This window comes from Magnolia sinica, chromosome 4 (genome assembly GCF_029962835.1).
Source record: "Magnolia sinica isolate HGM2019 chromosome 4, MsV1, whole genome shotgun sequence".
Taxonomy (NCBI): domain Eukaryota; kingdom Viridiplantae; phylum Streptophyta; class Magnoliopsida; order Magnoliales; family Magnoliaceae; genus Magnolia; species Magnolia sinica.
Window position 1 is genome coordinate 36,486,762 of NC_080576.1, and position 72,089 is coordinate 36,558,850.

At 41.6% G+C, this 72,089-nt stretch overlaps 1 protein-coding gene and 1 non-coding gene across 3 annotated transcripts; one reads left to right on the plus strand and one right to left on the minus strand.

Moving 5' to 3' along the window:
* The first annotated feature begins 6,391 nt into the window (after nucleotides 1–6,391).
* Nucleotides 6,392–49,130, plus strand: LOC131243023 (splicing factor Cactin-like). Of its 2 annotated transcripts, XM_058242078.1 has the most exons (14): nucleotides 6,392–6,689; nucleotides 6,856–7,171; nucleotides 7,272–7,363; nucleotides 28,038–28,137; nucleotides 30,011–30,082; nucleotides 30,175–30,237; nucleotides 30,383–30,523; nucleotides 32,075–32,170; nucleotides 40,073–40,357; nucleotides 42,743–42,881; nucleotides 42,977–43,119; nucleotides 47,189–47,365; nucleotides 48,324–48,590; nucleotides 48,685–49,130. In XM_058242078.1, the coding sequence occupies exons 2-14, from the start codon at nucleotides 6,935–6,937 to the stop codon at nucleotides 48,802–48,804; spliced, it is 1,932 nt and encodes a 643-aa protein (XP_058098061.1). In that variant the 5' UTR covers nucleotides 6,392–6,689; nucleotides 6,856–6,934; the 3' UTR covers nucleotides 48,805–49,130. The 2 variants fall into 2 exon arrangements, with proteins under 2 accessions (XP_058098061.1, XP_058098060.1); XM_058242077.1 differs by having other exon boundaries at nucleotides 6,392–7,171.
* Nucleotides 49,131–50,473: 1,343 nt separating this feature from the next.
* TRNAS-AGA (transfer RNA serine (anticodon AGA)) lies at nucleotides 50,474–50,555 on the minus strand. Its single transcript has one exon. It is a non-coding gene; the product is annotated as a tRNA-Ser (tRNA).
* Between the last annotated feature and the right edge of the window lie 21,534 nt (nucleotides 50,556–72,089).

A 72,089-nucleotide genomic window follows, 5' to 3' on the forward strand; every position in this document is an offset into this window, starting at 1 on the left:
TCTCGTTGAGAGAGAGAAAGAAACAAGAGAGAGGGTGATAGAGAGGAGGGACTCCGCCACAATGGGCCCTCCATTGATACAACACACACATCAAGTAGGTCCCACAACAAGTGGACCCTAAATTTTAAAATTAACGGTGGATGACCTACCTCTAGGCCTCCTCCTTTCTCCCTTAGCCTTCTATGCTCATTGCCTTGCCTTTTGATGGTGGTTGATGAAAGATGAATGGTTGAGATGGGAGATGAGAGGGTGGGCCACACTTGGAGTTGAGAGAGAGTGTTTGGACGTTGGAATTTTGGATTGCTTGAGAGATTTGAGAAATGAGAGAGAGGGAGTGAGGTGATGGGAATAATATGGATGGGGTGATGTAAGGAAGGGTATGGGTTTCCGTTAAAAATTTGTAAAAGAGGTATGGTTGTGGTTGAAATCGTGTAAAGGGGAATAGTGAGGTGGAGAGAGAGTGGACTTTTGAAAAAAGTAGGGATGGGTTGTTATACTTGGGGTAAGGCTTGTACTTGACATTGATTGATGAGACATATTGTAGAGATTTCCTCGATAATCGTGACGCGCAGCGTTTCTTCAGAATGAACACAGGTCCACATCTCCTGGCCTGGGTATCGGTTCGGTGCGCAAGTCACGGCGTTGGAATCGCGACGACAATGCGGTCGCTATGATACAAGTTTCAGTTCGAGCCGACTTTGGTATGCGGGACCCGGCTTAGGATCGCGCGCAAACGTCGGATACGGTGCGAAGGTTGCCGGAATTCGACCGGAAGGACCGCGGAAGCTAATGGAACGGTACGGACTAGGACACAGGTCTTACAAGTGTTCGAAGTATCGGTATCGCTACAAGTTTCGCTAACCAAGGATATGGAAACAATATCGATATCATCGATAATATCGCTGATAACCTGAATGTGGGGAAACATGGAAAAAACGGTGAAATTTTTAGCGAAACTTCAGGATACGTTAAAGTGTACATATTTGCATATTTAGAAATAAAATTGTAAAAAGAATGCATACATAACAAGTTTCTATTTAATGGGACCTTACAAGCTTGTGTTGTTGTAAGATATCAGTCCAACTATCCCATCCGGCCTATTTAACCATCCAACCTTCCATCCAAATATCCATTGATATTGCAAAATATCAACAACACATATTTATATGTACACACAGGCATATATATTCATTCATGTGAATGCTAGGAAGAACCAAAAGCAAGTTACGTACCCTTGGGTGAAGCTTGTAGGTTTAAGGATCTAGTAACTTCTAATATTCAAGTAATTGTTTGTTTGTCATCCTAGGGAGTGTTGATCACATTGTCTTGGATTGCAAAATTGTACAATACAAGGTTGTAAATGGATTAGATTGGGGTCGATTCAGGTCCAATATGCTTACACAAAGGATATGCTCGGATCTAAAGCTAATTCGACATGGATCTGGTTTCCCAAATCTGAATTCAACCTATTTAGAGAATGGAAATACCCTGTTGTCGCCTAGTTAGAAGGATCCTGCAAAAGGGAAAGGTGGGGCTAAATGCAGGCTACATGCATTAAAAGAAGTGAAAAGAAGTAGGTGCAATCTGTGCCATCCCTTGTGTGGAAAAATCTCGACCATTGCTTGCCAAGAAACTACATTTTTATGATGAATTTACCCTCTCTTTACCAATGTTGTGAAGACTAATTGTGAGGACAAAATGTCCAAAACTTAGGCGCTATAGGTAGAGATATGGGAGATTGAGAGTGGAAGGAGGAGACCAAACTGTGTTATGTAACAAACCCTCCCAATTTCTTGTTATGTATCATTTTTCTCAACTCATTAAATTAAGAGAAATCATATGATATGCGATTTGGATTAGAAAGTTTCATCCATCCCTACATCTGGCAAATGTTTATAGTGATTGGCTGTTTAATTAGTGGGCCACCTCATGGAGAGGAATGTTGCCTTTATTTATTTATTTGGAGTTCACTACATCTTTCTCAGATCAATGGTGGGTTGGTTGCCAGTCCCAACTGTTTGCTTTTTGCCATGTCATCCCTCCAACTTTATGGCCCACCAAGCTGCATCGCACATTCCAATGTATCATGTGTCTTAATTTATGTACACTGGATGCAGTATCCAATTGAATTGCAAATGTTAGTCTAAGAAATTGTAAGTAACCAAATTGTTATTTCCTCCAATAACAAGTGTTCATGTTGTGGGTTCAGTCCAGGTTCCAAATTGCAATTGAATTAGTTTCAAGTTGGCCTTTAAAGGAACGCTTTTTCTGCTTCCTCTCAAGCAAATAGAATTGCGCAATCCAGTTCACTTATGAATCTAAATGCATCAGTTCAAATCCCAAATTGATAATCACCTTCATAAACTGGATTTGAGAAGTATTAAAAAAGCAAAAAAAAAAAAAGAAAGAAAGAAAGAAAGAATATTGCCGATCCCATCCCTCCTAATCCCATCTAATACCACATCCAGTGCCCGGCCAAATACGCCCTTAGGGCCCATTTGGCCGGCTGGATTGGAAGGGATTGAATGGTATCAGGGTGGATGGCATGGATTTCAAGGTAATGATGGTGTTGTCGGTGGATTGTCTTAAGATCCATGAGATTGCTACATCGAGTCTGTTTGGCATGGCCGGCCAACCCAGGGATTAAACCTTCCCTTCCAATTTAATCCCTTGAACCAAACACGTCCCTGATTAGGGTGGATTGGATGGGATTTAAAGGTAATGATGGTGTTGCGGGGCAAACTAGAAATTCAATGGGGCAAACATGAGGTCTGTGTTAGGGACCGAATGCAATTTATATAGGGGAGTGGCTATGGGAGAGAGTCCACCCATTGTAAAACTCTTTCACTTACATATATCTTCTCAATCTCTCACATACAAGGAGAGAAGTCATTCTTCAATACAATTCTATCTTGAGTTGTCTATAGTACTTCATGCCTATAAAACCGTATATACCCAATGTGATTAATTTAAACCAATCATTGCATTACCAGATGAAAACATGCCATACATGGCCAATGATTCCAACATTCTCTAACTTGGGATAATCATGATATTCTTCAATATGCAATGTATTATATGGTAATTCATTAACGATCGAGATTCTACTAGATATTTTAATGGATCCTATAACAGTGATGTTTGTTTGTTATCAAACCTGTTCATAAGATCATACATACATGGATTAATAGAAAACACAATTATAAGCTTGATCCAAAACTTCTGTGGCCTCTAAGAAATGTTCAACAGTAGAAGTTCAATTCAAAATTATCATCTGGTGTTATCCATTTGAACATTAGATATGTTTAAATTATAATGTGGTGTAGTCCATCATGAAATTATTGTTAAGTTTGTCCCGCTCAATTTCATGTTTGCCCCGCTTAATTTCATGTTCCGCTGATTTTCTATTTTGCCCCGCTCAATTTCACATTTGCCCTGTTGAAATTCATGTTTGCCCCACTCAATTTCATGTTTCCCCCGCTGAATTTCATATTTGCCCAGCTGAATTTCAAGTTTGTCCGGCTGATTTTCTAGTTTGCCCCGCTGAATTTCAAGTTTATCCCGCTGAATTTCATGTTCGCCCCGCTAAATTTCATGTTTGCCCCGCTGAATTTCAAGTTTGCCCCGCTGATTTTCTAGTTTGCCTCGCTGAATTTTAAGTTTGACCATGAAGTGAATGAAATGGATTTTCGACCATCGACCCGATGGAATCTTGGAAAATAACTAGGTTGGTTGGCTAAATTAGCTTCTCCTATCCCAAAATCATATATGATACGTTAAGTAAATCATTCTAGGTTAAGAGATATGCTTGTTAAATAAATAGACAAAGAAATGAATTAAAAGATAGAAAAATATTTTTTTATACTTATATATACATATTTACGTAATTATGTATTAGAGAAAAATGTAAGGAGGAAAAAGTTCTCCTTGTAAAAAAAAAAAAAAAAAGACTGCCGCGGCACTGCCGCCGAACCGGCGGTAGTACTGAGGCAGTCTGTAATTTTTTTTTTTTTTTTGTCTGTGTTGCTTTTGTGGGTCTCATCATGAGGTTTGTGTTAAATCCAAACCGTCCCTCTATTTGGCGAGCTCATATTAAGGCTTGAGACAAAAAATAAGACAGATCTACCTATCAAGTGGACCACACTGTAAAATGCAGTGGGGAATTGAACATCTACCATTGAAACCCTTTTACGGGTTACTGAAGTTTTGGATCATTATGAAATTTGTTTTTCCTCTTTATCCAGGTCTTTGTGACCCTATGAATGAACTTAGACGGGGAGGATTTCTTACAAACATCACAGTTGGCCCCAACTTAGACAGGAGGATTTCTAATAGTTGACGCTCATTCAACACTATTTCCTATAATGTGGTACACTTGAGATTTGGATATACCTCATTTTTGGTCTCATACCATAAAATGATCTGGAAAAATATATGGACGACATGGATGAAAAGCATACATTACGGTGGGGCCCACAGACCACCGACGATCTGCCATTGGCTGGCGGCAGGCGGAGTAGCCAATTCGTTTCCGTGTAAAGGAGGGGTATTTTCATCCTAAAATTTGTCATCCGTGCGAAGAGGTCTAAGTACGTATGTTAAGTTTGTATTGCTCCAAGAATATCCAATGGATAAAAGGTGGGGTCTACAGTTGTAAATTTCTCTTTGTCCTGAAGCGACAACAGCTGCCCAACATGTTAGTAGCATTCGATGTAGGCGCACCGACCTTCTAGTGGTCCAAATGATACTTATGGTGCGACCAACTAGGAATGGATCATGAACAAAGGTTACCTCCCTCAAACAAACAAGCCATACGTTGAGTGGACATTGTACCATTGTATATATACCACTGGGCGTGTTTGGGTGGTGGGATTAGAAGGGATGAGGTGGTACATTGAATGGATATACCCACCATTATTTGAAATTATTGAGAATAACACACATGTGTTATATTTAAACCGTTCATTTGTTTTGTAACCTCATTTTATGGCATGAGCTTAAAAATAAGGTAGATCCAAAACTTATGTGGCCCCAAAGAAGTTTTCAATGGTAAGTATTCAATCCCTGTTGCTTTCTATGGTGGGGTCCACTTGAGCTTTAGATTTATCTGATTTTTTGGCCCATGCTCTAAAATAATCTCAAAAAAATGGGTGGACGGTGTGGATATAGCCCACACATCATGGTGGGACCTACACAACTTGCTAATATTGAGTGAAAGTGTCACGAACCGAATGCCATATGCTCTAATTTCGAGCTTTTCCATTCTTTCCATACATGGACTGGAATTGGCACTGGACCGATGAATCCCATCCCACGCTTCTAATCCCACCGCCCAAACACGCAAGGGAAACGGATTGGCTACTCCCCCTTACACCAGTGGGTGGTGTTTGGTTCTCTGTGGGCCCCACCATGATGTATGTGTTTCATCCATTCCATTCATACATTTTAAAAGATCATTTTATTACTTAATCCAAAAATTGAGATGAATATAAATCTCAGGTGGACCACACCACATGAAAACAATAGCGATTGGATATCAACCATTAAAATCCTCCTATGGGCCACTATACTGTTTATTTGACATCCGATTTGTTGATTAGGTCATACAGGCCCAGCCCAGATGAAGAGAAAAAACGAATATCAGCTTGATCCACAACTTTTATGGCCCCCAAAATGTTTTTAATGGTCGACCCTTATTCAACACTATTTCCTGTAATGTGGTCCATTGAGATTTGGATATACCTCATTTTTGGACTTAAACTGTAGAATGATATGTAAAAACAGATAAATGGCATAGATGAGACACATACAACATGGTGTGGCCCATATAACACTGACCATGGATCATTGGCTGGTGTCATGGGCAGTAGCCAACCCGTTCCCTACTTCCATCCACGGAGTTTACTATTAAGATGGATGGACGTGACGGGTCAAATACATAAATCATTGCCGATCCTACGATCACTTCCGAGAACTTTTTGAGAACTCATAATACCATGTTATTCCAAAATCTGAATAGTCCACGCGATGCATCACCCAATGAAACCGCCCGGCGTAACTTTTACATTGATCTAACTTTCGTGGGCCATGAAAAAAGACAACAGTTTCCTCCCTTGATTTTCATCTCACTTTTCTATGGCCCACCAGAGTTTTAGATAAGATAAAAATTAGTCCCTGAAGGTTTAATGGGATGTTTCATAACATGGACCGTTCGGATTATAGGGCCATGACGCGTGTAGAAAGGTGTGCACGTGCGCATGTGCGCACGTGAGCACGCGTACATGCGCACGTGAGCACGCGTATGTGCGAGTATCACCGAATCGACTACCGTTTTCAAGGCAGAAAAAGGAAACGTTGCGATCAGACCCTGCCGTTTTGGGGAGGAGTAGGTAGGGAGGGTTGCAGACAGAGAGATTGCAGAGAGGGAGGGCGGTCGTTGCAGACGGAGAGATTGCAGAGAGGGAGGGCGGTCGTTGCCGACAGAGAGATTGCAGAGAGGGAGAGAGAGATTGCAGAGAGGGAGGGCGGTCGTTGCAGACAGAGAGAGATTGTAGAGAGGGAGAGAGAGAGATTGCAGAGAGGGAGAGTGCGTTTCTCCCTCTTCCCCTCTTTTTAAAAATCCGATCGTTGAGCCTGTAAGTGGCTTACAGGGAAGTGACTTCTCACCCCCATCGCCCTGCAGTTTTTTGGTAGATTTGCCTGTAAGTTACTTACAGGTGAATTTTCTCCCCCAAACACCACCTACCACTTACCCAACTTACAGGCATCCAAACAGGCCCTGACTTACAGGTATCCAAACACCAGCTATAAGTAATTTCTCTGTGACAATAACTTGATTTTTCTGTAAATGGGAAGGCAAGGCAGTAGCAGCAAGAGAAAGTATCACGATAGTTCTTCCAGAAGAAGAAGTCGATCGAGAGAATCAGACACTGAGATGGAAGAAGAAGAAGAAGAGGAAGAAAGCAGCAGCGATTCTTCCTCTCGTCGAAGGTCCCGGAAGAAGAGCGGAAGCAGCGGCCGGAGCAATCGGCAGAGCTCCTCTCGTAACAAAGATTCTGATTCCGATTCTGGCACTGACAACAGCCGCGGCGGTCGGCGGAGGAAGTCGTCGCCGAGGAAGATATCGGAAGATGTGATCAAGGAGTACCTCATCAAGAAAGCACAGAAGAAAGTATGCACCTCCCCCACCCTCGCTGTGTGTGTCTGTGTGTTGGTTGATTTCTTTTCTAGGGCTCTTGTTCTGAAAATTTGGGTTTTTGTTTTCTTTTCAGGCTCTGAAAGTTAATAAGAAGCTGAAATCGCAGAAGGTTTCTGGTTATTCTAATGATTCCAATCCGTTTGGTGATTCCAACCTCAATGAAAAGTAAGTTCTTACTTTGTAGATGAAAAATCCATCATGATTGTTTTGATTTCAGCCTTCGGTTTCTTCTCTGCAAATCAAAATGTTAGAAGATCTTACTTGTTTATTTTTTTTGGTTTTATATAGTATTAAATCTCATCGATGAAGGTTTCTTAGGGTGTTCTTGGATGCCCTTAGGGCTGGGTAGGTAATGCAACTAGATCAAGAACGACAATAATTGCAATAAAATTCGACCTACCAGATTGAAATTTCAAGTCACAGAAGAGAAAGAAGCAATCACTGCGAGCAAGCAACCCCCTAGTCTTATACCCCCGCGCCCCGGCTAATGTCTTATTTATAATGAAAGGTTTACAAGGTTTCCATCTTGAGAAAATCCCTAGCACAATCTAGGGAGTCTAAAAATAGAATTCCTTGCTAGCCAAGATCTCTAAAGTACGAACCAAATAAATAGGAAAATTAAATAACATATGGAAGTATATTTCTCAATATGAAAATATAAGAAAGGAAACCGAAACAATATAAAAAAGGAAATTGGGCCTTTTCTTGTACACACGTGTTGAGCCTACATGTGTGGGATGGGATGCAATTGCATCAATTCTGCACCTCCTTTCCTTGAAGAACTCGGCTCTGTCAAGTTTATGGCAATTTACTCCTTATAGAGCTCCGGGTTGATGTGCTTGACATAGTCCATTGAGATCCACGTGTTGTAGGATCGCAGTCGGCCCCTCCATTTGAAGAGAAGCTTCTGATACCTTCCTTGACATGTGGAAGCTATTTGGTTGCCAACATCTTCAATGACTTCCTCGAATTGGTGTGGTATTTCGAATTTCTAGACAGCCTATTCTTTTGTGCCATTGTCTTCATGATGTCTAAGTTAAATTGTGAGGTCTTCCACATTGAAAATAGAGCAGATCTTCATTTCGGGTGGAAGCTTGTTCATGCATGCATTATCACCTAGTTTCTTCAAAACATGATAGGGACCCAATTTTTTGGAGTGGGTCTTGGTGTAAGACCTTGTTGAAAGCCTCTCACATTTGAGCCACACCATGATCCTATCTCCTTTTTTTAAATTCTACAAAACATCTTTGAACAACTGCATGCCTTTGTAACTTTCGTTATTAAGAGCGATCTTCCGTGTGACTTCCTTGTGTATCTCCTTGATATGTTGCACGAGTTCCTCAACATCATAGTTCTATCTAATCACAATAGAATGGGGAAATAAATTCATAGGTTGGTGAGGTTTAATACCAGTTGCAAACTTGCAATTTTGAAATGAGTTCCGTAGTATGGTTCACAAAACTGCTATAGGCAGACTTAGCTTATGATAGATAACATGAGGTCTTATGAACTGATGCAGTCACCAACCAAGCATTGAAGAAAAATTTCAGGATTGTGGTTGACCACCTTGATCCTTCCATTGTTTGCGGATGATGAATACTTGAGAACTTTAATTTAGTTCCCATTTTAGACTATAGGGCTCACTAGAAGTAACATATAAACCTAACATCGTGATTAGAGACGAGTCTTGGGAACACCATGTAGATGAGCCCCCTCCTTCAAGAAAACATTAGCAATTTATAGAGTGTTGGTTGTTTTCTTACAGGGGATGAAATGAGCCATCTTAGAAAACCTATCAACCACAGTGTAAAAAGAGTCATAGCCATGTTGAATCTTAGGTAAACTCAAGACGAAATCCATGATGATATCTTCTCATGGGAAATTTGGCATTGAGTATAAAGATGGTTGTTCTTCTTGCTACTTTTGCCTAATTGACACGCTTGCCATTGCGGAACAATGATCCCAACATCTTTCTTCAAACCTAGCCAATAGAAGTGGTCCTCATCTAGGGTTGTCGCTTTTTTGATCCCAAAGTGACCACCGAGGTAATTTGACTGGAGTTGTCATATCACAAGCTCTCACAAAGAGCTTTAGGAAGACAACGTCATATCAAAAAATATCCATCATGCAAACTATATCTTGGGTACTCAATGCTTGAGCCTATAGAGAGTGATAAAAATACTTTATCAAAATCATTATTAGCTACAGTCTCTTTTGAGTTGCTTGAACCAACAACAAAGATTAGAGATTGATAAAGTAGACGAGATGTCATTTTTGGCTAAGCACGTTTGCTATTATTTTCTACACAAAGCTCATTGTTTTTCATTGAATGTAAACTCCTCAATAAAAGCTCTCCACTTAGCATTTCATGCACTTAATTTCTTCTGAGAGTTCAAATAACATAATGCCTTATGATCAAAATACAACACAAACTCTTGATGAATGAGGTAATGACACTAATGCTTCAAGGCCTGCACAACAAAATAGAACTCCATGTTGTAGGTAGAATATTTATTTCATGCATCATTGAGTTTTTCGCTAAAGGCCATCGAATGTCCTTCGTAAATGAGGACACCCCCAAATCCCAATGCTTACATGGGATGCATCATAAGGAACCTCAAATACTTGCTCGAAATCCGGAAGTTTGATAATTGGAGCTTCTGCCATCTTTTGTTTGATTTCTTGAAATGCCTTTATTGCTACTTTGAGACACTCAAACGGACTGGCCTGCATGCATTCAATAAAGGAACTATTATAGAGCTAAAGTTCTTGATGAACCTCTTGTAGACACGATATTCAAAACAATTTTGTAAAGTTGGCAACTGTTATGCGTTGTGGGGCCGAAACGATCCTAATAGAAACAATGGTCTGTAATGGGTGGTGTTATAGAAAAAAATGGCCTGTAATAGAGCCGAAATAGATATTAAAAAAAAAGTTAAAAAAGTTGTAACGACCGTTACCACCCGTATTGTAATGGTAGCGGTGGTAGTGGTTGTGGCCACTGTTACCATTATGGAATACCTTGCTTGTAGAACGTGGCAAAGCCATGGAAGCTTCAAACTTCATGAATGTTTACTAGGAGAGGCCAATTAACAATTGCTCGAATCTTCTCTGGATCGACCTAAATCCATCAACATGCACAAGAAATCCTAGAAAAACCACGCTAGGACTCATAAAGGCACTAGAGCCCTCATCACCTGCTCAAGAAGCATACTATGGTCCTCGTGCAAACGGCTATAGACAGGGATGTTGTCAAAATAGAAAACAACAGACTTGCCTATGAAAGGCCGAAGGATTTGTGTCATAACTGAAGGTGTTTGTCGCATTGGTTAGCCCGAAAGGCATGACTAACCACTCTCATAGCCCATCCTTTGATTGAATGTTGTTTACTAATCACCTGGATGAATCCCAATTCGATGATAGATGCTCCTCAAGTTGATCTTTGAGAAAATCGTGGCATTCATCATCGTGTTCAATGTATCATCGAGACAAAGAATAGAATGGCACGACTATCGAGTCACATTCTCCAACTACCGTCTTTGTTCGGTGTTGACAAGGCAGGCACGATGCCTGGGCTAAGGCTTTCACAAATAGAGCCCTTGGATAATAATCCTTCCGTCTGTTAGTGAAGCTTAGCGTGCTCCGTCAGATTCATAAAGTAAGCTGGTATATTGAGCAATGCAGCTCCTTGTACCAGAATGATCACATGCTTGATATCTTACTTGGGTGGCAACTTATCCGGCAACACATCTGGAACAAATGCTGAAATTGAGACAATAATTTCTGAACTTCAGGTGGTGTTGTTATGGTGTCATGAGTTTTTTCGGGTTCAAATTCTTACCCAATTAATGCACACATGACTCCCTGATCCTATTTCTTCTCGATGAATGTCGAAACTGCGGCTTCTTCCCAGGGCTTATCATCCTGCATTGGCTTGAAAGTAATATGCTTACCTTTGTATGTGAAGGTATACGTATTCCGGTGATTGGAATGGTGAACTTTCCTGTTATCTAACCGTGGTCGACCCAATAGTATATGTATGACTTTCATAAGTATGATGTCACACTGGTGACTGGACGTTCTCTTTATACGACCTGAGAGAAATTTACCAAACATCACTTGTTCATTGCCAATAGAAGTTTCATCAACCCAAGCAACTCTATATGGCTTAGGGTGCTTTTGTCTTGAGCTTCCAATTGTCGATCATGCTTTGCGAAGCTATACTCTTGCTACTCTCACCATCTATGATAACCTTCATTAATCTTCCACACTACACGCGCGTGGAAAATGTTGGTTCGCAACTAATGTTCTTCCTCCACTTCTTTGAATGATGCAAGAATGTGCCTAATTATGAAATAATATGATATTCTCTGGTAGATCAAGTGTGAAATTGTCATCTTTTGCACTTGGTTCCTCTCCCTGATCTACAGTCCTCATCCACACCATCATCTTCATCATAACATTCTTCCTCCTATTCCTCGCAGAAATTTAGGTTTTGTGAGGACAAGTTGAGGTAAAGTGTCCTTTGCTACCACACTTGAAACGAGTGTTAGCTGCCCTGCCTTTGTTCTTGTGCATCTGCCTTGCCATTATTCTTAAAATGATGTTGTAGCTGTGTGCGGGGCTAGTTGCCACCATTGCTCCCCGATGGTGCGCCTTGGAAGCTGTTGTTGGCGCGTTGGATAGAACTGCATGGAGCCATATTTTAGGATATTGGAGCATGCAAATGATTACTAGCTGTCGCCCAACTATGCCTCTCTTGTGCCAGCAATGCAATCTGGTACGCTTCATCTACAGTTTCTGGCTGGACTTCTATCACTCATTCTACACTACGATTGTAGTTTGCGATCTTCGCCTTCACGTGCCTAGTCGGATTTTCCATGTGAGTTGATTGGGTGGCTTAAACATAATCCGGATAATGATGACGAGGAGCTGCAAGTGCCCGTGGACCTTGTTGAATATATCAGGGCGACTGATAACTTGGACAAGCCTTGTGTTCATACCTGTAGCTAACGTCACTTCTCCCTAGCAATCAAGGGTTGGGTTGTTGCCGAGGAGCAGTAGTTCCAGACTACATGCATACTTCCAATTTTGGATGCTCCTCAAGCATCTCGCTAATCCAAGGGTTAGTATCGTCCTTCTTACTGTTGCCTTCCAGGATGGTCATCCAACCTAGCATGTTTTCAAACTGGCCAACCATCCAGTCCAATCTTTCCAAAAAAAATTAGTGCAAATGATAGATCATCATGACTTCCTCCCCCCATCGTAGGACTACATCAAACTCCACTTCTTGGGAACATAAAAATGGGTATCACAACTTTTTTTATTTTGGGTTGAATCGAAGTAGGTGAAGAAATACTTCTTGGGAACATAAAAATGGGTATCACAACTTTTTTTATTTTGGGTTGAATCGAAGTAGGTGAAGAAATAGGGACTGTATGAATGCTGATTTTAGGCCAACTATGGTTAGGTTTGGCGAATGTTCAGGTGTAGGATAGACTGACTTTATGGGCTGGGTTTTGCACAGATTTGGGTAGAAATATGGGACATATTTTGCCTGAAGTTATAGACAGATTTAGGTAGAAATGTGGGACATATTTGGGTGAAGTTATGGACAGATTTGGGTAGAAATGTGGGACAGATTTTGGCTGAAGTTATGGACAATTGGAGCAGGTTTTAGGGGCATATTAAGTACTGCAGATGAGCTGTTTACTAGATGAATGGTGGACAGGTCTTTGACACTTTTGGGGTAGAAAATAGGATATGATACTTTTAGGTAATATGGTGATGCGGAGGCATCTTGGTGTGATTCCAAGGATGCACCGTATCTCCACACTGGGGTGGGGTGGCCCACGAGTTGGGATTTGTGAGATGCAGAATGGCCTTGAGGTGGGGCCTACTATGGGACTGTGTGATTTGGGGACCCGTGTGAAGTGGGGGTTGCCCATGGGGAGGTCTCGTTTGGGTTTGCCTGGGAGGGCCTGCATTTAGGGATAAAACTGGTTCTTCCCCATCAGGTCTAGAGCTTTTGGTGTGTTGGTCAGTTGTCCGCTATCAGAATGGTATCTGAGCGGGAGCCCAGTGCTCGAGTCTCCTCACCGGTGTAGGTGGATGATGCGGTACATCTTGGTGTGATTCCAAGGATGTAATGTATCTCTACGCTGGGGTGGGGTGGCCCACGAGGTGGGGTCTGTGAGATGCATAATGGCCACAAGGTGGGGCCCACTGTGGGACCTTGTGATTCGAGGACCCGTGCGAAGTGGGGCTTGCCCATGGGGAGGTCTCACCTGGGAGGGCCTGCATATAGGGATAAACCGATCCTTCCCCATTAGATCTGGAGCATTTGGTGTGTTGGTCGGTTGTTCGCTATCATATAGAGATTACAATGTTTCGTGGTGAATTGCTGAAATGACAAGCTAGTTTACGACTTGTTTGGTAAAACTTATTTTCAGCACTTATAACTGAAATGGGCTATTTTTAATGATGTTCCCTCATTTAGACTGTTTGGCAAGTCCAAGAAATTAAGTGCTTAAATGGTTTTTACTAAAAAAAATTGGTTTTTTAAAGCTTCCCTCTCTTGACTTAAGACTTAAGACAAAATGCGGCAAGTGATTTGTTTAAAATCTAATGCAGGGGCGTTTTCACACTGGGTTCGAGTGGAGTCGCCTGTTGGATGCAGGGGCACACTCGGGGTGGGTGACCCATGTGATTTGGGGCCCACGGGGGAGGTCTCGTGTTTGAGACTCCTTACCAGGGGTGATTAATGCACATTACACACCGGGCTCGAGTGGGGTAGCCCGTGGGATGCGGGGACACGCTCGGGGTGGGCAGCCCATGTGATTTGGGGCCCACGAGCCCACAAGGGGGGTTCGGTCGAGGTTCTAACCCATGAAATGTGGGGCCTGGGATTAATTCGCCATACTCTAACAGTTCAAGCTTTTAGAGTAACTGGTTAATTGTCTTGCATTAAATTGGTATCAGAGCGGGAGGTCTCGTATTCGAGACTCCTCACCGGGGGTGATTAATACAGGGGCATTTTCACACTGGGCTCGAGTGAGGTCGCCTGTTGGATGCAGGGGCACACTCGGGGTGGGTGACCCATGCGATTTGGGGCCCACGGGGGAGGTCTCGTGTTGGAGACTCCTTACCAGGGGTGAGTAATGCGTATTTCACACCGGGCTCGAGTGGGGTAGCCCGTGGGATGCGGGGACACACTCGGGGTGGGCGGCCCATGTGATTTGGGGCCCACGAAGGGGGTTCGGCCGAGGTCCTAACCCATGAGATGTGGGGCCTGGGCTATGAGATACAGGGATTAATTCGCCATACTCTAACAGTTCGAGCTTTTAGAGCAAGTGGTTAATTGTCCTGCATCAAAATCTTTGGTCACTTTTGACGAAAATATTCTTAAAATATTTTATAAATGACAACCTTGCCCTTTTGTATGTGATTTTCGTGGAAGCTTTCAAAGGACCTGGTTTACAGAACACTTGTCAAAGTTCTGTGGACCCCATCATAATGTATTTGTTATATCCACAGTGTCCATCCATTTTGCCATATCATTTTATGGCATGAGCCCAAAATGAGGCAGATCCAAAGCTCTAGTGGACCACACCACAAAAAATATTGGGGACAATGGTGTCCACCGTTAAAACCTTCCTAGGGGCCACCATGATGTTTATTTGCCATCTAACCTGTTCATAAGGTCACACACTTGGATGAAGGGAAAACACAAATATTAGCTTGATCCAAAATTTCTATGCCCCCCTAGAAGTTTTTAATGGTAGGTGTTCAATCCCCACTGTTTTCAATGTGTGGTCCACTTAAGCTTCGGATTTGCCTCATTGTTAGGTTCATACCTTAAAATAATATGACCAAATGGATGGACCACATACATCATGGTGGGGAACTTCTCCACGTCAACATGGTACCTGGGTGCCTTGTTGATGGGGACATCTTGCACACACGCGCCCCCCCCCCCCCCCCTGGCATGTACGCAATGAGGAGGGCCCCACCATCGATCTGGATCGATGACGACGTCCAGGAAGGGCCTCCTAGTTAGAAAACTGCGTTTTGGTTCCTTGGAGTGGACTCGATCGTCATATGGATCCCACCATTGGATCTCATGATCGTGGCCTACTATTCTGGATGATCTTGTACTTTGAGTTTTGCTTATTGTTGTTATTAGGAATATCATAGACGGTTTAGATTGCTTTGATTAGTTGTTATTTTTGTTACTTCGTCTCCAAGTAATAGGTAACCCCTTGTAGGTTTTTTCTCATTGAAGATTATGAATAAAATTCTGCGTTTTCCTACTTCTCTAATTCTCTGAGTTGTGGAAATCTAGCTAGGTGCGAAACCCTTCCTTCTTCGAAGGGCTAACTACCGTGGTGCAAAGCCACACCCATCTCAAATCGCCCCCATCTCCTACCATCAATATTCATCATCTCCCACAGCCATTCACGCTTCAAAACCACCTCTTTTTGCAGCCAATCCTTCCTCTACAACATATTTGCAGAATCAGGCCCTGTAGGAGGGCTAAAACTTCGGCGGAGCACTGTGCGTAGACCGGACGTCGGATCATCCTGAAATTTGGTGTGTGGCCCACCACTGGCCAACCAGACCCAAGCTTGCCTTTTTGGGTTCGTGGGCCCCACACACGTGCGGGCGGGATCCCACGCATGTGCGTCTGGACCCTGCCGCTGTCCACACTTGTGGTACATCTTGGGTTTGTCTCTCCTCTATTTCATTCCTCTCGTCTTATTTCCCTAACCCTAACCCTAGGTTATCCTAAATCCCAAGTTCTATTCCCCTTTTACAACCCTAGGGTTTTCCGAATTGAAACATGTGAATCCTTTGGATTGGGGAAATAATCCTTTGCATGTGTGGATAAATCTACTCTCCTTTGATAATTGTTTGGTCTATAATTTTAATTGATCCAGCCCTAGCATGTGTAGGATTGGACCCTTGTAGATCCCCCTTGCTGAATGCTTGATTTTATGTGGGATGTGGAATTTTTGTGATTGTTTCTAAATTAGTATGATCTTTAGCCTGAAATTTTGCATATCATATTTAATTTCCATATCCTGCATCAAATTTGGTATCAAAGCTTAGGTTTTTCATAGGGGATTGCATTGCATGTTTAGGGTTTAGTCTACTCATGTTTAATTTGCATTAAATCTCATCATATAGGGTTGTTTAGGACCCATCATTCACATTAGGGGCTGCTGAATTTTCTGTTGTCAGAAAATCTCTAAATTTCTTGGTTGAATTTTCTGTTGACAGACTATTTAGGCAGTTAGGTTGCTGGAATTTAGTGGCATTGTGTAGTTTCCCTCATATAGAGTCCAATAGGATCATTTAGTCCCATTTAGGTACATATAGTTGTGTTAGAGGGTCTTTGAATTGAGTAGTTGTATGCCCACACGTACTGGTCGTGTTTTTTGTTTGCACCCTACACTAAACATGGAGCAATTGCAAGAGTCAATGAACAATATAACCTAACAGTTTGAGTCTTTGGGTAGGCGCTTGAACAACGTACGGACCAACGCTTTGAATAACTTAATGTGCGCGTTACCCAATTAGAGACCTCCTGAGCAAACCCCACCATTGGGGAAGATGCCCAATCTCAGGCAGGTGGTCAGGAGGATAGACCAAGGAATGGAGGTAGCTAAGGAATTGGTCATGGGCGCGTACCCGTGCACTCACACCGCGAGGGGCATCATGATCATTATGACCCAGATGCGCAACTCCTTAAGGGAGTTAGAGTAGAGACCCCTAGGTTTGATGGCTACTTGGACCCTAAGGCTTTTCTAGATTGGGTGGCGGATATGGACCACTATTTTGAGTGGTATGATATGTCGGATACTCGTCGAGTCTGATTCGCCAAGATGAAGCTCGTGGGCCAAGCAAAGAGGTTTTGGGCTACTGTAGAGCGAAAGAAAGAAAGGTTGAGGGAGCCCCCAATAGTCCATTGGGGAGAAATTAAAGAAACTCTTAAGGAAAAGTACCTCCCTTTCTCTTATTACTTGAGGTTGGTTGAGGAATGACAGTCTCTTCGACAAGGTTCCATGGGTGTTGTTGAATACATTGAAAAGTTCGAAGAGTACTTGACTCGATGTGAAGTTGATGAAGACCTCGTACTCTTGTTCGATTTATGACGGGCCTTCGTTCTGACATTAGGAGAGTTGCTCGCCGAGGACATAAACACTCTTGAACAGTCAAGGGTTCGAGTACCCATAGGTGGTGAAATTCCACTAGCGTGAGTGTGTGGGGTGTGTGCGCGTGTGTAAAAAAAAAAAGTAGTGTTAGAGGTCGAGCAATACCTCAAAGCATTTATGAGAAGGCGGTTTGAGTTTTGTGATTCTGGCATTAGGGCCAACCCTTCTGGGGCTAAGCCCAATGCTGGATATCAACACAAGCCTTCCAGTGGTTCTCACTCTAGGCCCAGGAATGATAAGGGAAAAGAGGTTGTTGGGTCTAGTTCGCCCAAAAGTGAGGCAACTAGGTGTTTTAGATGTCAGGGGTTAGGTCACTTTGCCCACTAGTGTGGCATAAAAGAGGGCACAAAGGTGTTCCTTATTGATGGGCAAGTAGAAGTAGTGCCCCCATAAAGTGATAGTGAAGGCGAAAAATATGAGCCAGTAGAAACCCCTAGTGATGAGGAAGAGGAAGCGGAAGAGTCTGCGACCCTCGCAGTTGTGTGTTGCGCCTTTGCACAAGCCAAGAATACTGATGACTGGCGCCGCAACATGATCTTTTATACTTACGCAAAATGTGGTGAAAAGAGATGTAAGATGATCGTGGATTGTGGTAGTTGTGCCAATGTGGCATCAACTAGCACTGTGAGCCGTTTGGGCTTGAAGCTTGAAGCCCATCCTCAACCCTATAGAGTGTCTTGGGTTGATGAAATTTTCATTCCAGTTTCAAACCGTTGTCTTGTTCCTATTCAGTTTGGATCATATAAAGACACTTTGGTGTGATGTTGCTCCCATGGATGTTGGCCATATTATTCTGGGTGGGCCTTGGCTCTATGACAGGGATGTCACCATATTTGGTCGTTTGAATGTGTGTGCATTTTGGTTTGAGGGCAAGAAAGTTAAGCTAAACCCACTTCCGCCCAAGACTACGATTGGAAAGGAGTCCACGACACAGAGTGGTGTGAGCGGCTCAAAAGAATTGAAGGAATCGATGTCCAAGTCTAAGCCTCTCCATATTTTAAATGCCAAAGACTTTAAGCGAGAGACTGAGTCGGACTCGGTAGTGTACGTTCTTGTGGCTAAGGAGAGTGCACCAGATGTTAGCGTAGAGTTATCCACTGAGGCCATTTCGGTAGTGGATGAGTTCCGCGATGTCTTTCCTGAAGATCTACCGGATGAGCTCCCCCCTATGAGGGATAATACAACATGCCATTGATTTAGTTCCTGAGGCGACTCTACCAAACCTCCCTCATTACAAAATGAACTCAAAGGAGCATGCAGTGTTGAAGAGACAGATTGATGAGCTCCTAGAAAAAGGGTTTCATTCGAGAGAGCATGAGCTCATGTGTCGTGCTCGCCCTTCTTACACCTAAGAAGGGTGGCACATGGAGGATTTGTGTTGTTTGTAGGGCCATCAACAAAATCACAGTCAAGTATCGGTTTTCCATACCGCGTCTTGATGACATGTTGGACATGATGGCCAATGCTACTATCTTCTCAAAAATTGACCTCAAAAGTGGTTATCACCAAATCCGTGTACGCCCTGGTGATGAGTGGAAGACGATCTTCAAGACGAAGGACGGGCTATACGAGTGGCTAGTCATGCCTTTTGGGCCGACTAATGCCCTAAGTACTTTCGTGTGTGTGATGACCCAAGTGTTGAGACCCTTAATGGGGAAGTTCCCGGTCGTCTACTTTGATGATATCTTGATTTATAGCATAACTAAGGAACAACACCTCAACCATTTGAGGCAAGTTTGTGGGATCCTTAGGGTCGAGAAATTGTATGCCAACCTAAAGAAGTGTGCATTTATGTCTAGTAGTGTTATCTTCTTAGGTTTTGTTATGTCAGCTGAGGGTGTATCAGCGGATCTTGAGAAGGTCAAAGCCATTGTCAAGTGGTCTGAACCCCGCAATATTCACGAGGTGCACAACTTTCACGGCTTGGCCACCTTCTATAGGCGGTTCATTTGAGACTTTAATTCAATTATGGCTCCCATCACGGATTGCGTTAAAAAGAGAGTTTCAATGGACGAATGCAGCCTCGAAAGCCTTCAAGGAGATAAAAGGTCAGAGATGACTGAAGCTTCAGTCACGCGACTTCCGGATTTTTTGAAAGTTTTTGAAGTCGCACGCGACGCGTCTGGAGTCGGCATAGGAGGAGTACTTAGCCAGGAAGGGCACCCTGTTGCCTTTTTTAGTGAGAAACTGAATGAGGCGAAGCAAAAATATTTCACCTATGACAAAGAATTCTATGTGGTAGTGCAATCACTGCACCACTGGCGTCATTATCTATTGTCGCAAGAATTCGTCTTGTTCTCAGATCACGAGGCCTTGAGATATCTGAACTCTCAGAAGAAATTAAACCCTAGGCACGCCAAGTGGGTCCAATTCCTTTAAGAGTATACTTTTGTACTTGAGCACAAGGCCAGTATAGAGAATAAGCCTGCCAATGCGTTGGGTCGTCGAGTTGTGTTACTCAATTCCATGAGTGTCGAAGTCACGGGCCTCGAGCGTGTCAAGGAGGATTATTTCGAGTGCCTAGATTTTGGAGTTGTGTACGTGTTGTTGTTAGAGAGTCCGTCAGGGGCTAGCAGTGAGTACTTGATTTTAGACGGATATTTGTTTAGGAGTGATCGCTTATGCATACCGCGCACCTCCCTTCGCGATTTTCTTGTATGGGAGTTACATTCAGAAGAGGTCGCGGGTCATTTTGGTCGAGATAAGACCATTGCCCCAGTGGAGGATAAGTTCTATTGGCCAAGCCTCAAGCGAGATGTGGTCAAAATTATAGGGTAATGTCGTACTTGTCAACTGGTAAAGCTAAAAAAATAAAATAAAAAATACGGGACTATACACACTTTTGCTAGATCCATTCATCCCTTAGCAGGACATCAGTATGGACTTCGTGCTTGGGCTCCCCAAGACTATTCGGAAACATGATTCCATATTTGTTGTTGTGGACTGTTTTTCTAAAATGGCCCACTTCATTCCTTGTTCTAGGACCTCTGATGCATCTCATGTTGCCAAGTTGTTCTTTAGTGAGGTCGTCAAACTTCACAGGGTTACCAAAAACCATAGTGTCTGACCGTGACGTGCGATTCATGAGTTATTTTTGGAAGACACTATGACATATGATAAATACTAGGCTTCAGTTTTCTTCTGCCTACCACCTTCAAACTGATGGTCAGACTGAGGTGGTTAATAGGAGCCTAGGGAGTTTGCTCAAATGTTTAGTGGGGGAGTACACCAGGACATGGGACACCGTACTACCTATAGCCGAGTTTGCATTTAATAGTTCTGTCAATAGGTCCATAGGTTTAAGTCCTTTTGAAGTTGTTATTGGTTATAAACCTAGGAAGCCTATTGATCTTGTCCCTATGTGACTGTCCCATAGGCCATCAGAGTCTGCAGAGTCTTTTGCGCATCACATTCATTCATTACATCAAGAAATCAAGCGAAAGATCACTACTAGTAATGAACATTACAAACTTTCTGTAGATCAGCATAAACGTTTCAAGGAATTCAACGTTGGGGACTCTGTGATGGTCCGCATCAGGACAAAGCGGTTCCCTCAGGGAGCCGTTCAGAAATTACATGCGAGTAGCGCTGGACCATTCAAAATTATAAAACGGAATGGTCCCAATGCGTATGTAACAGATCTTCCACCTTCCATGGGAATTAGTTCCACATTCAATGTGAAGGATCTAGTTGCTTTTCAGGGGACCCCTGATACATTGTCCAGCCTTTCGCCTAACCATCCTGATTCTCCAGACCTTTCCTTTGATCCATGGCCTCTTCCCGACCCTTCTTCTCAGCCTCTACCTCCCATACCTTCCCTTCATACACCTAGAGAGGAGATAGAGGATATTCTGGACCATTAGATAGTATCAACGTCGGACAACGGGTTTCAAAAGTACCTGGTTAAGTGGAAGTCACGCCCAGCTTCAGATAGTACGTGGCTCACTGGGGAGGAGCTTCAACGAGTTGATCCTAACATCTTGGAGCGGTTCAGGAGTTTTGTTTTGCCAGTGGCGAAATCATTGTAATCGGGAAGAGTTGATGGGGACATCTCGCGCACACACACGCCTCTCCTATGCACGTACGCAAGGAGGAGGAGGGCTCCACCATCGATCTGGATCGATGACGACGTCTAGGGAGGGCCTCCTAGTCAGAAGATTGTGTTTTGGTTACTTAGAGTGGACCTGATCGTCATGTGGATTCCACCATTGGATCTCATGATTGTAGCTCTCTCCCTTCTTCGAAAGGCTAACTACTGTGGTGCGAAGCCACACCCATCTCAAATCGCCCCCATCTCTTACCATCAATATTCATCATCTCCCACAGCCATCCACGCTTCAAAACCACATCTTTTTGCAGCCAATCCTTCCTCTACAACAGATTTGCAGAATCAGGCCCTGCAGGAGGGCTGAAATTTCGGCAGAGCACTGTGCGCAGATCGGACGTCGGATCATCCTGAAATTTGGTCTGTGTGTGTGGCCCACCTCTGGCCGACCAGACCCAAGCTTGCCTTTTTTGGGTTCGTGGGCCCCACACACGTGGGTGCAGGATCCCACGCACGTGCGTCTGGACTCTGCTGGTGTCCACACGTGTGGTACATTTCGGGTTCGTCTCTCTCCTCTATTTCATTCCTCTCTCGTCTTGTTTCCCTAACCCTAGGTTATCCTAAATCCCAAGTTCTATTCCCCTTTTACAACCCTAGGGTTTCCCAAATTGAAACATGTGAATCCCTTGGATTGGGAAAATAATCTGTTGCATGTGTGGATGAATCTACTCTCATTTGATCATTATTTGGTCTATAATTTTAATTGATCCAGCCCTAGCATGTGTAGGCTTGGACCCTTGTAGATCCCCCTTGTTGAATGCACTTGACTTTATGTAGGATTTGGAATTTTGGTGATTGTTTCTAAATTAGTATGGTATTAAGCTTGAAATTTTGCATATCATATTTAATTTCCATGTCCTGCATCATTGACCCCAATTATAAAGAGAAGAAAAGTGGCATGATGTACAAACTCAATTTGAAAAAGGCATGCGGCCATGTCGGCTAGGTTTTATCCATCCCTTCCATTCATTTTTTTTTCCAAACCATTTTAGGGCATGAACCTACATATGATGCATATTCAAATCTCAGATGAACCACACGACAGGAAACAATGGTGATTGAATGCTCACCCTTAAAAACTCCTTGGGGATGGGAAAGTTTTGCATCAAGCTGGTATTTGTGTTTTCTCTTCATCTAGGTCTGTGTGACCTATTCAACAAGTTGGATGGAAAATAAATTATCTGGCAAGATGGATGGACAGCTTGGGTAAAACACAAACAACATGGTGGGGGTCCACAGAGCATTGAACAATGCTTCTTATCACCCACTTGGTGTGTTTGTCCCCTAATGACACCAATTGAAGGGTTATGATTATTCTATTAAAAAGAATATGGTGAATGGTCCATAGTGTGGCCCGTCTCACTAGAGCACTTTGATCACACAACTAAAAGGCTACACTTGACACTTGTATTATCACCTACTTGCCTCATTACATAATCAACTCATGTCATTGCACATGGCAAACATGAAAGATCCAGACTATTCATCTACTTGGCTTTATTTGGTGGGGAAAATATTAAAATTTTATGGGATTGGGCATAGGTGTGCCAAATTTGGAGGCATGGGAATAACATGTTTTGCCTCAGACTCTACAAAAGATGGGCAAATATTAAGTAATTTGTGTTTTACTAATTTTTTATTTTTTATTTGTGCCAAATTGGGACAATATGGGCAAATATGACAAATTGCCAATTTTCAGACATTTGTAATTTGTGTTTTACTAATTTTTTATTTTTTATTTGTAAAAAAAGCGCTTATTTTCAGATACCAGAACTTTTTTCATACCAATTACCAAACGTTATTTTATTTTATTTTTTTATTTTTTCCAGTTCTTATAAGTACCAAAAATCAGCGCTTTAAGTTTTCAAGACTTAAATTATACCGATACGGGACACCTTGACCAAACGACACCTTAGGAGATAGGTTTTGGGACTAAGAAAGGAAAGAAGGAAGAGAGAAAAAGAATAGAAAAATAAAGGGAAAAAACCTCCCAAGAGCATAATTGCTCTAACACCAAAATAATGCAACAAGATCGAGGAAGAAACTAATTGCAATGAAATTTGACATTCTATATTGAAAGTTAAAGTCACACGAGAGAGAGAAGCAATAATTGTGAGCACGGTCAACAACACTTTGTGAAGGGCTAATGATAAAACAGGGCATGTTTCAACATTGATGTCTTGGCTATGATAACCATCCTAACCCCATGCATGGATATGTTTGAACACTGCAGGCGTGTGGATCCAGAATCTGATCAGACCACCTGTGGGGCCCACTGATTTGATCAGACTGGATGTGTATGCATATGGGGCTCTCCTTTTCATATGTATGCATCTTGGGCTTCATCACTTGATTTGAGATATGATGGTTGGATCTATTGCTTCAGGGGGCCTTGACTCTTAGATCACAAGTTTGGGGGAGATTGTATCAGTAAAAAGGGAAGCTCATGCCGCTTAATTCTTTTGCTGGACGATAGCTGTGCATAAGATTTTCGCTTAGATTAGCCAACAAATACGTGCTTTGTGGGTAAAACAGGCAAGTAAATGGTCCGTCATCATCTCTCATTCATGGTGCAACGTCAATGAAATCTTGAGGCTTCTCAGACTTAGTATCATTTGGATGTCCCAAGAATCTCTTTGGAGGTTGGATGGATGGTTGTTTTGGTGGAAGGGAAGAATTCACTGGAGAGTGGTTTGGTATGCTATCTATGGGTACTTGGATCAAACGACTGAATCATATGATTCTTATTGTTAGAGATGAAGTTCCATTCACATATGAACAGTGCCAGCATGTGGGTGCACAATCTGATTGGATGACTTGTTGGGACCGATAATTTGATCAGACTTAACATGTGTGTATCTGGGGCTCTCTTTGTCATCGTAGGCATCGTGGGTCTCACCTTTTGCTCTGAGATGCAGTGGTGGGGCCAATCTCCTCATTCATTGCATGAAACCAGGGAAATCTTGAAAAAAAAATCCATTGGATTTGCCAAGTATCTCTTTTGGGGGTTCGATGAGTGGGCCCTTTGGTGAAACGCGAAGAATTCTTTGGAAAATGGTTTACTTTTAATTAAAAAATGTTCTATTTATGGGATACTTGGATTCGAAGAAATAATCGTATGATTCTTACCTTCGGAGATGAAGTTTCATTCATGTTAAAGTTAGTGGAAAGGAGTGTCTCTGCCTGAATAGAGGCCTTGGTTTAAGGAGTGTCAGAACCTTGAATTTGGCTTTGCTCGGCAAGTGGAGTTGGAGATTGAGTCATGGGGAGGATTCTCTTCTGAGAAGGGCTGGATATATGTTCTGCATCCACAGGTCTGTCTTTCCTGTATGGAGATCAGGTGTAAGTGTGCAGCGTTGGCTTGATGTTTGGTGCTTTGATGTTCCCTTGGGAGACCTCCATTGCCAGCAACAATCAGGATTTTTCAGTGGTTGTGGCATGGATAGTTTGGTGCCCGTTGTTCTGCCCTAATCTCGAAGATGTTGAGATTTCCAATTTGGTGCAGTTGCTTGATCTGCTTCAGAAGGTGTATATTTGGTAGAAGGATTTAGGTGTTGGAATATAATGGCATTTCCCTTGTTAGGTCTTTAGTTAGATCTCTGGTGGGGATTCCTATTCACCAATCAATGGCGGCTTTTCATAGATTCAAGGGGCCTCTTGCATCGGTGTTCATCTCAGGATAGTATGGTTTCCTTCTCAGCCGTTGGCAGTCCTAGGATAAATGCTTCCTGGATTCCTTCTCCCCTCAGGGCCTTTTAAGGTAAATTTTGACAGTTGCTCGTGGGGAGATCCTGGGCGCATTTGGGTATTCTTTGTGATAATTGCGCTGAGATTCTCGTAGTTTTTTTGGGCCCTATTAGTATTGACTTTAATTATGCTCTGAAGTTGCGGCTTTTCTTCAAGTGTGTAAGCTCGCTATAAATTTTGTGAATGGGCTGGTAATCATTGAAGGCAATTCGGGTGATGCTTTTTCCTGGGGCAGAAATCCTTGTCCTTGCAGAGTGGCCAATCTAATTAAGGAAGTGCATGTTGTGTGTGCTGGTCATGATGTCTCCTTTTCTTTTGTTCCTAGGCTAGCCAATTTCAAAGTGGACCATCTAGCTAAAGGTGGCGCATCTAGGAACAGTCTTCTCATTGTCGGCAGAAGATGATGTGCGTATAATAGCGCCTCGCTGCTTGGCTGCTGTTTTTTTTACTCTTTCATTTTGATCATCATCATGGTTCTGAATATTGGTATCCAAGGGGGGTGGGGAACGTATCATCTTGGTCAAAAAATGATACAAAACGGGCTTTGCGTATTGATAATAGATCACATCAGTCAATTTTTTTTTAAGCCAAGGGAAGGTTCCTATGCATTACTCACCCGTTTGCCATTGGAAATACCACTTCCCGTCCGACTTGCATGTCTTAAGCATGCTGCCAATGTTCATCCTGAACTAGGATCAAACTCTTCATGAGATTCATTGTTGCATTACTTATACCTTCCTCGTTCACAGACAAAGCGAATTTGGATGTCTTTCATTCCAAGGCATAACTTGTATCTATGTGCTTCATATTAGCTCAGAGTTCGCTCCCAGCAATATAGCCATCCCTACCCTCTCACATTAATCCCACGAACCTCTTATCCATTCACATTCGATTACTGCGGGGGAGTAAGTGATTCGAATCTCTCCCATGAATATAAGAAATAGTGAGAATTCTTGAACTCTCTCAATTCGAAGATCCATGATTTGAATTGATGTCATTTTATTGATTCCTCCTAAAGATTTCATTTCAATTGGAATTTGGTTATTCGTGTTGTACGATGATCCCTGTTAAGCATCCGTGGCTAAATGGTTAAAGCGCCCAACTCATAATAGGCAAATTCATAGGTTCAATTCTCACTGGATGTAGATCCTCCAGATGTAGAGCTCATAGGGCTTTGAACCTAAATACCGACAATGGAAAAAAATGTTATTCCAAATGTGAAGTCTCAGTATCTTATCGGTGAAACTGAATACTTTAAATTCAATGGACCCTTTGTTTTTTCTTTTTCTTCTTGCAGAATAACTGAGATGAATGAATTTTTTACCATAAAAATAATTCTTCTCTCTCTCTCTGTTTTTTTTTTTCTTTCTTTTCCACATATATGAATTTTACCATTTAGGAATAATAATAATGCTAGTCATTTAGATCTGGTACACAATAAAATAATCTGGATTTATTCATAGACTACTTTCTATCGAATCCAATTAAGAAAAATACCAGGAAAAAAAGAGAATAATAGGACATTCAAGAATCTATCATTTTATTTATTTATTTATTTATTTTTTAATATTTTGGACATGCATATGATGATGTATTGGACCATTCTTTAATGAGAATGTTGTCTGTCCGTTTGACTTGTTGAAGGTCAACTAAATAGACCCTAATTGAACACAAATCAAGCATGGTTTGGTTAATTAGGGCCCATTACATTGAATACAACAAAAAGAAGATGAAGATATAAAACGAAAGTGAAGGTTTACCCTTCTTTTTCAAAATTTCCCATAGTGGTCCACTTATTTTTATTTTATTTATTTTGTCGAATCCCATTCAAACATTTGTTTTTATCCCAAAATAGGTCTAAATCTAGCCTAAAATGAGTTTCTAAGCTTCCTCCATGGTTTAAATGATAAAAGAGAAGAGGAGGTAGAGCGAAATTTTGAAAAAAAATAACTCAAAATTGGGCTTTTATTGGCCCATATTGGCCTCATATTGGCGACAATACGCCCTGTATTGGCTGATATAGGGCGATACGGCCGGTACAGCCCTGTATCGGGTATCGTCTTGTGCCAATACGGATATGATATGGTTGTATCGGCTGATACAACACCGATATTCATATCTATAGCCGTCATTCTTTGGCCGTTTGTTGTTCTGTTTTGTTACTTTTATGTTCTCTTAAACAAAGTTCTTATCGTCTTTAAAAAACAAGGTATATCCTGAAAAAGTTACGTAACAGCTGTAACGACTGTTACGTAATGGTAACAGTGGTAATTTGTAACAGCCGTTACAGAAAAATTGACTTGTAAAGTCCTGTAACGGCCATAATGGCCCCATAACGGTCTGTTACAGAGCCAAAATAAGTTTTAACCTATAACAGCCGTTATGGCCTGTTGGTGGCTGTTGCGGCCACTGTTACCATTATGGAATACCTTAATAAAAAAGGTTAAGTGGAAAGGATTGTGATTTCTATTTTTCATGGGCCCTTGTGTAGAGAAGAAATATGACATGTTAGTTTTCTTAATTGGCTGGTTAATCATGAGGGCTAAAGCTGATTACCAGATTATGATTCCCTTTCCTTGTGTTACTTAGACAGACTCTTCTTCAAGCATTTATTTCCTACATGGAAGCTAGTGTCTAGTGTTTCGCATTGGTTTTGGACATTGCATAAGCTATTTTCTGGTGTGGTTATTCTTACTGGTGGTGGGTTTTCTTGGTTATACTCTTATCTTTGCTATGTCTTCTTGTAAGTTCACTGTGCAATTTGTGGCAGGTTTTTTTGGCGGAAGAAGATAGAGCGAGATGTTGGTCAAGGTCTAACGGTAGAACAGATTTCAGTCAAAGCTGAAAAAAAGAAACAAAAAGAAAGGATGGTATGTATTTTTACCATGATTACTGGGAAGCTTGTATTTTTTGAATGTATCTCGTAATATAACATCTCATCCCAGGTAATCTAGGAGCTTGTAAGGAACATATGTTTGATAATTACTTTTCCAAAACTTACCCTACAACATCACAAATTTCTGGTTCTTAATAAATGATTTTTTTTTTTTATTTTTATTTTTATTATTTTTGTAATGATCATTGCTTTCCAAAATTATTTTATGATCTTATCATCAATTTTTAGTGCATTTTATTCTTTGGTCATCTGTCCTTTTTGGTCTTATTACATTGATTAATACCAACGCAAGGTACTGTGACTACATTGATGTTGTAGTCCCACTAGTTATTCTCCAATGTTTAATGCATTGGTTTGGTATTTGGCAGTCTTACATTTGCTGAGGTTACATTCATTACATGGCCTAGCTCTTAACGTAGATAATGGGTCAACATGTGGCTTTCATTTCACATTGGTCTATCTATCAATATGTATTTTATGTTTTTTGGTAGGGCGTCAGTGTCGCTGACTCACCGAATGCCGGTAATAAGACTTGATCCCGGGCCTACACCATATTACACTGCCAGCTTGGATATCAAGCTGGGTGTATATATGGATGTAAAGTAATAATCATTGTGAGCATATTTACATATGAAGTATTACACGTTATAGTATCAAGCTCATTTGATAACTCGAGATAATTTTATTTCATCTTTCTAGTGAACTTCAATGCTGAAAGATAAAGAAGTTGGAAACCATTATCTAAGATGCTGAGATGGGTCCCTAACTTCTCCCATCCTTCTTTTCTCTCTTTCTTCTCTTCTTTTCTATCTCTCTCGACTTCTACAGAGGTATCTTTGGTGATGTTGTTTTGCAATAGCCCTGTCATTGCAGTAAGTGCCAACCATCATGTTAAGTCTTCTGAAAACTAGGACATGCCCTTATCTGAAGGTTTTATTGTTATTTAAATGGAATAGAAGCCATTGCATTTGTTGGTTTTTGTTGAGTATTTGTGACGGCTTGGTTATATTCATGATGATTTTTAGCCTGCATCGGTCCTTTGGCATTCTAGATTCTACATTTGAAGAGGTGGAGCGAGCTATCATGCACGGGATTCCTTGCCTACATTTGGTTCTATCCTGTCTCTGAGTTGATTGTTGAGTGCGATTCACTATTTGTTATGCCCACAAATTTCCATGGAGCATTGCAGATGCATTTCATGGGATAATTTGCATGTTGCAGAAATTGACATTTTTCAGTGTTTGACTTTCACAGGGAAGCAAACTTTATGGCCCAGTAGTATCTTTCCTGAGTAGTTATGCCTTCTCGGCTTAAGTTTCCATTTAGGTGTTATATGGGATGTTTTATATCTCAATTTTTATTGATAATTAAAATATAGTAAAGCAAAAAAGGAGGATACATGCTTCCTTCTATTTCAATCACTAACATATTATAGCAACAGAAATTCACAACTAAGCTTGAATTTATACTATACCGTCTTTCAAAAGAAAAAGTAGAAGAATCTTGAATTTATATTTCCATCCTATTTTTTTTTTAAAATTTTTTTATTATATATAAATGTAAAGCTGAGCAATCAAATGACTCTTCTTTAAAAGTTTGACTAGCTAGGTATGCGGTCAGTTGTTCATGTGAAACCTTTCATTTGGATGATTTCAATGCAATTCAGATGGTTCCATGTTTCTTTGCTGTTTTAACTCACGCGCGCCCGCTATACGATCTTAAGTATCATTGTGGCCAAGTATTACATTTCATGCTATTGCAAGTGGTATCTTCTATTTTATATCTATGAGGGTCAATCTTCTTTAAGATCACATTATAGTGTACTCATATTCAAATTCATGATGCAGGCAGAGATTGAGAAAGTGAAGAAAAGAAGGGAGGAAAGAGCAATTGAAAAAGCACAACATGAAGAGGAAATGGTTAGCTAAATCTTCTATCTTTCATGATGCATCATAGGTTTCAACTAAGCTATCGGTCCATGTGATATAACTGTGTTTATGCGCTATTGTAGGCAATGTTGGCACGGGAACGTGCTCGGGCTGAGTTCCAGGATTGGGAGAAGAAAGAAGAGGAGGTATCAATGGAAAAGTCTTGGATGCCCATATTCTTATTTTCACCCATGACATTATTGCTTTTGATATATTGTAATATTTCAGTCTTTGTCCAGCCATTCACTAAGATATCTGTGCTTACCAGTTGCTAACATTTTTATCCAACAGTTCCATTTTGATCAAAGCAAAATTAGGTCAGAGATTAGATTGCGTGAAGGGCGTATAAAACCCATTGACATTCTTTCAAAGAACCTTAATTGTTCAGAAGATTTTGACATCGAAATAAATGAACCTTACACGGTCTTCAAGGTGAATATCCTTTATGTTTGCATTTATTGAATTATTTTTTGTTTCAATGGACTTCTGCATTTATTTAATTATTTTTTGTTTCCACGATGGACATTACCTTTTTTCCTTTCGTACTTGTTCCTTTTGTTCATTTGACACTAGTTCAAGCTTTACACATTCGTAACAAGTTAAAGGATTCCTTCCTTTAGAATTGAAATGTCTAATTTCACTATGTTAGAACAAGTTCTTGGGTCTATATCAACTGCATTCAGATTCAATAGAAAATCTATGTGACAATGTGTTTATGTCCTATAGAAGGACTGCTTTTAATATGGACACTAATACGCATAATATATGGTTACAAATAGAACAATGTCAAGCATGTGAGATCAGTCTAGTTTTAGCAACATTTTGAATACGATGATAGGGTGGTTTTTTAGTAGTATGTGCTCATTCATTGAAGATTCTTTTCTTTAACTGAATAGACCAAAACTTAGAGAATTTTTTGAAGATTTAGCTGTGGTCCAGTACTCCTGCTTGATTCCACTTTGGTATAGGGACTAGACCACATTCCAAGAAAAAAAATGGTCTTAGATTTCAAAGGAAATTTTGGCATTTAAGATCATGAATCTGTGAACTATGTGAATGGGTACTTGGTGTTCTTTTTTGGCACTAATTGTTTGATTTTGTGTTAATATGAGGTCCTTTGCTTGTTATCCTGATCAGACATTCTCGAAGATTCTCGTAGATTGTAATGCTTCTGCTTGTTTGTGATACTTAATCAAAGTCTTGATAAATTCAGAAGCTTGTAACCAAACTTGTCTCTAGACAACTTTCTGTTAGTTCAATCTATTAGAATTTCTCAATTGTGCAACACATTAATCTTGTTGTTTCTAGTCTTCACTTTGTTCTAGAGGGTGTGTTTGGATTGAGGGTAAACTAGGGGAAGCATTTAGTTTATGCCGACAAGATGTTTGCTTTTGCTTGGGAAACAGAGAATGCCATGGCAACTGTTCGCCTTTGCCTTTCTTACCTCAGCAAGGGAGTAAAACCTTCTTCTTTTTTTTCCCCAAAATGTCAAATGGTGGCAAAAGAGGTTTCCCTCTAACAGGGTCTTTTAATGCAAAATTGGAGGGAAAAGAGGCTTCCTTTAGCGGGTTGCAATCCAACACTGGACAATGCAAAGGAAAAACATTATTCAGGACTTTTCTTTAGCAAACCAAACAAGTGCAAGGGTTTCCTACCTTTCAGAAGAAAAAAGGTGCAGAGGGTTTCCTTCCTGATTTTAGTTTACCATCTATTTATGTATTGCTTTCCCTAGTTCACCCCGAATCCAAACCTTCCCAAATAATAACAGTAATCTATGTGCCATTAAGTCACGTACTTAGCAATCACGGTATCTGCTGTTACTTTTATTGTAAGTTGTAATGAAATGCTATTAGCTGATTCATTTTTCTGCTTCCAAACTGATTGATATATGGAATCATTTTATCTTAAAACATTTCACTAACTAATGTTGATGACATTAATTTTTGTCATTATAAGCTGACTTAGTTGAGATGAACATAACAGGGTCTGACGGCTAAGGAAATGGAGGAGCTACGTGATGACATAAAAATGCATATGGATTTGGACAGGGCAACACCGACACATATAGAGTTTTGGGAGGTCTTACTCTCATCCTTTCCCTTGCCTATAGAAGTACCCGTAGTTTTTTTTTTTTTTTTTTCACCTATGATTTTCTTGCAACCACATGATTCTAATTCAAATCTCCTGCATAGGCGCTGAGCTTCTTATTCATTTCTGACAGTGTAAGATGTTCCAATTTTCCATACAAAACATCATGAGAAGATCAATTGCATGCTTCCAGTGTGAACCAGTCATCCGTCTTCCAAGTGAAAATACTTGAGGGAACCAATATCTTTCACGTCAAATTTGCTTCTCCTCATCCATGTACCATCTTTGAGGTCTTGGATACAGAGATCTTCAGTCCTATCTTTATTGCTGATATTGAAGCTTGTAGGAGCTTGTGATGGGGACATCATGCGCACACGCACGCCCCCCTATGCACGTACGCAAGGAGGATGAGGGTCCTACCATCGATCTAGATCGATGACGACGTCCAAGGGGGACCCCCTAGCTAGGGGACTTTGTTTTGGTTCCTTGGAATGGACCCGATCGTCATGTGAATCCCACCATGGGATTTCATGATCGTGGCTCACTATTCGAGATGATCTAGTACTTTGGGTTTTGCTTATTATTGTTATTAGGAATATTATGGATGGTTTAGATTGCTTTGATTAATTGTTATTTTTTATTACTTCGTCTCCAAGTAATAGTGTGCGCACATGGCGCGAGTTTTGGGTATAGGATTTTATTATAAATAGGCACCCCTTGTAGTCTTTTTAAATTTATTATTTTTTTAATTATTGATGATTGAATAAAATTTCTGCATTTTCCCGCTCCTCTCCGAGCTGTGAAAATCCAATTAGGTGCGAAACCCTCCCTTCTTCGAAGGGCTAACTACCGTGGTGCGAAGCCACACTCATCCCGATTCGCCCCCACCTTCTACTATCCATATTTCTCCTCCTACAGTCATTCCACTTGCAAATCCATCGTTATTTTGCAGCCGTTCCTTCTCTACGCAGATTTATGGATTCTAGCCTTGCAGGAGGGTTGAAACTTCGGCGGAGCACCACGCATGGACTGTACGTTGGATCAGACCGAAACTTTGGGCGTTTGTAGTCCAACCCTAGCCGACCAGCCCCAAGGAGGGGATTTTTGGGTTCGTGTGCCCCACGCACGTGCGGACTGCCCTCAACGCACCTGCGTTAGGCGTAGCCTGCTGTCCACACGCGCGGGCAGTCTTCAGGTTCATTCTCTCCTCTCTTTCACTCCTCTCTTACCTGATTTCCCTAACCCTAACCCTAGATTGTCTTAAACTTCCAATTTCTTTGCCCTTTTTCCAACCCTAGGGTTTCCCAAATTGAAACTTGTGAATCCCTTGGATTGAGGAAATTATTCCTGTGCATGTGTGGCTGAATCTACTCTCCTTTGAGTGTTGATTGGTCTATAATTTTAATTGCTCTAGCCCTAGCATGTGTAGGCCTGGACCCGCATAGATTCCCCTTGATTGAGTGCTCGACTTTATGTGGGATGTGGAAATTTGTGTAATTGTTTTGAACTAATATGATCTAAAGCCTGGAATCACAGATATCATGTTTAAAATTTCATGTCCTACATCAAATTTGGTATCAGAGCTTAAGGTTCTTATAGGGGAATGCATTGCATATTTAGGGTTTGGTCTATTCACGTTTAGTTTGCATTAACTCTCATCATAGAGTCTTGTAGGATCATTTAGTCTCATTTAGACGCATATAGTTGTGTTAGAGGGTCTTTGAGTTGAGGAGTAGTATGTAGGGGTGCACATGGTTCGGTTCGGTCCGGTTCTGGGGTGAAACCGGAACCGAACCGTTCTTTACGGTTCTAGGATTTTCGGAACCGGAATCGGACCATTAGCAACCTAGAACCGAACCGGAACCGAAAACGGTGCACTCTAGAACAGGACCAGTCTTGTAAGATCATTTATTTTCATTTAGACGCATATAGTTGTGTTAGAGGGTCTTTGAGTTAGGAAATAGTTATATGCCCACATGTACTGGTCGCGGTTTTGGTTTGCAACCTATACTAAACATGGAGCAATTGCAAGAATCAATGGACAACCTAACTCGACAGTTTGAGTCTTTGGGTAAGCACTTAGAACAACGTATTAACCATCGCCTTGAACAAATTAATGTACGCGTTACCCAATTAGAGACCTCCGCTTGGGCAAACCCCACCATTGGGGAAGATGCCCAATCTCAGGTAGGTGGTCAGGAGGATAGACCAAGGAATGGAGGTGGCCAAGGAATCGGTTATGGGCGCGCACCCGTGCGCCCACCCCGTTAGGGACATCAAGACCACTATGACCCCGATGCGTAACTCCTCAAAGGATTTAGAGTAGATGCCCCCACGTTTGATGACCACTTGGACCCTAAAGCATTTCTAGATTGGTTGGCGGATATGGACCACTATTTTGAGTGGTTTGACATGTCGGATGCTCGTCGAGTCCTATTCGCCAAGATGAAGCTTGTGGGCCAAGCAAAAAGGTTTTGGTCTACTGTAGAGCGAAAGAAAGAAAGGGTGAGGGAGCTCTCAATAGTCCATTGAGGAGAAATGAAAGAAACTCTTAAGGAAAAATACCTCTCTTTTTCTTACCGCTTGAGGTTGGTTGAGGAATGACAGTCTCTTCGACAAGGTTTTATGAGTGTTGGTGAATACATTGAGAAGTTCGAAGAGTACTTGACTCATTGTGAAGTTGATGAGGACCCCGTACTCACCCTTGCTCGATTTAAGACGGGCCTCCATTCTGACATTAAGAGAAAATTGCTCGCCAAGGACATAGACACTCTTGAACAGATGTATCAAGTAGTGTTGGAGGTCAAGCAATACCTCAAACATCTGTGTGGGAAGGCGGTTTGAGTCGTGATTCTGGCGTTAAGGCCAACCCTTCTGGGGATAAACCTGACACTGAATATCAGTATAAGCCTTCAAGTAGCTCTCAGTCTAGGCCCAAGGATGATAAGGGTAAAGAAGTTGTCGGATCTGGCTCGCGCAAAAGCGATGCGACTAGGTGTTTTAGGTGTCAGGGGTTTGGTCACTTTGCTCACCAGTGTGGCACGAAAGAAGGCACCAAGGTGTTCCTTATTAAGGGGCAAGTAGAAGTAGTGCCCCCAGAAAGTAACAGTGAGGAAGAATATGAGCCAACAGTAGCCCCTAGTGATGAGGAAGAGGGAGCGCAAGAGTCTGCGACCCTTGCGATTATGCGTTGCGCCTTTGCACAAGTAAAGAATACCGACGATTGGTGCCGCAACACGATCTCCGATACTAATACAAAATGTGATGATAAAGCTGCAAGATGATCGTGAATAGTGATAGTTGTGCTAATGTGGCATCAACTGACACTGTGAGCTGTCTGGGCTTGAAACTTGAAGCCCATCCTCAACCCTATAGAGTGTCTTGGGTTGATGAAACTTCCATTCCAGTCTCGCACCGTTGTCTTGTTCCTATTCAGTTTGGATCATATAAAGACACATTTTGGTGTGATGTTGTTCCTATTTAGTATGGGACGTATAAACATAGGAAGTCTATTGATCTTGCCCCTATGTCACTGTCCCATAGGCCATTAGAGTCTACAAAGTCCTTTACGCATCACATTCATTCATTGCATTAAGAAATCAGGCGAAAGATCACTACTAGTAATGAACATTACAAATTTTCTGCGGACCAGCATAAACGTTTCAAGGAATTCAATGTAGGGGACTCTGTGATGGTCCGCATTAGGCCCAAGCGGTACCCTCAGGGAGCCATTCGTAAATTATACGTGCATAGCGCTGGACCATTCAAAATTATAAGACGAAACGGTCTCAATGCGTATGTGGTAGATCTTCCACCTTCCATGGAAATTAGTTCCACATTCAATGTGGAAGATCTAGTTGCTTTTCAAGGGACCACTGATACATTGTCCGGCCTTTCACCTAACCATCCTGATTCCTCAGACCTGTCCCTTGATCCATGGCCTCTTCCCAACCCTTCTTCCCAACCTCTACTCCCATACCTACCCTTCCCACACTCAGAGAGGAGATAGAGGATATTCTAGACAATCAGATAGTATCAACGTCGGATGGTGGGTTTCAGAAACAAACAGATAATATAAGTACCAAAAACCAAAAATAGTAGACACTCTTCTAGGATGTGACTCACCCGGAGATTGGAAGAGACATTACATACCCTTCTAATACTTTGATGAGGACATCACGCGCACACGCATGCCCGCCCTACGCATGTACGTAAGGAGGAGAGGGCCCCACCATCGATCTTGATCGATGATGACGTTCAAAGAGGGTTTCCTAGTTAGAGGACTGTGTTTTGCTTCATTGGAGTGGACCCGATAGTTATGCGAACCCTACCATGAGTTCTTATGATCGTGGCCCATTATTCTAATTAATCTAGTATTTTGAGTTTTGCTTATTATTGTTATTAGGAATATCATGGACGGTTTAGATTGCTTTGGTTAATTGTTATTTTTGATTACTTCGTCTTCAAGTAATAGTGTGCGCACATGACGCGAGTTTTAGGGTATAGAATTTTACTATAAATAGGCACCCCTTGTAGTCTTTTTTCTGATTGACGATTGAATAAAATTTCTGCGTTTTCTTGCTCCTCTTCGAGTTGTGAAAATCCAATTGGGTGCAAAACCCTCCCACCTTCTATCATCCATATTCCTCTTTTCCTACAGTCATTCCACCTGTAAATATATCGTTGTGTTAGAGCCGTTCCTTCTCTACAGCAGATTTTTGGAATCTGGCCCTGCAGGAGGGCTGAAACTTCGGCAGAGCACCATGCACGGACCGTACGTCGGATCGGACCAAAACCTGGGGGGTTTGTAGTCCAACCCTAGCCGACCAGCCCCAAGGAGGGGGTTTTTGGGTTCGTGGGCCCCACGCACGTGCGGACTGCCCTCAGCGCATGTGCGTCAGGTGTGGCCTACTGTCCAAATGCGTGGGTGGTCTTCAGGTTCACTCCCTCCTCTCTTTCACTCCTCTCTTATCTGATTTCCCCTTAAACTCCCAATTTCTTTGCCCTTTTTCCAACCCTAGGGTTTCCCGAATTGAAACTTGTGAATCCCTTGGATTGTGGAAATTATTCCTGTGCGTGTGTGGCTGAATCTAATCTCCTTTGAGTATTATTTGGTCTATAATTTTAATTGATCCAACCCTAGCATGTAACCATATGTAGGCCTGGACCTACATAGATTCCCCTTGATTGAGTGCTTGACTTTATGTGGGATGTGGAATTTTGTGTGATTGTTTTGAACTAGTATGATCTAAAGCCTGGAATCACGCATATCATGTTTAAAATTTCATGTCCTGCATCATCTTGATACCTTAAACAAATGTAGCTGTACGTGCGTCTGGTACTATGAGTGGGCCCCAGGTCCAACATATGGGCCTTAGTCCACAGCTCTTTCCTCCCGTTTTATCTTTATTTTATGTTTTTCTTATTTGCCACTAAGTTTTCTTTTGTATTTTCTTCATAGTAAGGGCATATATGTCATTGTACCTTTTCCCCTCTTATTATAAATAAGAAAGGGTTGGGTGGCCCAACCCTATATGTGTTGTTTCTCTCTCATCCTTAGGTTCTTTAGACAGTTCTTGTCCTTCTTTTGAAGATTTAAAGGACAACTAGATCTTCTCATGCAATGGCTTCATTGTGAACTTGCTTTTATCCTTCTTGAATGGATAATTGGTTTTCTTCTCGTCATGGATGCTTTTTTTTTTTTTTTTTTTTTTTTTAAAATGTTGTATCCATGGTCTTCCAAGAACTAGATGGCTCGGCCCAGTTGGGTAGTATCTTTTTGGCCCTCGATCCTAAGTTGGAAGAGGCTGATAGTCTTAAGAATTTTAGGCCTATTAGTCTTTTGGGCAGTCGTTACAAAATTATTTCTAAGATGTTGAACCAAAGTTTGAGGATGGTGCTTCCCAAGGTTGTTTCTCCCTTTCGGAGTGCTTTCATCTCCGAGGGTACAAATCCTTAATAGTTCCTTTTCTGGCGTGCCACCAAGTCTGGAGTGTTCTCCGTTCAGTCCTACTTGCAGATGTCTCAATAGTTGTCACACCACCCTCACGTGGTCTTACATCATTCCAAAAGTTGTTGCCTTTGCCTGGCTCGCTGGGAGTAACAAAATCTAACTGTTAATAATCTTTGCAATCAATCTACGATCCTACCGAATGTGTCTTTTGTGCTTAAAAGCCGAGGAATCGGTAGACCGTCTGTTCATCCGTTTCTTGTTTTCCAGAATTGTTTGGTCCGGTATTCTTCGATGGTTGGACATTTCTTGGGTGATGCCTATCTCGATCGACTATCTCTTCCGCTCGTGGCGTACTAAGGGAGGAGGCCACTTGAGTAAATCTAGATGGAAGGTATCCCTGCCTGCTGTCCTATGGTCCTCTTGTTTTGGTTTTCGTTCTTGTCTTGTGGGTTTTTCTTGTTGTTTTTGTTTTTGTTTCGTCTTTTGGCCTAATAAAATTCATCATCTTGCAAAAAAAAAAAACAAAAGGGTCCATCCATACATCCTCGCTATATTTCTTTCCAAAATATAAACTTTTTTCTTCTTTTGATTTTCTTCTCTCTCTCTCTCTCTCTCTCTCTCTCTCTCTCTCTCTCTCTCTCTCTCTCTCTCTCTCTTTCTTAAATGAATTTTCTCCAAAGGATTAAGTTGAAAGGTATTGTTGAGTTGGTAGTTATTCATACACGGAAGATATCCCGGCTTTGTTCGTGGAGTTGGATGTTCTGTGCACACAGGAAGACATCCTAACTTCAACAATTTCATTATTGTGCCCTCGGAATCAAAATTTTCCTACTATTTCCTTTGCTGATATTTTTAGACCTCTTCCATGTACCATTCTCTTGTTCTAAAATATTTTGCCTTGTGGCTTAGCAGGCACTCAACCTGTCATAGCCTCCTTTTTTTTTTTTTGGGTCCAATCATCCACTGGAGCATCTTTTTCATGTCACATGGTTCTCTCCTGCCATTTTATGTCCATAGGAAGTCCACTTCTCATTGGCATGAACAATATGGTTTCACAGGGGGCTGAGGAACTCTCTAATGGCAATTGATGCACTAACATGCTGCCAATGGACAGCAGAGAACAGCCATCTGTAGAAGTTTTGGACATGATTTGGGCTAAATATGAGCTGTAAATCTAGGTAATTATGGGCTGGAATAGGATGCCTGGTAATGGGGAGGATTGACTACTTGGTTTGGGCCACTGGTTTGGACAACCATGGTGGGGATGGGGTCACTGGATTGGACACACTGTAAATTTTCTGGGACAGGATTTATGGTGGTTGATTTGGCGTATTTGGGTATTTGGCTCCCCCAAGTAGTTGGGATAAGGCTTAGATGGTGATGATGACTTTTGTATGTTTGGCTGGTGATGGACAGATTTTGGTCCTAAAAGTCCCAGAGAGCCAGCCACCTGTCCTGCTCCATCCCAAATATTCTGCCAATGTTGAAGACACTTTTTAACATGCCTTTGAAACAAACATCTCCTCCAAATGCCCCACCAATGGCCATTGACTTTTCGGTCTGTGTCTTATATAGTGAGAGTTTGGTTCTGCAATTTGGATTTGCCTCCGTGAAACTGTGAAATTTTCCAATTTGAATATATATATATTTTTATTTGTTTGTCCGTGGCTTTAAATTATCCAATTACAGAAATTTAGTCTTAACTGGTTTTCAACTCTCCTTTGCATTTATGGAAGTTCATTGATCTTTGTAAGCCGCACTCCAATTACTGTAAAAGCTTCACATACTGCATTCCAACAATCCAACTTCTCGCGTCTATTCAACTATGTTATATTTTTGTTTCTTATTCTTCTTACACCAACTCTTTTGTAGTTGTATTATAGAGTCCAATGTTATTTTCTTTAAAGTAACTAAAAAGATGTATGCATGCTTTGTAACAGGCAATGATGGTAGTTTGTGATTGGGAACTTGCTGAAGCTCGGAAAAGGGATGCACTTGATCGGGCTAGGGTACGTGGCGAGGAACCACCAGCTGAAGTACTTGCTGAAGAAAGGGGCTTGCATTCGAACATTGAAGCAGATGTCAAGAACCTGTTGCAAGGGAAAACATACACCCAGTTGGAGGCAATGCAGAGTCAGATTGAGTCTCAGATGCGTTCTGGTACAGCCAAGGTAGTTGAGTATTGGGAAGCTCTTCTGAAACGCCTTCATATATTCAAGGCAAAGGTATATGATGCTCCACTATTTCTTTTTATGTGTACTGGACTTGGAACTAAATACATGAAATAGCATTAGGTGGTCATCTGTTACTAGGCTATCTCCTTTTTTCAGAACTAAGTCTTAGCATTTTCATCATTGAAGTTGCCCGAGTACATATACCAAATAATGGTTCCATAGAAAACTTTTTGTGCATTTCCATATCATGTGGCTGAAGTTTTATACATACTAGAAAAGAATTCTCTAGTATCTTGGTTAGTCAAGAAATGGAATAGGTTTAGAATGAGTTCTTACTTGTCTTTCACTAGTTACCTCCTCTTCATTCATAATAGCTACTTCTATTGTAGCCCTGAAGTCACCATATGCTGAATATTTAGACTGTTTGCTTCAAGACTACCGTAAGAATTTTAAAATAAAAGTCATTTTAGTTAAAAACTTGCTTTTAAATGGTGGTGACTGGCCATCTTTCCTTTTGAGTAAGTGGTGTTAGACTCATATTATAAGACTTTTTTTTTTTAAACTTAAAACACTCGGATTAGGGCTGCCGCAGCAGCCGCAGGTTCCCCATTTTTGAAGCTTTGATTCCAAGATTTCGAAGAGCCCTTTCTCAAATCCGATTTTTGGAGTTCGATCGGAATTACAAGAGCATCATCTTGCTGGAATTTCAGGAGCATTGAAGCCCAAACAAGTGAGAAATCGCATATCCCACGTAACTCCCAAAAATCAATTTTCAGTTGATTAAATCTCTATTCAAGGTATGTTTTAGCCCTTTAATCATTGTTAATGAGTTTTATTTTTATTTATACTGAAATGTTGTGTTATTTTTTCAATTTTTTTTCTTTTTATGGGGGCTGTGGTGTCTATGGCATGGATTTGACTCATCCAACCATCACGTGGGACACATGCGTGGGGTCCACTGTAGTGTTCTATGCCACGGCCCACGTGTGGGGGTCCTCTGTGGTGTTTTATGCCATGACCCACATGCGCGGCCATGGCCCACATGCGTGGGGTCCACTGTGGTGTGTGTATGGCATGGCCCACATGCGTGGGGACCATTGTGGTGTGTGTATGGCATGGCCCACATGCGTGGGGTCCACTGTTGTGTGTGTATGGCATGGCCCACATGCGCGGGTCCACTATGGTGTGTGTATGGCATGGCCCACATGCGTGGGGTCCACTGTAATGCATGTTTTTTTTTTAAAAATGTGACTTTTATATATTTTGCTTTTTTCTTACTATTTAATATTTATCATATTATTCTTTTCTTTTTTTATTAAAAAATAGAAGTATTGTGTAGCTTACGCTACACGCTACGCTATTTCGCTACAATGGAATAGGTTTAGAATGAGTTCTTACTTGTCTTTCACTAGTTACCTCCTCTTCATTCATAATAGCTACTTCTATTGTAGCCCTGAAGTCACCATATGCTGAATATTTAGACTGTTTGCTGCTGATTTTTGCAATTGAACTTCTAGAACTATAACTGCTATTTTTGGAGGATCATACTTACTGACTCTGACAATTTTGGACTCTATTTTTCTAGATGATTCTGTTTTAGCCTCCTTTTGGCCTTATTGAGAATTTTGAGATCCGTTGTTAGATTTTGGATCTTGCATGTGGATGGGACTTGCTGCAATTTCTTTGATTCCTCATCATCGCCCTATTTTGTTTGTTCATGCTCCTGAGTGTTCCAAGTTTGTTAGGATTTACAGAAAGGCCAGAATCCCAAGAATGTGTCGTCCACATATGAAATGAATTGAATCTTTTCGGCTATAGTTGATAAAAAAAAAAAATGCAAATGCATTCCATACTAATCCTTCATAAACAGAACCTCATACATATGAAAGATTATAATAGCTTGCATTTTTTTTTAAAATTATTTTATTTTATTTTTATTTTTATTTTTTCTTTTAGTGTTGGGTAGGAGTCCTGCCATACCCTATTTTATCCATCGAAAAAATAAAAATAAAATTGACAGGAACCAGCAGAATGATTTCATTTGTGGGCAATGAGATGGGTCCTGTCTTTCTATTTGTTGTACTTGAGTGTTTGTGATTGTTACCTCCATTTCATCCCTAATTGAGTGAGATATAGCTGAAATATTACCCATCAGGAAACTTCGGATATGAATATTTCAGCGATTCTTGCTTTTTCTACTTGTAGTTTCTTAGCATCCATATTTTACTGTTTTCTCTTTTCTTCTTGTAATCGTCATTCCCTTTAACATTAAGTTATACTTTGGTACCTTTGAGGGCCCATAATCCATTGTACTTGTTCTTAGAGTCTGGATGAAAGAATCCTGCTTTTAGTGTTTCCATGATTCTTATTTTGTATCAGTCTTAGTTGATTCATGGCTTTTGGACTGAAACATCAGCTAAGTTGCTTCTATTGCAGGCTTGTCTAAAGGAAATTCATACCAATCTGCTGCGTAAGCATTTACAGCGCTTAGAGCATCCTGTGGAATCTGAACAGCACTTAGACACAGATCATGATTCAAAACGTGAAGAGGAAGATACTATGGATGATATGGAAGGTATTGTCTTTCTCAATCCTGGCTCCATTTATTTGGATTTGGTTATGGCTGCATGTTATTTGTGGTGTTTTAACTGAAATGCCTTACATTTTCAGAAGCTCAGCCTTACTCCCCTGAACCCATAATGGCTGAACCAACAAATGAAATGGAGGAAGAGCCGGGTTCATTTTCACCGGAGTTGATGCATGCCGAAGATAATGAAGATGCAATAGACCCTGAAGATGATCGGGTTGAGCTGGTAATGTTATTTCATTGCTTGTCACTTTTGTGTACTATTTTGCTTAGGCTACATACAAGTAAAATGTCATAGGAGTCAACTGTAACCTATGGAAAGGAAAATGGTAATAGTAATAGTAATAGTTGCTTCTCGTCTCTAGAGCCCGAATCCGCTCTCACTTCGTTTCACAGTGTTTCCCACTTTGACTGGTGGAAAGACTGACCAATAGTTGGCTTGTTCTTCAGGGGGCATGAGCTAATAAGGAACTGTAAAAGCAGAGGTTTGCTAGGCTCACAAATGTTTTAAGGGAGCCCATCTACACACTGCCACATATTCCAATGTGGCTGACATGCAGGTGGATCACACTGTTAGGATGCTCTTGCCCCAAATAGGCAGCAGGTCTACCCATCACGTGGGCCACAACATTAGAAACAATGGACAACTTGGAAAACCTCGGCCAATTTTTTTAAGCAATACTTTTGTCTCATAAATAGTAGCCCACCTGATTAGCAGAACAGCCTTGTTTCTGAACAAGGTCATCTGCCCATTGGGAACCACCTGATAGACAGGTTTGATCTCACACTCTTGTCCTAAGTTGGCCCATGTGATGATGTGTACATGGGCTCCCTTATAGACATCTGATGGTGAAGTAGTCAGTACGTAAAGCCTGATGGTTACATTTCCCATTATATCCGAAGGTGTGAAACTTAATTTTGTGGGTTTGAGTTTTTAGTTGCATGTCAACATTGACTCATGCAATGTCCAAGTGGACCCCACCTACTATGCTCCAGGACTGATCAATATTTTTATAAACCTGCATGGGGGATGTGTTACAGGGTGCACAATGTGATGTCACTGTGAAAGGCCTGTTATTTCTCTGTCAGCTGATTTTGCTTTTGTTTTCCCCTATGAATTAATTGCACAACCTACTAATGCGGAAAATCATCATTAATGGGTACAGCAAGTGCAAGCAGGCATCACCCTTGGGAACAAAAGTATCATGGGAAACATTGGAAAGTACTGCATGCATCATGTGATGTATCATAATATGAGGGAAAAACTGCAGAAACTTTAGGAAAATGGTGGAATTTTTCAGTGAAACTTAAGACATTAAAGGAAACACGATTACCTACTAACAATGTTCCAAATATTGGTGATATCATCAGTATTGCCAAGTCAAACAATTCTAAAACTGCTGGCAGTATAAAAATTTCTAAATATCAGCTAATCCTTGGCGCTATTATCGATATCAGCAATATTTTGAAAAGAATCCCTTATAAAAGTTCCCTAGTATCGGCGATACCATTGATAACATCCATGATGCTAGGGAAACATCCAAAAATAGGGAAAAAATGACAGAAATTTGAGAAAAAAAATTCAACTACCCCTTCACTGATGCAGGACAATTAACCACTTGCTCTAAAAGCTCGAACTGTTAGAGCATGGCGAATCAATCCCTTTATCTCATAGCCCAGGCCCCACATCTCATGGGTTAGGACCTCGGCCCTCATGGGCCTCAAATCACATGGGTATTGCCTCACACGGGCCGCCCACCCCAAGCGTCCCTGCATCCCATAGGCAACCCCACTCGAGCCCGGTATGAAAATGCCCCTGCATTAATCACCCCCGGTAAGGAGTCTCAAACACGAGACCTCCCGCTCCGATACCAATTTGATGCAGGACAATTAACCACTTGCTCTAAAAGCTCGAACTATTAGAGCATGGCGAATCAATCCCTTTATTTCATAGCCCAGGCCCCACATCTCATGGGTTAGGACCTCGGCCAAACCCCCCTCGTGGGCCCCAAATCACATGGGTACCGCCTCACACGAGCCACCCGAATCACACAGGTGGAGCCCGCTTCTCACGAGCCACCCGCCTCACACAGGCCGCCCACCCTGAGTGTGTCCTTGAATCAAAGTTTTAATTTGGGGCAAAATCTTGACCTAAAACAAAGACGGTCTTGAACTCATAGGTGGCGAAAAATCCATAGAAACTTTTTTTTTTTTCATTGTTTTTTTTTTTTTTTGGTAAATGTTAGCATGGACCACAATGGAAATCCATCTCTATGCATGATTGTCATGGTTTTTTTTTTTAATTTTTTTATTATAACATTGATAATTTTATTTCAAAGAGGCCAAAAGCTAAAGAATTACAAGAAAAGACAGAGAAAAGGAAAAGCTAGAAACTACAAATCTGCTGGCATGGATTTGTGGTGAAAAAATAATATTTTAGTAAAATTTTTGGTGAAATCGGAGAAATCCTGATTTTTTTTTTAAAAAAATTTTATATTGGGAAATATGTTTTTTTTAATTGTTAATTAATGTGAAATTTTATATATTAATGAGTGTTGTCCAATCTATTAATTGGCTACAAATTTTATATATTTATTTTAAATTGATTTTTTCAACAACACATAGTTTGGCCCTTATAAAATGGAAACTGATTATGTATTGTTGTTTTTTGCAACATTTTGGTTCCTACATGTATAAACATGTGCCTTTTAGTACTGTTCAAGAAAAGAAAAGAAAGAAAAAATTTTCTTTTAGCGTCACAGAAAGTTTTATTGAAAAAATTCTACCTTTTTTTTTTTCCCCAATGTTTCCCTCAGGCATCGATATTTTTCCGAGTATCGGTGATAATATTAGCGATACAAATACATGTTTCTGTATCCTTGGTCATCAATACATGTAATGATACTGATACTCTGGACACTGCCTACTGAGGACTGAAAACATAACAAAAAGAGGGGGAAAAAAACTGAAAGACTGTATAATAGTTTTCCATTGTCTAGGAGTCAACAATCCACTGTCTGGAAAAACTATGCTGGGAAATCCCTCTACAATCACAGTTTCTCCACCAAATGTGTTTTGATGAGAAAAGCGCTAGTGTAGTTGTTAAAACAAAACTACAAAGAGAAACTCCCCCAAAAAAAGGGCTAAAAATACTTCTTTTTATTTTATGTTTATTTTTTCTGGTCTTCATTGATTTACATTGTTTTCAGTTGAATTTCACAAAAATGCATAAATGGCAATTTTTATTTATTTATTATTATTTTTACAACAGGGTGTCCCCGCCCCTTTTTAAGGCGGGACTAATCCCTGCAGATGCACGCAATCACCAGTAAACCACTTGCATCGGCTAATACCAGGGAGGGGAATTTTTGTCAAAAATATATCAACAAAAATTTCATGATATATTAGCATGTATGAGAATTTTTGTATTCCTGGATGGTTTCATATTGCTGACATTTGATACTGGAAATATTGGTTGATACATTGAACACTGGTCTGGTCATGATGCCTCAATCAATTTTGGATAATTTGTCCAATGCTGGGAAACCACCAATCTTTTCGAGATGTGGTTATTTGGTCCCCATGGGCATAAATGTCAGATACTGTGGAATTTGAGCTTCTTACAGGTGGCCTGATCTATTTGTCTGGAAAGAAATTACAAACTTCAGCAATAGAAGTGATAGTTTGCGTGAAGCAATTCATAGATCAGTAGCAAAATTTTCCTCATCATATGGTTAAGGAGTTAGCAGGCTACGGGAATGTTGAATTTATGGTGTAGTTTAGTGGTTTTCGTTAGTAATCTATAAGTCTTTTGTCCTGTTGAGGATTGTTTCCTCACCAATTTTGGCTTTGCGTTTTCATGATCTCTCCTATCGATTTTTTTTTATATATAAAAAAACTAGGAGTTTGAATCTGCATTAACTTTGTCATCATCATCATTGGAGCCTTATCCCAATTAATTGGGTTGGCTACATGAATTCACTTCCACCATTCCACTCTAACAAGGGCCAGGCCTTTAGCCAGACCATAGGTCAAAGTCTCGTGATGAAGGTTATGGCATAAGTTTGACTCCGGCCTTCAACCTGACACAACCTCCTCCTTTATCCGGGCTGGGGGACCAACAATGAGAGCACAATACTCTCATAGGCGCAATGTAGCAGACCAGAATTTCAAACCTACGTTTAACTTATGGTATTGAAGCACAGCTCCATTGCTTGCCATGTTTTAACAGAACTGTGAAGCTCTTTGGATAAACTGAAGCTGACCGCCGATGCCCTGTGCTTTTTATTTGACAGGAAAGGAAACGTGTTGCTGTGTTAGAAGAACAGCAGAGACGGCTTCAAGAAGCAATGGCGGTGAAGTCAGCTCAGCCTGAAGATAACATGGAGATGAAAGTGATGAAAGCAATGGGAACCATGGAAGAAGGCGATGCAGTATTTGGCTCTGGAGCTGAAGTTAATCTGGAGTCACAGGTTTGCAAGAACCACCGCTATTTTTCATTTTCCTGAGGTTGACTATGTTTGGAAAATCCAAGTTCTCAAATCTTCAATTCCAGAGAATCAAGATTCAGCAGGCATCACGCCTCCCACATCAGATTGTTCTAGTTGTTTTACTAAGAGCACAGCTATCCAACAAGTTTGAAATCCCCTACTACGGGCTTCTTGGTTTTGAGGCCCTCTCACTGCAAAACAACCAGATAAATTTGAGTTGGCATGGCAGGTGCATAGTTAGCAAAACTCTGTTTTAAATTCCTTATTTTTTGAAGAAAATAAAAACTCGTATAATTGATTAAATGTTTTAAACTCCATATATTTTGAAAGATAGGGAAAAAAAAACATTTTTTGGGCGAACTGAATTAAACACATTTTATTTAAAAACTCAATTTTTAGGGAAAATTAAAAAAAATATATAGATTGATGGTCGCCACCCGTTGATAAAATCGAGTAGAATGTGAAAATTTTTAGTAGGGATGGACTAATTTATTTGGGGATTACTTGAAAACGAAGGATTTGAGAGAGGCAAAGAACATTCGACCATCTATATGCATCATTTCACATACAAGTAGAAATTCTAATTATTTAAACTAAAGTTCTCTATTTTAACCTTATGTGTGTGTGTGTGTGTGTGTGTGGTACACATCCACATATATAGCCATGTTTTCTTTTCACCCTTTGTTTTTGAGTCCAAACTGTATTAAATCTGAACTTCTCATGCTCCAAATTTTTAGCCTTTCCGTTTTTTACTGTATTTTTAACAATTGAAATTGAATTAAACATGAACCTTACCTGCGTCCTTTTTTCTTATATACCGTTTTGCCAACTATGGGCGAGTGCAAGGCACGTCAAGTCTTGATTTTATGAAAAATCAAGTTTTTTAACTGCAATGGGTTGGCCTTAGCTTAGTAGTGCTGAAATGTTGATTTGCATTCAGGTATACTGGTGGCATGACAAGTACCGCCCAAGAAAGCCCAAGTATTTCAATCGCGTTCACACAGGATATGAATGGAACAAATACAACCAAACACATTACGATCACGACAATCCTCCACCAAAGATTGTGCAGGGATACAAATTCAATATATTCTACCCAGATCTCGTTGATAAGACGAAAGCTCCTGGTTATACCATAGAGAAAGATGGAAGCAGTGGCGAGACATGCCTGATAAGATTTCATGCCGGACCACCTTACGAGGACATTGTAAGTCATGCATCCTTTTTCTTTTTCCTGATCATATACATAAGACTTTCATGCATGCGATGTACTTAGCTGCAATCTCTCATGTTGTATACAGGCATTCCGTATTGTCAACAAGGAATGGGAGTATTCTCACAAGAAGGGTTTCAAGTGCACGTTTGAGCGTGGGATTTTGCATGTCTATTTCAACTTCAAACGCTACCGGTACCGTAGATGATGCTGGGCCCCAGTGAGGTCCGCATTCTATAATCTATCAGAGGCACTTTTCAGTAGGGGATACTGGTATGTCCTCTACATGAATGGATCATGTGCAGCAGTCTGTAATGCTTGATGGATGGGACGTATTTATTTCCCTACAGTAAGAGCTTTTGTAAAGAAGAAAAGAAAATCTTTCAAGTTTCAGCTATTTCAACTTTTCCATTCTGTAACGGTGTCTTCACAGCTACCCCATTTACGTTATATGACAATCATACTACCTCCCCTTTGGTAGAGACAGACAGAAACATGTATCAAATGGATAAAAATACCCTGAGTCTTCGAGTTCGTTTTGCCTGTGTGTGTGGGAGTAGCCATTATGTGTAGATGACATCCAACCAGTGAGTCTCCAAGTTAGCTCTTAAAAAAAAAATAATAATAAAATAAAAAAAGGGACTTCAAAAAATCATGGTAACCCAATAATCAGGTGGGCTGCAGCACAGAAGACAATGGACGACTACCCAAAAAAAAAAAAACACGGCCCCACCTGATGGTTAATCAGCCAGACTTTTGTCCCATTTGCATGGCGGAGTGACCATGTTGATAGCCATGCCAAAAGGCCGCATATCCATAATCCTTGTATGGTGTTTTCCACAATGAATCATTGAAACAGGGAATGCAGGGTTTGTTTCCAGTCTCCCGTTTGTTTGATTTTCATGGTCTGCGCCTTTGAACATTTGAACAGCTGTTTGGTTGGGCCAATTTTAAATAAATTGCATCAATCAGCTGATCTAACGTGTTTTCACAGGTGGTTTGAGGCCGACTAAATGGGCACAAGCCAAAACATTTTTGGGGTCCAGTGGACGGATTATAATTGAATTTTACATTAGTTGGATCATATTAATCATCTGTTGAGCTTGGTCTGCCACACATTAACTTGAAACCATCCATTGGATGATCATCAGCTTGATGGATAGGATCACCTGATCATCGTGGCTTTTTGGGGGCATTTACACTGGAACTAGTTATTTGTACGGTTTGGATCCGTATGAAAGGATGTGCGGTGGATGACGGGCTGCACCTGCCTCTTCCAGAACCTTGGTCAAGTGTTTGTAGAGTATTGTTGGTTGTGGATTGGCCAATGTACCAAACGTCTCTACCAGATTGAAAATCAACCGCTTAGTAGCTGGGCCAACAAATAGACGATTAAGAAAGAAATCCACTTACTCTTCACTGGTGTTGACAAGTGAACAGACATCTCTAGCCTTTAGTGGTGGATGTCACGTAACTATCAGATAGGGCTGTTAATGGGCTGGGTTGGCTCGAGAAAGGGCTGGGCGTGAAATTTTGGCCCGTTTAGGATTTCAATGGCATTTATGTCATGGACAATAATGCACGAGCACTTAATGAACAGCCCACATCTGTCATGAAAATGGGCGTCCATGCTCGGGCTTGGGCTTTGCATAATCATCACAGACCGGCCGGGCATGTTTGTTCTTTCCCTTATGGCCTGGGCCCGGATCGTGCTTAGAGGCTTTTACTTAGCGGGTCTAAAAAACACGAGTGACACTAATGCACGCCATGGCCATCTATCATGTAGGCCGCACTATGGATTTGTGCCGGGTTCTAGGCCATTTATCATGCGAAACCATTCATTAGAGTGAACATGGCAGTGAAAAGGGCAAAAAAAACGTGGACGGCAGGATTCGAACCTGCGCGGGCAAAGCCCACATGATTTCTAGTCATGCCCGATAACCACTCCGGCACGTCCACCTTCAAGAAACATTCTCTTTTAGATACTAATTATTTAGTTTAGTGATATTCTCTTTTAGTCAGCCATGTGTCGTAGTATATTCCACATATGCAGTTTCTTACGTAATTCGTGAGTCATCATCCATGTTTCAGTTTCGTGGGACCCTATCCATGCAAGGGCCCCCAAGGCAATCGCAGCATGCGTATCCATGCATTCATCATGGGAACCCCACCATGGATATCCCCTGACTCACAAATGGAGCATTTTGGCAACCTTAACTACTAAACTTTAACGCTTTATGTCGATGCGTGAATTTGGTCGTACTTTCCAGAGCTTCGGATATCTGCACAGATAAGGTGAAAAAGGAGACCCTCACTATCGCAGGGGACCATCCGATGCTTAAGTTGGAGCTTAGGAATTGAGTTTCAGCCGATTTGGGGATTTTGGACGTACCTTTCTCCATTCTTTCTGGCTCTATTTATAGCCCCAGTACTAGTTAGTAGATGGAAAATTTCCTCACTTGGTAGGTGCATATTGTAGCTGTTTCCAAAGATCCTTGGCAGAGATCTCGGAACGATTTTAGCGATAAGGTTGAGTAGTTGGGACCTGAGAACACCGGGGTAGGTGGCCAAAGTCGACCAATTGAGGCCGACCTTTACAATTCGAGGTTTGAAGCCGTCTTGAGGATGATCTTCCAAAGTTAGATGTCAGGCTATGGTTGAGGCCGCTTTCGATGCGTAGGTCATATTCACTCGAACAGTAGTGTTGGAGCATAAAAAATCGATAAAAGGGAAGTCAAAGAAGCATAGAAGATCAAACGGAAAGAAAAGAGAGAAAAAGGAAAATGAGAATCGATGTACTTTGGTTGCACGCGCAGCAGAACATTGATAATAGTCCATTGCGCGACGCGCAATGCAGAAATCTTGATTACGCAACAAGGTGTTGATGGTGGTTCATTGCACCCCGCGCAATGGGTTCTGAGCGTAATAGGGAAGTGTTGTGTGGAAATTGGGGTTCACGCGTGTGGTTGCCTATAAATACAGATATTTTCACTTCATTTGAAACATACGAAGACTCCAAAAGCCAACAGAAGACTAGAGAGTTCTCCAGATCTCACAAGGTATTTGAAGATACCACACAATGATGGACCTGGAGTTCATCATATGGCACACAACAAGGCTGTTGCGCACACAATAACTTCTTGTTCGTGATTTGTGTCTTTGTGATTCTTCCAAGAGTTTGGTCAATTCAAAAGGAAAATAACTTATAAAGGATCAAAAAAATCAACAAAGAGATATCGTTTCCGCACAACAACTTCTGCATTCGGAAGATCATACCATGAATCGAAATGCTGCCAAAATCGACATTCGAACGGAACTTAATTATTGTATTTTTATAACTACACGCTTTATTTTGGAATCAAAGAAAATATGATGATGTAAATGAATTCCAGAACTAATAGAATATTTCATGATAATTGTTCTCTCATTCTTCCTTTGTTATTATTGAATAAGATCTCCCCCAAATAAAATATTTTCGTTTCTTGTCGAAGCAAAATGACAACTCTACTGAGGAATTTAATTCAATATTAACTTAAAAATTATCTGGAGAACTTTTATCATTGTTTAGCGTCACAGCGACGCCAAAATGGCGACTCCACTGAGGAACATCCTCCCCTTCATCTCCAAAATAAAGTATAGCTTTGTTCGGCTTTCATTGCTAACATATTGTTGTTCATAACAGGAACTACATTTTTTCTCCGATTGTAATGGCTTCTTCTTTGAATGACACGATCTTTTACTTTGAGACTGATGGGTCTCCCGTCGACCATGTACAAACTCTAAAAACACTTGGTAAACACGAGTAAGTGAATACAACTAATACTGAACTAACCAGTCAAGAAATAAGTTTACAAGCGATGGAAGGTAATAATGAAGAGGTTAAGCGACCAGAGACAGCTCCTGAACAGATAGAAGACGAAGGACAACCGACAGGCGATGCATTATGGGAAGTGAATTTGGGAACATAAAAGGAACTCCAAAATACCTATATAAATGCTAGTTTATCAGAAAAAGAAGTCGATTAGTGCATTGAATCGTTAAAAAGAAACAAAGATGTGTTCGCATGGACATATGCAAATATGTCTGGTTTGGAACCAACAGTAACAATGCATCGGGTTAACATATCTAAGGATAAGAAACCGGCTAAACAGGCACAAAGATGATTCCATCCCAATTTAATGCCCCTAATAAAAGATAAAGTGAATAAACTAATTAAGGTTGGTTTTATAAATGAAGTCAAGTATCTTAAATGGATCTCTAATATCGTCCCTATAAAAAAAGAAAAGTGAATATATTAGACTTCATGTAATACATGATTTGCTTCTTCTATATCCAGACAACGTAGCAGCATTTCATTGTAAGATCTTCTGTATAAGACTTCATTATGCATAATAAATCTTTTCGATCTTTGTTTAATTTGCGACTTCAAAACCTAATCTTCCGCTAAGATCCCATATTTGAGGTAATCGATGAAAGGTTGACGCTAATCTTTTACAATAACTTCTAGACAGGAAACTAGTAGTGTTATTTTTCAAGATATGTTTCATAAGCATGTAGAATGCTATGTCGGTGACCTGGTGGTCAAATCAGGTGATCATGAAGAACACCGAGAACACCTATCTTCAGTATTTTGTCGGCTCATAAAGAAATGATTCAAAATGAACCTGACCAAATGTGCATTCGGTGTATCGTCTGGTAAGTTTCTTGGGTTTGTTGTGAGGCATCAAGAGATTGAGATTGATCTGGGAAAGATTAAAGCCATTCAGGAGATGTCACCCCCGAAAACGTTAAAAGAACTCAAAAGCTTACAAGAAAAGCTGGCATATATTCGACGTTTCATCTCGAACTTAGCAGGAAGGTGTCAACTATTTTCTCATCTCATGAAAAGGGGGGCAGAATTTATATGGGATCAAACATGTTAGGATGCATTTGATTCTATCAAAGAACTATTGAAACAACCTCCGGCACTACCAACACCTATGAAGGGCAAATCTTTGATCCTATATATCGCCGTAGGCGAGAACTCTTTAGGAACTCTGTTGGCTTAATGCAATGAATAAGGAAAAGAAAGCACCCTCTATTATCTAAGTAAAACCCTAATAGGGGCAAAATGTAACTATTTGTCCATTGAGAAAATATGTTTGGCTTTGGTGTTTGTTGTGCAAAAATTACGACACTATTGCCTTTCCCATGAGATAACCTTGATCTCTCGAGCATATCCAATAAAATACTTGATGACAAGACCAATGTTATCCGGAAGACTAGCCAAATGGATACTGCTTCTTTCTAAATACACGATCATTTATGAACCATCGAAGGCAGTAAAAGGGCAAGCAATTGTCGATTTTTTAGCAACACATTCAATCCCAGATGACGAGGAAATTTCTAACGAGTTACCAGACGAACAAGTAGTGATGGTCGAATATCTAACTCATGGCAGATGTATTTTGACGATGCCTCCGAGCATTAGGAGCCGGAACCGGAGTAATATTCATCAATCCTCAGGGCGATCTAATTTCATATTCCTTTACGTTGGGACAAACATGTACCAACAATGAAGTTGAGTACAATGCTCTCATCATAGGATTGGAAATATCCCACGGGATGAACATCAAGTCCTACAATTCTATGGTGATTCTAAGTTGACGATAAATCAATTAACAACAATTTTTGAAATAAGGAAGCCGGAATTAGTGCCCTACTATCAACGAGCGCAACAATTACTGGAAGGTTTTCACAACGTCGAAATCAAGCATATATCGCAAAATGAAAATACGAGAGCAGATGCACTGACTAGTTTAGCTGCAACCCTTTCGTATCATGATAAAAGTCCCCTCTAGATCATGATTGAAGAATGGAGATTTTTACCGTCAGTAGAATTCTTAAAAGAAATAGTCGAAACACTACTAGTTTCCTGTCTAGAAGTTATTGTAAAAGATTAGCGTCAACCTTTCATCGATTACCTCAAATATGGGATCTTAGCGGAAGATTAGGTTTTGAAGTCGCAAATTAAACAAAGATCGAAAAGATTTATTATGCATAATGAAGTCTTATACAGAAGATCTTACAATGAAATGCTGCTACGTTGTCTGGATATAGAAGAAGCAAATCATGTATTACATGAAGTCTAATATATTCACTTTTCTTTTTTTATAGGGACGATATTAGAGATCCATTTAAGATATTATTGGCCTTTCATGTTTAAATATGCAATAGCCTATGTAAAATAATGTCACAAATGTCAAATACATTGTAATATTACACACATACACCCGAGGATCTACACCAGTCAATAACCTCATGGTCGTTCACGGCTTGGGGATTGGATGTCATTGGTCCTATAAATCCTCCATCATTTAGAGGGCGTCAATATATTCTGGCGGCGACAGATTACTTTTTTAAATAGACGAAGGCAGTTGCATTACGTAACGTTAAAGAAAAGGACGTTACCGATTTTATTCGTCATGCGATCATTTATCACTATGGAATTCTAAAGAAAATTATTACCGATAATGACATTCCTTTCAAAAACAGAAATATGGAGAAATTATGTCAAAAGTTTGGTATTCACTATTCATTTTCGACGCCATATTATCCGTCGGCCGACGGATTGGTAAAAGCCTTCGATAAGACAATAGTCAAAATTCTAAAGAAAATCGTCACAGGAAATAAACGAGATTGGAATGAGAAACTACAAGAGGCTTTATGAGCCTATCGAACGACTCACCGAACAGCAAAGAAAGCTACACCTTATTCACTGGTGTACAGAGTTGAGGTCGTTATTCCAATTGAAACACAAGTTGCATCACTTAGAATTGCGGTACATGAATCAATAACCGATGATGAAAATGCCAAAATAAGGCTTATGGAATTAGATACTCTGAATGAAAAGCGGTTAACAGCATAACAACGAATAGAATTGTATCAGGGACGAATATCCACTGCCTATGACAAGAAAGTCAAATACCACTCATTCAAGAAAGGCGACATAGCAATGATGTTAAAAAGGCCCACTGTGGTTACTCATAGAACTAGGGGCAAATTCAATCCTAAATGGGATGGACCATGTGTCATTATAGAAGTATATTCTAACGGAGCATATCAAGTAATAAATTAGAATTGACTGGGTATTGCAATACCCGTAAACGCTCGATTCATCAAGAAATATTATCCTTGAAGAAGAATAAAAGTTTTGATTGTCACGGATTATAGAGGTAATTTGTCTCAATCAAAAGGGAGCAGTACAACGAATAGAATTGTATCAGGGACGAATATCCACTGCCTATGACAAGAAAGTCAAATACCACTCATTCAAGAAAGGCGACATAGCAATGATGTTAAAAAGGCCCACTGTGGTTACTCATAGAACTAGGGGCAAATTCAATCCTAAATGGGATGGACCATGTGTCATTATAGAAGTATATTCTAACGGAGCATATCAAGCTCGATTCATCAAGAAATATTATCCTTGAAGAAGAATAAAAGTTTTGATTGTCACGGATTATAGAGGTAATTTGTCTCAATCAAAAGGGAGCAGTACAAGTACAACTTCACAACTGCAAAAAGTTCTCCATAAAACATATGTACTCGCTGGAACGTCATTCTGAATGTAGAACATGTTTGCAGACATATTATCATTTCAAAAACTTTACAAAGGCTTCTTCGGTCGACAGTTAATGATAAAAATTGATGATAAAACGACAATCGAAAATATCTCTGATAATGACAATGACGATATAAACATTAATGGTTAGCAAGCGATCGATAAAATGCCAAAAGAATATCGGCCTCGGCAAAATGGCAAAAGTATATCGGCCTCGTACATATATCGTCGACTATCACCACTATGAAAATATCGTCGGTTATCACCATTATCTTTCATCAACGTCGGCATCAATCACTATTAATTACGAAAATATCATTATAAAGCATTAATGAGCATTACGATATTGTGAGATTGCCTATCGCGAAGTAATATTACAGATTACTGTTGATCTTATCATCTGACTTCGATAAGAAGAAATTATCATCATCATTAAACTATTATTATCTCTGGTTACTGCTAAGGTGACATTATCACCGAACAATTAGATTGAACAATATTTTCGCCAAAGTTATTATCAACGGAACTGGAATTATTATTTCTGTAAAAAGACATCATCGTCAAACTATCATTATCATCGACCATCGCTAAAACAATGTTTTCGCCTCTCGTTGTCATAATTGACATTACTGTCGCATCGATTACATCGCTGGATAACAATCATCGCCAACCACATCAGATAGACTATACTGGCAAGATGATGATTCATTATTTACGGCAGCGGTGAGTGAGCACCCATAGAGGCCAACCATGCATAAGCCCTATTATCAGCGATGGTGATATGTCATTTACAGCAGCGGTGAGAGCGGTGAGCGCCCATAAAGGCTAACCATAAGTAAGCCCTATATTATCAACAATGGCGATATATTATTTACGGCAGCGGTGAGCGCCCATAGATGCCAACCATGCACGAGACCTATCATATCAGCAATTCGTCAAATATCATGGGGGCACAGTGAAATGCCAGTGACCCTAAAAAGCCCGCGAATGCAATCACATGCTTAGACCCATGCAGGTAACGGAGAGAGCTAGCAACTTAAAGTCCGTGAGGGCCAACCACGGGTAAGACCAATGTTGTCTGTTTAGCTTCTGGTAGCGTCATGAGGGAACATGAGAGAAAATTCACTCTCATGAATGGGTCAGACCTTGCAGGCGAAGAAAGCGGGTTGCAATGTGTGTTATTTGGCTTGTCCATAGATAGGCCAACCGTGTGTAAGACCCCTTAAGTTCTTGGCTTAATTTCAGTAGTAACTCATGGGGAAAGGTTGAACTCTAGACTAGCTACCCCCTCATTGATGGACCGACTACCTTAGATCTGGTACCCAGACAGGTAGCCTTATGAGCCCTGTGAACTCTAGAGAGTTACTGCAAGCCAACCCTGTGCATAAAACTTATCGAGTTCACTACCCTGGTAGCTTCACTGGGCCCCTTTGATGGATTGCGGTTTGTAAACTCTCCGGCTGCAGTGGTTTATTGAACTCTTAAGAGTTACAGAGACCATTCACATAAGTCCACCTACACTACTTAAGAGCTTAAACTGTGTATGCTCCACTACTCAAGAGCTTAAATTGTCTGTGCTCCGCGACTCAAGAGCTTAAACTGTGTGTGCTCCACTACTCAAGAGCTTAAATTGTATGTGCTCCACTACTCAAGAGCTTAAACTGTGTGTGGTGCCTTATGAACTGACTAAACTCCAAAATAGTACCACCTATCAAAGATAAACGCCATTTAGAGAATAAAACATGCTTCTGATATATTATATTTGCCCATTGCTCATCATGATAAAATGAATCATTGAAATTCTAAATGAGCATGCGAGAAAACTCAATGTATATGTATATTCATCATGCCAAGCTCTTGGATTATAAAAATATGCAAATATTTGCTATCGTAAAAACATTCATGTTTAGAAATTGCTATAAAATTATACTAAAAGTATAAAACATTGATGTATAACAATTTATGAAATACTACATTCCTTCTTGAATGCCCAAAGCTAACATGCATTGCTGTAATATCTGTTTAAATTGAATTTGAGCTACAGCAGTATTAAGCTTAGCATCAATCACAAGCCTAACATGATCAAGAGCGTTCGCTAATTTTTTCTCCAAAAGGTTAATGGATGACTTATCCTCTCGAAGAGCCGACCTTTCAAAATTAACGATATCAACGTTCTACTTGATATTGTCTTTGATTTTATTCATCTTTAGCTCTTCCTCATGTTTTTGAGTGTTGAAAACAACTATTTTCTCATTTATAGCCGCAATAGTTTGCTTAGAAATCTTCAATTGTTCTTGAAGAGAAGCATCCTCCTTATCGCAATAAGAAATGATGGATGAAGTCCCGAAGACTTTGTCTTTAAGAAGCAGTAATTCTTTCTGACAATTAAGGATGTCCAATGCAACGCCCATACTACAGGTTGATTCCAGTCACTGCCATGATCGAAGCATAGAAATGAATCAAAGTATCGCGAAAGGTCGCGATATCAATTCTGGCCTGTTTCACAGAATTATCCAAAACTGTTTAAGTATCTATAAGGAAAGACCATTGTTCTTGATTTTGAAATGTACAAGCTATAATCAATAGAGCATCTTACACTGCTGCAAGTTTATGAGAAGGAATCTCCTTCAGCAAAGATATATCTGACAGTAGATCTATTACACTGGAACTTGCTACATCGCTTGATGAAGAGACAACTGCAAAGATATAGAAGAAAAATGAGGATATGGAAAATTGACATTATAGATATTATGCATAAAAGAGGTGATATAAGATGAAGTATACCCGTTGCAAGAATTAAAGGTGTAGAGGTTATCATGGACGAAGTTCTCGTCTCGACAAGCATAGAGACGGGAAAGACAGATGACCCTTTGTTACCATTCCCCTCAGAATATTCCTATGCAACATGATCTTTGATTATAATTTGTTTATCTTTCTTCCGAAGAGAATGACAAACTTTTTCCGTTTCTCTCATTTCCGATGTTGTAGGAATGGTATCTTAAAGAATCCGCAACGGTGGAAGAGGTTGAAATTGCAATTGTATATAAGTATGAAGATCATCATTTTTCCCTGGTCGATTTGGTTATCTGGTTGCACATGGGTCGTCTTTTGAACTCTAAAGAAGCGACAAATGCTATCCATCCTCAGGAGTGTCGGTAGGCTTTATTTCATATACGGGATCCTCCAAAGAATTTTTCTCACAAATTTTACCAGAAATGGGGGCATGATCTGTTTCTTCAAAATAACATATGCCTTGATCTGTCCTATAATTCTTCGCATGAGGTGGAAGGATCCATATGGCATAGCCATCGGACGACAACTGTGCACCAAGAAATACTGATGAGCCCACCACCGCATCCAGCAATAGGAAGTGTGGACCGGACAATTATAGCCAGGAATCATGAAGCGAGATCCCGTGCATACAGTCAGAAGTTGTCTCCATATCAATGCCCAATTATAAGGCTCGATATCATAGCTCCTCATCATTCTTGTAACAATCTCACAGGTTTCAGGTATCGTTTGATCGAAGCCAAATTGGTGAGCGAATCTGCTTGGATAATACAATTCACGCTAGAATTTGCCACTTTCTCTTAGTGAAAGGGTATTGGATTTGATGGAGATCGGGAATGTATGTTTGCTATAAGAGACAGAATCATCATCCATAATCCCTACATCTTCAGGAAAGTTAGTGAGTGGGAACTGGAAGAAGTCGATAGAGTCACTGTTCTCGATTTTCTTTGTGATCCAAGCATATGAATTTTTGATCATCTTCCTTCTTTGATAATATTGGAGAGGGATTTGATGAGGATTCATGTAAGCTCTCTCTGAATCGGCAAAGGTCCAAGGAAAGTACACTTCTAACTAGCTTGTAAAGTAATGCCAAGGAGCGTGGACTGAAGAAGGCCCAAAGATTGAGCTTTCATGGCGGACAGTGGCATCTCCAAAAGCATGATACAGTGAACAAAGAACAGGAGGTGCCAATAAATATTTCCGACCTTCTGCCATCGCGCTTGCAACCACGAAGAGTGTCGGTTTAATGGTTTCCGCCCGTTTTGAACTCAGGAGTATTACCAAGCTTAGCTAATAAGCCAGGAAAGCAGCTAGTTCACAAGTGGCGCTATATTCGGTAATGTTCCTGATATTCTCACGAAGAATTTTGAGATCTTGATGATCCTGGCCCTTAAAGATGTAAAGATAATGACGGTAGAGGTGCGATTATTAAACAAGTAATAAAATATATATATATATATGTATATATATATATATATATATATATATTTATATACATGTATATAAATACACACACACACATATAGAAGATGGAAATCTTGGCAAAGAAAGAAAAGGAAAGAAATGTATCGCAGGCCTCGAGAGAAATGGGCTATCTAGTTAAGGGAAGAAATCTCATCAATATGCTAGAAATTAACCATCTCTTTGAAGAGCTTGATGGCAGTCTCTGAAACTTTGGACCGATTATTCTCCATAGAGACACGAGTGAATTCTTTGTTTGAAGGCACATATTCATCGAAAATATTGCCTATAACAGGAAGGCTTGCTATGTATTGGAGATCCCATAACGTAATACTAACCTCGCTTAAAGGAAGTTAGAACGAGTTAGTAATTGGGCATCAATGATTGAGAAAGCTTTTAAAGATAGTCATATCCATGTAAAAATGTTCTGATGAAGTTGTAATTGCATTGAAAAGATCAATCTGTTCAGAACATCAACATGTTTTCGGATAATGGCTCTAGCCCATGCACTATAATGATCTTGTGGCGATGAAGTGGTTCATTGCACCCTGCGCAATGGGTTTTGAGATCTGCGCAACAAGTGTTATGCGGAAATTGGGGTTCACACGTGTGGTTGCCTATAAATACCCATCTTTTCTCTTCATTTGCAGCATACAAAGACTCCGGAAGCTAGTAGAAGACTAGAGAGTTCTCCAGATCTCGCAAGGTATTTGAAGATACTGTTGCGCGACGCGCAACAGGGAAACCACGCAATGGTGGACCTGGAGTTCATCATATGGCGCGCAACAAGGTTGTTGCGCGCGCAATAACTTCTTGTTCGTGATTTGTGTCTTCATGATTCTTCCAAGAGTTTGATTAATTCAAAAGGAAAAGAACTTCTAAATGATCAAAAAGATCGACAAGGAGATATCGTTTCCGCACAACAACTTCTGCATTCGGAAGATCATACCATGAATCGAAATGCTGCCAAAATTGACATTCGAACGGAACTTGATTATTGTATTTTTGTAACTGAACGCTTTATTTTGGAATCAAGGAAAATATGAGGATGTAAATGAATTTCAGAACTAATAAAATATTTCATGATGATTGTTATCTTATTCTTTCTTTGTTATTATTGAATAAGATCTCCCTCAAATAAAATACCTTCGTTTCTTGCCGAAACAAGTAGTTGGTTAGCAACTCGGACTTCTCTGCTCATGGTTGGACCACCAGGTTGCTCATAGAGGTCGCATCCAACCATCAAACCCGAGATACTTACTCAGGAACGCTATACTTTCTCTTATACGGGTCACTCTTGGTCAGTCCATTTATACCCATAACAATAGCCCCCTACTTCCAAGCTTGTTCCACAAGCTCGGGAAGTAAGTCGGTGGGGACTGACGCTCATGTAATGTCTTTCATCTGGGAGGTCGAATTGATTTGTCATCATTGCCGGAGAGAGGGAAAGGCGGCAAGCGCAGAGATCAAAACAGCAAACTCGAAGAGCTGTGCGCTAGTACGGCATCCCTTCGGCTTTCGGCCAATGGTGTGTGGGCACGTGGCCTTGCCTCGGAGATCAGGTCAGAATCGCAAATGGGCGGTTGCCCCGTGGAAAGTAATGTGAGTTGTAGTACCTCCTCAATTGGGGCATTAAATGTGGGCAATTATTGCTTGCAGCCGAGGACCTCTATAAAAAGGGGGAAAACCCTAATAACCCGGCCATTTGCTTTTGCTTTTGTTGCTGTTCCTTTAGACTTCCGGACTAGGCGATTTTCGATAAGTCGGAAATCTTGCTTCGGCAAGCTCATCTCCCTTCTCCTTCCTTGCTTTTATTCCTTTTTCTTTTCATTTTGACCGATATGTCCAATATTTCAGACGAATGAGCTGAGCCTAGGGCTTTCCAAGGTGACTCTGAGCTAGAGAGCATAGATTCCCGGTTAGGAGCTCCCTACGATCCGTCGTATCCGATACCATTGGGTCACGACCGGGAGACAACTCAGTCTTCAGCTGAGCAGCCCGTTGATGTTGGCCCCTCTGGGTCAAGGTTGAGAGGGACCGACCTAGTTTGGATTAGGTTGGAGTACCAAATACCAGATATCGTGGTACTCCGAGCTCCCGAGCCCAGCGAAGTCCCAGGTGATCCTCACGAGGGCAAGGTGACCATCTATCTGGTCACCTTGTAATGTGGCCTCCACCTCCCCATCCATCACATTGCACGGGAGGTCACTTCTCGTTTGAGGCTGGCTCTGGGCCAAATCATTCCTAAAGCCTAGAGAGCTTTGCTATGGACTTACATTCTCTGGTTCAAGCACGAAAATGCCGAGCTGACGGCCGAAGAATTCCTATACTTATTGTTGAGGGTCAAATATTGCATATTAGACCCCAGTTATTGCTTGGATTTACGAACATGGTATTGTTTAACGGCTTAATTTAATCATGTTTGTGATGCAAGGTGAATTGACAAGCATGGACTGGAAAATGGTACTAAAAGCATAAAATTAATGCTCCAAAGTCACCAAGGCAAGGGACAGACTCTTTGGGACTAAGATCGAGGATTTACACGTCGGAGATCAGAGAAATTTCAGCCATTCACCTTAAATAGGCCTAAAAGACATCCAGAATGCAAGATTACAGGGTTCCCACCATCTGATCGGCTCAAAACTTTATACAGGGCCTGAGGACTTTAAATTAACCATACACGTCAAATTTCAGCCAGTGGATCCCTCTGGAAGTGGCCCAACGGACAGATCAGCCCATAAACCATTGATTTTAGGCCCATTTGATTTCTGGATACGCTTCAAACTTGGGTTCAACCCATTAAATGAGGTGATAAAACGTATGGATGGAGTGGATCTCTCAGAAACATCACCGTGGACTCTACCTGAGTCAGGGTGTGCATGGTGCACAAGTGCACCAGATGTGCACGGCAACTGTATCTCCTTCCAAAACCGGTTGGTCCCGTGACTGAATCAAAAACGGCAACTGCCGTTTTGTTTCTTCCACAAACAGTTGTGCAGGAGTGTTTTTCGAAAGCTGGTGGGCCACCATCATGGACCATTTGTCCAATCCAAGCTGTCCATCTTGTAGAGGAGCTCGGGACAGTCAAACTCATGTTTACCTCGTACATCAATGCAAGTGCACGTGCCGATCACAGCGGTTACAAAAAGGTCGTTCTACTTCATCCAAACCTGTGGCAGCATGATTTCTTCCGTGGGTTACACCGAATCTGATCTAAAATTGTCCCTTCCCATCCGAAATTTCGAGGAGAATGCAATGGACGGTCTAGATTTCTCATAAAATATCAATCATGGGCCCCATCATCAGCACAGGGCAAGATCGCTTTCGCAGGCTTTGTTTTTGGCGTCCGAACGCTACCCGATTTTTACGGCCCATTGTATGTCCATGGCAGTGATTGGATGACCATCTGGCCAAAATTATCCTATGGGACCACAGACCAAGGCCAAGAAGCCTGACCGGAATAGATCCTGCACCAGATCTATGTTTTGCCAAAACTCATTCCCACGCAAGAGGATTCCGCGGTTTTGCTACGCAACATGTTTCTAAATTCGTTGCTACAAACTTACGCAGCAACCAACTCTTCTGTCGTCTCATGTACAACCGACTCCCTTGGCTACATAAAGAGAAGAGAGAGAGCGTGAAAAGGGGGAGGAGATCTGGGCTGGACGTGAAGCACAGAACGAGGGAGAGAGAGTAGAGTTGTTTTTTTCTTTTTTTCTTTTTCATTTTCTTTTGTTTATTTTATTTTTGTTTAAGGGATTTATCCTAATCATGTTGCTAGGCTGAACCTCTTAGCTAGGGCTAAGAGGTGAAGCTTATAACATGATTGGGGTGTTAGTCTTGCTTTAATTCATGGTTATTGAACTCTTATGGATTCTAGTTTGATTATTAAGGAATACTTTTAGTTTTTAATGGTTTATTGTGACTCAAATTACAGTAAATCTGCAATAGCTTTGAGTATGTTCTTTTCATTATGAGATTGTAAACTTAGGAAGCCCTGTTATTCGCCATCGTCTCATGGGCATGGTTGGGTGATGGAACCCTTCCTAACTTTCACAATTCTCTCATGATTGGCTGTGAGATTGGTAAATTGCTGTTGTTTGCCATAGTTTCCTGGGCATGGTTAGGTGACAGAATCACTTCCAAATCTTCACCAATCTTATCTGTTGATGATTAGATTCATGAGAAGTTCAGAGATCTGACAAATCTCTTCTTACCAACTGGATAAAATAGGACTCTGATTCCAGTTGTGTCCCTGAATAAGTGCAAGGTAACTTTCCAATTGCTACAAGTGGATCCTTGGCACCCTAGTTTCCTACCTCTGAATTCTTTAAGTTTTAGATTAATATTTCACCATTATTCCTTAAATTCTATTCGATTTAGATTTCATCTTAGTCTAGTTCTAATTCTACTTAGTTTCAGATTACGTACAGGTATCAGTCCCTTGGGATTTGACCTCGGTCTCACCGAGTTTATTACTACATCACAACCCCATACTTGGGGAGTGAACACTTATAGCAACCGAAATCCTGCCCTAAGCATCCGAGCTGGTACTATTTCTCGGCATTGGCGAACAAGGGCCAGGCCCATATCACTGACAATCCATCCTTCAATAAAAATTGGAAGGACAAATAGTTATGGGCGTCTGAAGAGTGGGAGGCCCCAGTTGCTCACTTGGTTGGGTTGCATCTCGGGTTCCCACCAAATTCACCAATCCAGGTTGGACATTGTCAAGCAACAGACTTGTAAATTCCTTTAAAATTTGTAATTATGCTCGCTCACCAGTGGTCAGTTTATAGGTTTTTCTCGTACTCAGCCCCTTCTCTCCGACCTTCAGCTATGTCAGGTGAACCAAGCAAAGGTGACAAACACTGCTTACAGGGCCTGGAGCAAGCTGATCACACCCGACCTCATACATTAATCCAGACTTTCCCGACTCGCTCCATCAAGTAGATAATAGTTCATAGATTCTTCTTGAAGGATAAGTTCAGATTGTGATTCTTTTGTATTAACCAGAAGTGTCTTGTCGCATAGGAATGGTCGACCTTTCACACCCTGCGAAAAGGGTGCGCCCCCCTTCTGAAGCCGAGATGGCCCAAAAGAAGTCATCCGTGAAGAGGAGGGTTGTTGTACCTCCGGCAAAGCGAGCAGGGTCCTCCACAGTTGTGGAGGCGAGGTCGAAGCCCATCACTGAAGGGCTTACAATGGACCAGCTGACCCCAGCCACCGCGAGTGAAGGAGCTCAGGGTGCTCCTGCTTCGGAGATTCATCCTCAGCCGGTGGCTCTAGAGGTGGTAGATTTGGAGGAAACTCCCCCGACACCGGAGGCTCGCCTTGCTGAGGAGCCCCAACACCCAACAACTCAAGCTCTGGCCGTGGAGGGTGATACCTCAGGCCAGCAAACCGACGAGGCCGAGGGATCGGGCCCTCTCCCTCCTAGGTATTATATGAACAACCTTGCCGCATGGACGGCCAGGCATGTTCTAGAGGAGCATATTACCGAGCTGGTCGATACTCATCCAGTGACTCTTCTAGGCGACGTCGCCGCATACTACTATAAGGTAAACTTCCTCCCTTTAGCTATGCGTATCCGTTTGTAAATTGTCACTATTTTCTAACATTTCTTCTTTGTTTCAACTCGTTCCTACTCTTCTGTCCCCGGCCGATCAATAAGGCGAGTGGCTGAGGAGTGCGAGCAGGTGGAGGTGGTGCTCCAAGACAAGATTGCTGAGGTCAGAGCCTTCCAACAAGCTCTAGAGAGATCTGGGGAGGAGCAAGCTGCTCTAAAGATCAAGTTGAACGAGACCCGACGGAAGGAGGGCTTAGCATTAGTTGAGTTAGAGGGGGTGAAGTCGCGCCTTTCTTCTTCTGAAAGGGAGCGAGCTGAAGCAGTGGCTAAGGCCAGAAGGTTGGAGGCCGATCTGGATGAAGTTAAGGCTAGTTCGGCAGCCAAGTTGACCGAGGCTGAGGCTACTTCGACTGCCAAATTAGCCGAAGACAAGGCGTCCATCCCATTAATCAAGGCTACGACGGTGGAATAGTATAAGGCCTCGAAGGAAAGAGCTGACGAGGTGGAGGTGTACTACAATTACGGCTACAAGAAATGCCTCGAAGACGTCGAGGGACTAGATCATCGTCTTGGTAGACTTATCATTAAGGATTTTCTTCACTTTCGTTGGGGGGAGGGAAGTCCTTTTGGTCGGCCGCATAGGTTTTTCATAATAGGATTTATGGCGAGGACTTTCCTCCTTAGTGCTAAGGGAAGTCCTCGTAGTCGGTCATTCAAGTTGTAGTAGGGTTCAGGGAGAAGTCGTCCCCCCTCCTATATCGGGGAGATTTTCTCTGCTCAGAACTTGTGATCAGTCGCATAGTTCGGATAGTTAGGAAATTATTAAAAGAAATTTTCTTCCCCGAACTGGGTGAAGTTCTTTTATTGTTGCATGCATAAATGTAGACATAAAATGATAATATCCCGAGCATGACATGCTCTCAGTCGGAGGGCTTCCCAAGTCCTCAAGGGTAGTAGATTTTCAAGTGTTCGGCGTTCCACAGGTGAGGCAAGAGTTGTCTAGCCAAATCTTCAAGTTGGTAGACCCCTGGACGCATCAAGTCCGTTACCCTGTATGGTCCTTCCCAACTCAGCCCCAAGGCCCCTAAGCCAAGCTCCTTTGTGTTTTGGAAGGTTTCGCAGAGGACCAAGTCTCCCACCAGAATCCTTCATACTTTAACTCAGGAGTTGTAGTATCGGGCGACATGTTGTTGGCGGGCTGCGATTTTCAGTTATGCTCGTCCTCTTTCCTCTTCGAGCAGGTCCAAACTTGGTGTCATCTGTTCGGCATTCTGGATTTTGTTGTATGAGCCGATTCGTGTAGTGGGGAGCCCTACTTTAATCGAAACAACAACCTTTGCGCCGAAGGCCAGAGAAAATGGAGTCTCCCCTGTTGTTGACTGAGCAGTAGTTCGGTATGCCCAGCGAACATGTGGCAGCTCCTCGGCCCATGCTCCTTTGGACTTCTCGAGCTTGGTTTTGATGTGATTTTTGATAATCTTGTTGTTGCATCTACCTACCCATTAGCCTGCGGGTGCCGAGGTGATGAATAGGCGTTTTGAATCCCGAATCTCTCACACAGACCTTGGAATCGCGCATTATCGAACCGTTTGCCATTGTCTGAGATGATGACATGTGGGATTCCATACCTGCAGATGATATTTTCCAGACAAAATGGGTGATATTTTACTTGGTGATTTTGGCTAATGGCTCAACCTCAACCCATTTAGTAAGGTAATTGACCGCAACAATGGCGAACATGATCTGCCCATTGCCTACCGATAGTGGGCCGATGATGTTGATTCCCCACTGAACGAACGATCATGATCTGATCATGGGGGTTAGCTGTTCGGATGGTTGTTGAGGTATCACAGTGAATCGTTGGCACTTGCGCATCTCCTAGTGTAATTCTTAGCGTCTTCTTGGATGGTTGACTAGTAATATCCCTGTCGAATGACCTTGTGGGCGAGGGCTCGACCACCGGAGTCATTATCGTAGATCCCTTCATGGATTTCCTTTAGGACGTATTCAGCTTCCTCAGGTCGGAGGCACCTCAGGTATGGTAAGGAGAATCCTTTTTTGTAAAAGATATCTCCCACCATGGTATACCGGACCGACTTGCTTCAAAATTTGCACACTTCAATCTTGTCTTCGAGTATCTTGCTCTCCCGAAGGTAATCTACGATCGGATCCATCTAGCTCGGAATGGGGATAATGGGAAGCACTTGCTCTGGCTCAAATTGATTGTACTAGGCTTAGGCAGGAACTCGATTGGGATTGATCTGGCGATATTATCGTCGGCTGTCGATGTTAGCTTTGTCAGGGCATCTGCTCGGGAGTTTTGGGTTCAGGAGACCAAGCTAAGTTCGCATTTACTGAATTGGCCGAGGAGTTCATTCGCCTTCTAGAGATAAGCGATCATCTTCTCCCCTTTGGCTTAATAGTCATCAACCACTTGGATAACGATGAGCTGGGAATCACTATAAACTTCTAGAGTTCGAGCTCCCATTGCCTTTACTAATCTAAGCCCAGTAAGAAGGGCCTCGTATTTTGCCACATTATTGGACGTCGAGAATCCCAATCTTAAGGCGTATTAGGTATGGGTCTGGTCGAGTGAGACAAGAATAATCCATGCCCCGTTACCTTTAGAGTTGGAGGACCCGTCAACATAAAGTGTCCATAAGTGGGGATCGATTTTGTCCTTACACTCTTCAGGTTGTTTTGCGAGTTCGGTGTTGGTGAACTCAGCAATGAAGTCAACCACTGCTTGGCCTTTTATAATAGTCCAGGGTTGATACTTGATATCGAACTTGCCGAGCTCGATCGCCCATTTTGTTTGCCTTCCCAAGACCTCAGGCTTCTGGAGTACCTGACGAAGAGGTTGATTGGTTGGGACCACGATGGTATGGGCCTGGAAGTAAGGACAGAGGCAGCGTGCTGATACTATTAGGGCGAGCACGAGCTTCTCAACGTTAGGATAACTAGTCTCGACTGGGACTAGTGCTTTGCTGACGTAGTAGTGGGAAGTTGCTTGCCTCTGACTTCTCGTATCAGGGATGAGCTCACTGTTGCGAGTGAGACAACCATGTAAAGCAGCAGTGGTTCCCCTTGGTTGGGCTTGGAGAGTAGAGGAGGCGACCCCAGGTATTGCTTAAGCTGTTAAAAGGCTTGCTTACAGTCATTTGTCCACATCAGTTTTGCCTTGCCATTAGCTATGAAAACAAACCTGTTGAGGGCAACGACTCTACCCGTGAGGCACTGAATCTCCTTAGTAATTCTAGGCGAACTCATAACCAACAAGGCTTGTATCTTGTTGGGATTTGCCTCTATTCCCCTTTGGCTGACCAAAGTGTCGAGGAATTTTCCTTAGCTAACGCCGAAGGCACATTTGCTCAGGTTCAATTTCATCTGATATTTTCTTAATATGGTAAACATTTCTTTGATATTGGTTACGTGGTTTATGGCTTTGATGCTTTTGACGAGCATATCGTCGATATAAACCTCCATAGAGTGTCCGATCTGCCGAGCAAACATTTTGTTCATAACCCGCTAATATGCGGCTCCAACGTTCTTTAATCCAAAAGGCATGACCTTGTAGAAGTAGAGACCCTTGTCGATGATGAAGGTCATCTTCTGCTTGTCGTGCGAATGCATAGTGATATGATTGTAGCCTAAGTAGGCATCTGTGAAGCTTAGCAGCTCATGTCATGTCGTACTGTCAGCCAGCTAATCAATCCTCGAGAGAGGGAAACTATCCCTGGGGCATGCCTTGTTCAAATCTGTGTAATCGATGCACACCCACCACTTTCTGTTGGATTTCTTCACCAGCACAACATTGGCGATCAAGTCAAGGTAGTAGATTTCTTCAACGAATCCGACCTCAAGGAGTTTCCCAACCTCCTCATCAATGATGGCGTATCGCTCAGGGTCGAACGCTCGCCACTTCTGTCTTACTGGTCAGTGATCAGGGTCCACGTTTAACCTGTGGACCATAACTTCTGACTTGATGCCTTGCATATCCCGATGAGACCGTGCAAAGACATCGGTGTGTTGCTTCAATAGGTTAATGATTTCTTCACGTGGACCTGGGGCCAACAATGAGCCGACCTACATTGTTTGGGACGGGTCGACATCGCAAAGAGGAACAACTACCAATTCTTCCATCAGGGATCCTCTCTCGAATAACTCCTCTCGGGGATCGAAGGTAGTGACGGTCATTGTATGTTGTCGCGCTCTTGCCCTTAACGCCATGGAATAACACTGACAGGCCTCGTGCTGATCACCCCTAACTTGCCCGACACCGTGCTCGGTGGGGAACTTCATCACAAGGTAGTAGGTTGAGACTGTCGCCCGCATGCTATTGAGAGATGGTCGGCCAACGATGATGTTGTAGACAAAGGGGCAGTCCACCACCAAAAAGTTAATCATCATCGTAGTTTGGTTTTGTTCCTCTCCTACGGTAACTGGAAGTAGTATACTCCCTTCAGAGGTGACTCGCTCTCTAGCGAATCCAAGCAAAAGAGTCCGGACGGGTCGGAGGCGGGATTTTTCGATCCCCATTTTGTCAAAGGCCACGACGAAGAGGATGTCATCCGAGCTGCTTGTGTCCACCAAGATACGGTGCACTTTATGGTTAGATATTGTCATGGTTACCACCAGGGCATCCTCTTCGGCGAATGTTCCGAGCTCCCAAGGCGTATGCACCTGGCATGAGCTCTGCGAGCTCTGTTTGAGTCTCCTCCTCCTGCAGACCCGCCAAATATAGTACGAATTTCTCTTGTAGCTTCATTGTCATTCCTGTGACCTTGTTGTTCGGTCCTTTGTTCTGATAGTTCCTCCCTCCTCTTATAAACATATTCCCGCAGATGTCCATTATGGATGAGGGCTTCAATCTCTTCCTTGAGGTCGAAGCAATCACTGGTAGCGTAGTTGTGGTCATGATGGAAGTGATAATACTTTATCTTGTCTCATTTGTCAACATCAGTCTTCATCCTGTTCGACCACTTCAAGATCATCTTGTCACGAACTTCCATGAGGACCTGCTCGAGGATAGTGTTTAGAGTGTAGGAACGGAATCTATTTTCGGGCTGTTGATTCGGATGCTGACCCTTGCTTGAGTCATTGTCCCTTTCTCCTTTTATTGTTGACAGTTTGTGGTTGCATCTCCTCTTTGTGTTTCTTGTCCTTGCCCAAACTCCCAGCACTTCGTGTGGCCTTTTGCGAGTTGAACAGCTCCTCGGCATTGGAGTATTTATGGGCTTGGTTAAGGAGATCAACTAAGGTTGTTGGAGGGTTATTGCCGATCGAGAAGAAGAATCTTCCTTCCTTGAGACTAGTTATCATGGCGAACAGAGCTATCTAATATGAATAGCCTTCCACTTGCATTGCTTGGTGGTTGAAACGCGCGATATTGTCTTTCAACAGTTCATCCTCATTTTGGGTGATAGTGAGGAGGTGAGTCGTTGGCTTCCGCCTATCCTTTCCTCCAATAAACTGCGTAATGAAGGTCTTGCTGAGCTGTGTGAATGAGCTAATGGACTTTGACTTTAACTATCGATACCATTTCCGTGCTGCTCCTGACAGAGTCAGGGAGAAGGCTCGATACATAATTGAGCGCGATGCCCCGTGGAGCTCCATCCATGCCCTGAATGATTCCAAATGCTCAGCTGGGTCACTGGATCCGAAGTAGGGGTCGATCTGCGGCATTCGAAATCTGGGCGGGAGTTGGGCTCCCATGATGTCGTCGATAAACTGTGGCTCGGTTTCCTCCAGCATCGCGTCAACAGAGGTCGGTATTTGAGCACAGTAGGCTTGACAAATATCACTGATATGACCTCATAGCTCCTTGAGTTCTGCCTCCAAGAGGACCTCGTTTTCCCCTAATGCCTTAAGGGCTTTGTCACGCCTTCTGTTCTCCAGCATATGGTGCAGATCGGATTCAGCAAACGTGGTGGTTCTTACAGTTTGAGCGGACGCTTGGCTATGTTGCCCTGGTTACAGTCTGACTCCCTGTGGGTTCGGAGGGCCTTGTGGAGGTCTAGACTATTCAATGGCGGCACCACCTTCTCCCTCCTGGCCGAGGTGTGGGTTC

Coding starts and splice junctions, on each gene's coding strand:
- LOC131243023 (XM_058242077.1), top strand. CDS start 6,848: ATGGGAAGGCAAGGCAGTAGCAGCAAGAGAAAGTATCACGATAGTTCT. Junction 7,364..28,037: donor GATTCCAACCTCAATGAAAA/GTAAGTTCTTAC, acceptor AATTTGTGGCAG/GTTTTTTTGGCGGAAGAAGA. Junction 43,120..47,188: donor AAGATGATCGGGTTGAGCTG/GTAATGTTATTT, acceptor TTTATTTGACAG/GAAAGGAAACGTGTTGCTGT.